This window comes from Lathyrus oleraceus, chromosome 2 (genome assembly GCF_024323335.1).
Source record: "Lathyrus oleraceus cultivar Zhongwan6 chromosome 2, CAAS_Psat_ZW6_1.0, whole genome shotgun sequence".
Classification (NCBI taxonomy): Eukaryota; Viridiplantae; Streptophyta; class Magnoliopsida; order Fabales; family Fabaceae; genus Lathyrus; species Lathyrus oleraceus.
In genome coordinates, this window is record NC_066580.1 from 447,005,167 (window position 1) to 447,077,255 (window position 72,089).

The 72,089-nt window shown below is 40.2% G+C and overlaps 2 protein-coding genes and 1 non-coding gene across 3 annotated transcripts; 1 reads left to right on the forward strand and 2 right to left on the reverse strand.

Annotated features, from left to right (window-relative positions):
- Positions 1-25,577: 25,577 nt before the first annotated feature.
- Positions 25,578-27,684, reverse strand: LOC127123651 (uncharacterized). The gene is made up of 2 exons (XM_051053854.1): positions 26,785-27,684; positions 25,578-26,666 (listed from the first exon to the last, which is right to left on the reverse strand). Exons 1-2 carry the CDS (start codon positions 27,682-27,684, stop codon positions 25,578-25,580), a joined length of 1,989 nt encoding a protein of 662 aa, XP_050909811.1.
- A 766-nt stretch (positions 27,685-28,450) lies between these two features.
- On the reverse strand, positions 28,451-29,437 carry LOC127123654 (uncharacterized). Its single transcript, XM_051053855.1, has one exon. It carries the CDS (start codon positions 29,435-29,437, stop codon positions 28,451-28,453), a length of 987 nt encoding a protein of 328 aa, XP_050909812.1.
- A 26,295-nt stretch (positions 29,438-55,732) lies between these two features.
- On the forward strand, positions 55,733-55,839 carry LOC127124704 (small nucleolar RNA R71). Its single transcript, XR_007804165.1, has one exon. It is a non-coding gene; the product is annotated as a small nucleolar RNA R71 (small nucleolar RNA).
- The last annotated feature ends 16,250 nt before the right edge of the window (positions 55,840-72,089 follow it).

Genomic DNA, 72,089 nt, shown 5'->3' on the forward strand with positions numbered 1-72,089 from the left:
AAACCTCCAATCCTTATACCTCCAGTTCCTGGGAGGCCTCTGATAATGTACCTGTCAGTGACTGAGAACTCGATGGGGTGTGTATTGGGACAGCATGACGAGTCTGGTCGAAAAGAGCATGCCATATACTACCTTAGCAAAAAGTTTACCGACTGTGAAATCAAATATTCACAGCTTGAGAAAACTTGTTGTGCTTTGGCCTGGGCTGCTTACCGACTGAGGCAGTATATGTTGAACCATACTACTTTATTGATTTCTAAGATGGATCCAGTGAAATACATCTTTGAGAAGCCGGCTCTCACCGGACGTGTTGCCCGTTGGCAGATGATTTTAACAGAATATGATATCCAGTACACGTCGCAGAAGGCCATCAAAGATAGTATTCTGTCAGACTACCTTGCCGAGCAACCGATTGATGATTATCAGCCGAGGATGTTTGAATTCCCTGATGAAGACATCATGTATCTAAAGATGAAAGATTGTGAAGAGCCTCTTGTCGAGGAAGGACCGGATTCTGATGACAAGTGGACACTGATGTTTGATGGGGCTGTGAATATGAACGACAACGGTGTTGGGGCAGTGCTTATTAATCCAAAAGGTGCTCATATACCTTTTTCTGCCAGACTGACTTTTGACGTCACCAACAACGAGGCTGAGTATGAGGCTTGCATCATGGGGATAGAAGAAGCCATCGATCTGAGGATCAAAACTCTGGACATTTATGGGGATTCCGCTCTAGTGATTAACCAAATCAATGGAGATTGGAATACCAATCAGCCGCATTTGATTCCTTATAGAGATTACACCAGAAGAATACCGACGTTCTTCAAGAAGGTGAAGTTGTATCATGTCCCCCGGGATGAGAATCAGATGGCTGATGCCTTGGCTACTTTGTCTTCTATGATCAAAGTTCATTGGTGGAATCATGTGCCACATGTTGCGGTGAATAGACTCGAGAGGCCTGCGTACGTGTTTGCAGCCGAGTCTGTTGTGGATGAGAAGCCGTGGTACTATGATATCAAGAACTTCCTCAAGAGCCAGGAGTATCCTGAAGGTGCGTCAAAGAATGATAAGAAAACCCTGAGAAGGCTAGCTGGAAGCTTTTATTTGAATCAGGATGATGTGTTGTACAAGAGGAACTTCGACATGGTTCTGCTCAGATGCGTGGATAGACACGAAGCAGGCATGTTGATGCAAGAAGTGCACGAAGGATCTTTTGGTACCCATGCTGGTGGTCATGCAATGTCCAAGAAATTGTTGAGAGCCGGTTATTACTGGATGACTATGGAATCCGATTGTTTCAAATACGCTCGGAAGTGCCATAAATGCCAGATTTATGCTGATAAGGTGCATGTACCACCAAGCCCTCTGAATGTCATGAACTCGCCTTGGCCGTTTGCCATGTGGGGCATTGATATGATTGGGAAGATTGAGCTTACTGCCTCTAATGGACATCGCTTCATCCTAGTTGCGATTGATTACTTCACCAAGTGGGTGGAAGCAGCTTCCTATGCTAATGTGACCAAGCAAGTGGTTGCCCGGTTCATTAAGAAGGAAATCATCTGTCGTTATGGGGTTCCTGAGAGAATCATCACTGATAATGGTTCGAATCTCAATAACAAGATGATGAAGGAGCTTTGTAGAGATTTCAAGATTGAACATCACAATTCTTCTCCTTACAGACCGAAGATGAATGGTGCTGTAGAGGCGGCAAACAAGAATATTAAGAAGATTGTGCAGAAGATGGTCGTGACGTACAAGGATTGGCATGAGATGCTGCCTTTCGCTTTGCATGGGTACCGTACCTCAGTACGTACGTCGACCGGGGCAACCCCGTACTCCCTTGTGTATGGTATGGAAGCAGTCCTACCTGTTGAAGTGGAGATTCCTTCTCTGAGGGTCTTGCTGGATGTTAAGCTTGACGAAGCCGAGTGGATTCGGACAAGGTTTAATTAGTTGAGCCTTATCGAAGAGAGACGGTTAGCAGCTGTGTGCCATGGGCAATTGTATCAGAGAAGGATGAAGAGAGCCTTTGATCAGAAAGTGCATCCTCGAAGCTATCAGACTGGTGATCTAGTTTTGAAAAGGATCCTTCCTCCCGGTACAGATAACAGGGGCAAGTGGACTCCTAATTATGAAGGTCCATATGTTGTTAAGAAGGTCTTCTCTGGTGGAGCCTTGATGCTTACAACTATGGATGGTGAAGATTTTCCGTCCCCTGTTAACTCAGATGTAGTCAAAAAATACTTCGCATAAATTGACCCGCTGGACAAAAAGAATAAAAGAGTCCAGGCAAAAAAGGGCATCCCGGCGAACCAAAAAAAAAAAAAGAGGTTCGGGCAAAAATTAGGGATAAAAATGAAAAGAATATGTACACCCAGTAAGTCGAAAACCCGCAAGGGCGGCTTAGGCAAAAATGGGTATCCCGGTGGATTGAAAACCCGAAAGGGAGATCCAGCCAAAAGAGGGATTAGAGCGAAGACTACAGTCTGAGTTATCTGTACTTCATCGCGCTTCGTCGTCTACCATCTCGAAGGGTATAATCGGTCCAGTCATTCTTCTCAAAAAGCAAGGAATTCGGGAGAAAACTGATGATCTGTGAGTTATAACAGAATTGGGAAATAGTGGATGCCGTGTTCACATTGCCATTAGGATAGATTTTTTCCTTTTATGCGCAATTACCTCTTTCTAGGAATTGCTTCCCGATGTATTCGCCTTTTCAGGCCCATTTTCAATCAATAAAAGTCGTTATTCAGATAAATTGCTCTCTTGTTTTTATTTTTACTGTTTTGTTTGCAAAAACGTCCGAATTTTTGATAAACATTGCATATAAAAACATGAAGGCTAGACAATAATGTGCAGAAAGATAAAACATTTGAAAATCATTTTGAATGTTAAGGACACTTGAGCGTATTTTGTCCATGCAACCCCCTGGGGGCATATATGTCGTGCTGTTTTGCAGGTTGTTACCTTTGATTCTTGGCTGAAGCAGAAAAGCCACAGTTCGTTCAGGGATGTTGTCAGCACTGTCCAGTAGTGCAAGAGGTTGGGGATGTTCCCCAGCAGGTGAAGCAAGTTCGGGACTTGTTTCTCAAGCATAGTCAAGATCAGGGATTCCCCAGCAAGCTTGATTGAGGATTTTTCCCCAAGCAAGTCTGAAGGTTATCAGAACTTTTCTCCCCTGCAGAGACGTCTGTGAATGGTGTCCCTCAGTAGCAGGTCCAAAGGCTATTCTGTCCCTAGCAGGTCTAAAGTTGTTAACTCCCTAGGAGGCCTGGAAGTGGTTTATCCCCAGCTAGTCTGAAAGCTGCCAAGTTCCCCACTGAGTCTGAAGATTTTTTTTTAATCCCCACCGAGTTGGAAGGATGTTGTATCCCCAGCGGAGGTATCAATGAGTAGTTTTATTCCCCAGCAGTCTGGTTTGAAGTACTGCTATCCCCAGCGTGGTCGTGAACGCTTTTCCCCGGCAGGGTTATGGATGTCTATCCCCAGCATGGTCTGGTATGTTACTTCCCCAACAGAGTTATGCCTTTTCCCATCAGGGTGTGGAATGTTTTCCCTTAGCGGAGTTTGTGTTGATGGTTTTCCCCAGCAAGTTCCCCGAGTGGATCAGGTCCGGCGAAAATTGTCTCCAGCAGAGTTTATCCTACCTGTGGGTTGGCCCTCCCCAGTAAAGTCGCCATTGGCTGTTTCCCTAGCAAAGTCCCCGAGTGGATTGTAATCAGTGAAGGTTGTCCCCGTTGGGATCCTTTCTCCAGCAGCAATGCTATTCCTCAGCATGAGTGAGAAGTTGGTGCTTTTTTCCCCACAGAGCATATTCCTCAGACAGAGTATCCCCACAGAGTTGGAGAATCTAACCCGTTTGCTCCCCAGCAGGAGTTTTTATCATCTTGCATGTAGTGATCATTGCATCCTCAAATCGCGTAGCATTTCCATTCAATATGGAGCATTACGCCATAGAAAAATTCAAACACATGCATTCATGTGTTAAACCTAATCAGATCATATCCCCGGCAGAGGCGGATCGTTGTTCAACACCTGTACGGCACATTTGCTACAGTTGCTCCTGGCAGCATTCAGGATTGATAACTCCCCAGAAAGGTTTATTTCCTCACTCGTCCGTAAAAGGAAAGCTTGATTCTCTCCGGGGAGATCCCCAGCAAGTGTTTAGCCTTGCCTTGACGTATTGAAGATGTCGTTCCTGTGATATCGATAAATGTCTGGTCGTCTTTTTTTTGGTGTCGGTAAACACCATTGTTTCGGTGTCGGTAAACATCGAGTCCCACTCCAGTCATCGGTAAATGTCTGGTCGTCCCTTTTGATGTCGGTAAACATCATCTTTCGATGTACGTAACATCCATCCTTTCCCCAGGTCATCCGTTGATGTCTGGTCACCTCTCCGTTGGTGTCGATAAACGTTGATTTTTTCCTATTCGTCCGTTGACGTATAGTTGTATTCCTTCCCCAGTGAAGTATTCACCTCTCCGTTGGTGTCGATAAACGTCGAGCTTCTCCCGTTCGTCCGTTGACGTCTGGTCGAGTCTTCCCATTCATCTGTTGATGTCTGGTCACCTCTCCGTTGGTGTCGATAAACGTCGAGCTTCTCCCGTTCGTCCGTTGACGTCTGGTCGAGTCTTCCCATTCATCTGTTGATGTCTGGTCACCTCTCCGTTGGTGTCGATAAACGTCGAGCTTCTCCCGTTCGTCCGTTGACGTCTGGTCGAGTCTTCCCATTCATCTGTTGATGTCTGGTCACCTCTCCGTTGGTGTCGATAAACGTCGAGCTTCTCCCGTTCGTCCGTTGACGTCTGGTCGAGTCTTCCCATTCATCTGTTGATGTCTGGTCACCTCTCCGTTGGTGTCGATAAACGTCGAGCTTCTCCTGTTCGTCCGTTGACGTATGGTCGAGTCTTCCCATTCATCTGTTGATGTCTGGTCACCTCTCCGTTGGTGTCGATAAACGTTGAGTTCTTCCCATTTCGTCCGTTGACGTATGGTTGTATATCTCTTTCCTCAGTCATCCGTTGATGTCTGTTCACCTCTCCGTTGGTGTCGATAAACGTTGAGTTTTTCCCATTCGTCCGTTGACGTTTGGTTGTATCGCTTCCTTTCCCATTCATCCGTTGATGTCTGGTCACCTCTCCGTTGGTGTCGATAAACGTCGAGTTTTTCCCAGTTGTCCGTTGACATCTGGTTGTAAATCTTCATCCCCAGTCATCGGTAAATGTCTGGTCGTCTTTTGTTGGTGTCGGTAAACATCATCTTTCGATGTCGGTAAACATCGAGTCTCATCCCAGTCATCGGTAAATGTCTGGTTGTTCCCCAGCTAGAGATCCCCAGTAGAGTCGTCGGTAAACGTCTTGTCTGGTTACTGTTGCAAATATCCTGTTCATTTCCCGCAGAGTGCAAATTTCTACGGTTCTTCGGTATTCAATCCCTGTTTACCTTGAAGGTCTGACAGTCGTTGCTCTCATCCGTTCAGGTTCCCAGTTGATTGAATAGGGGCAGCTGTAGCACCTCAAATTTGCACCTCCCATTTGTATATACATTTCATTTTTAGGTCATTAACATTGCATTGTCATTGCATAGTCTATTACATGTCATTAGTCAAGACTGGTCAGGAGATTCTACTGTGCAAGGCAACCAGTGCATTTTTCCATGAGATCAAAGCCCTAGGGTTGATACATTGAGCTTACATGACCCAAGGATCATTTTGAAGTGATTTGGCCAAGTGTTGAAGGCTCAGAACTCATCAGTCCATGTGCAAATCATCTGAGGCCCACAAAAGTCAACAGAAGTCAACTGCACAGTCAATTGTGAATTTGAAGGAGGGAAGTGGTTAGAGAGGCTTCATTCATGTCCAAACAAGTCTCATTTGACAATTCAAAACATCAACATTGAAGAATTTGAAGTCAGATCAAGACTTTCCAAAAATAGCAGGTGACCTATAATCTGAACTTTCCAAAAATGGAAAGAATTTGGACCAACTTCAACTCAAGATTACATCATCAAGAAAGCTTCAAACGAAATTTTGTCCAACATGAAAGTTGAAGATCTTTCTCTCCCATTTCCAAAAAGTCCAAGATCATGGATTTCTCATGGGTGGTTGAGGAGATATGGTCCAATCATGGCAAAGTGTGTTTCAAACTTCAAATGGACATAACTTTCAAACCAAAACTCCAATTTGAGTGGTTCTTTTTGCACTTTGATCCTTATAACATGTATTTTCCAAGCATATCATTACATGGCATGAAATCTCATTGCATGATCATTGGTTCACTCATGAAGATTTTTGGGGAAAATTGCATAAACTCATTTTGATTAAGCATGGGCATACAATATCATTTCCAAACCTTGCATGGACTCATTGTGAGAGATTTTGGGCCCAGAACATGCACTGTTCACGTGCATGGGGGTGCATGAAGTGAGAATTTCATTTTTTGCACTTACACCTTCCAACTCACTAATCACACTTGCATTTGGTTTAAGTTGTTGTTAAACATGATTAGCATGAGGTATAAGTACTTAATCATAACTGTTTTGATCAGAATCATCAATTTCAGATCTAGAATCAAAATTCTCCAAAAATTCTCTCTCAAACTTTTGCCAAATTTCTTCAAGCAAGAACACTTTCTATTGCACAATTCATCATCATGAAGTGCTGTTGAGTAGAATTGGACAAGAATTCAAGAGGAATCGTGGCATATTGAGCTAGGATAGAAGCTTGAAGCATCCATGGTAGTTGAAGATTGAACTGGTTCTGTGCATCATTGAGCTTCCATTTCATCATCATTCATCTCACAAGCATCATAGGAGAAGATTTGAAGCGTGGCAAGGCTTGGAAGCACGTGATTTCAATTATGTTCATCAAGAGGTTGGTTTTTCGACCTCTTTAATTCTCAAATTCATTATGCTAGTTGTATCGATCATTGAATGGTGGTAATTCTGATGAAAATTTGGAGTGATTCGGTGCTGTTTTGAGTTAGTTACATGTGATTAAAGTTTTGATGTTAATCTTTGATTCCTTCGATCCAAGCGTGTTATGGTGTTTTTGCATGAATTAGTTGTTGATTCTTGATGTATGAGGCATGGCGAGTTGATTGATATAAGTTTTACCAATTTCTGGAACATTTTTTGGATCTGGAAATTTCCAGATGAAGATCTTCATGATCTTCATCGTTCTTGCATGAACATTGCATATTTCCAGTTTTGCTGCGAATTCGCTTGAGTTTAGCTACGAGTTCATGCGTATTTGCTACGAAAATTCAAATCCATGCATAGCGCGCGTTTAGGGTTTGAATGCTAAAACACAGTCGTTTTGGCTGTTAGCGCGCGTTTGGATTCAAATATGCACATGGTTCGAATCCTGGTTGAGAGCCTTTTCCAAATTGCCTTGCATTTTTCCTATTCCTTCATTATTTCATGCCTTATCCATTTTCATTTTTTAATTTCTTTCATGAACTTCAAAAATTCACCATAAATTGGAAAATGCACCAAATGACCTCCAATTTTTTGCATTGTGATCCTCATTCTGTCTACCTTTTTGTGATTATTGAAATGCAAGTTGTGCCTGGCCTGAAAAATGTTTTGTCCTAGGGTGATTGCACATGTATGTATGCTTGACCTTGCCTTGTTCCATGCATCATAAAATGCTCAAGAATTATCCAATGCTTCTGAAATTTTGCATGCTATTTCTAGACATGTTGAGTGACATTTTGGCTTTGATTTGAGATTTTTCCCATGATCCATCTCTGTTTTATGATTATGCTAAGTTGGTGTGACAATTTGTGTCACACATGTGCTTGTCTTGACTTATGCTATGTGATTGCCATGCCTAATGATGTCCAATGCCTCTAATTTTTTGTGTAATGATCATGTTGTATGTCCTGTTTACTCATGAATTTTGCCAAGATTAGTTGAATCATTTTTGATTTAATGTGCATTTGTTTCTTCTGGTGTCTCAATGTGATCACAATTTGCATGCCTTGCCATGTTTGGTTCATGAAATGAATTGGGTTAATGATTTTGGTATGGGACCTTTTGAGTTTTATTCTTGATTGAATGAAGATGATTCATGTTAAATTTCATGTTCTGTTTTGAATTCTTTCTTCACCTTTGACCCTAGGCTTTGACCTAGTGGTTTGTGGCTTACATGTGGGCTTTGATTTCAGGTTTAAGCTTCCAAGTCCATAGTTGATGATGCTTCCTCATTTGAGCATTGATGTTTGCTCTTGATTACTAACACTTGTGTTTTTTGTAGGTTGATGTTAACTCATTTGAGTTTGCCTTGTGGCTTGCACATTGTGAACATTGTCTGTCTGTTTGTTATTGCTTGTTGTCTGTTTGTCTGTACAGTTGAACTGATTAGTTTAGATTTTTCACAGGTACCTAAGTTGCTTTGAGTTCTTTTGAACTTGCTTTTGCTTTGCTTGGTTGCTTAACCACTGAGGTATATTTTCTCTGACTTCGTGTAGTCTGGAAGACCTGTCCTGTTATGTGGGCAGGCACCTGTCTGAAGCCCTCCTTAAGAGGCAATGCTTGTGAATGTTTACTTTTGTGCCAAGCAGGTAAAGACCTCTTAAGAGGCAATTGGCAGATAAAAGAGATGTGTAGTCCATCTCCTGCTATTCAGTTGTGTCATTCACCCTACTCACACCATTGTGTTGATGCATTATGGATAATAACCCAAGATCATGTTGTGTCAGTCACTTGTGGAGAAGAGTTCCTACATTCTGAACTCCCACACTTTCATTTGTCTGAAGCTCTCCCAGGCCAGGGATAAGAGCTGTGAGGTCTTACCCTCACTTCCTATTTCATCTGCTTCACCCTAACTCTCAATGTTAGGGTTAAGAGCTAACTACACCCGATTCCAGTTGGCTTGTTTTTACAGCCTAACCTTGTATGAGCCCATTTGTTTGCATATAGTGTGTGTGCTTGTATGTGTTTGCTTGTGCTGTTTAGGATAGCTTGCTCCCTGTGCAAGTTAGATAGAAACCTTAACTTAGGGATCGTATGCATGACAACTTCTAGACTCGAGTCGTAGTCTCCCTAGTAGTTTGTGTCTCCCTTTGTATCTGGTTAGGCTAGAAGTTCTTTCCCTATTTAGGGGAACTACGTCGCCCTGATCCTCATACCAGATGAGGTACGTAGGCAGGAGATGAGTTGATCTCTCCGGGCGCCCTTTTTTTTCTTTTTTAACCCCTTTGTGTGTGTTGGAGTCTGACATAAGTCCAGCGATTGGCAGTTGGTTTCCTGTGTCTTGTTTCCTTGTTGGAGTCTGACATAAGTCCAGCGATTGGCAGTCGGTTTCCTGTGTGTGTGTTTGTTGGTTCGGAGTCTGATGTAAGCCTAGCGATTGGCATTCGGTTTCCAGGTTTGCCTGTTTGTGTGGAGTCTGACGTAAGTCCAGCGATTGGCAGTCGGTTTCTTGTTTGTGTTTTGTTTGGCATGCGTTAGCCGAGCTACGAGTGCTCTGATTCTTCTCCGGTCAGAGAAGATACGTATGCATAGGATGCGACATCCTAGCGAGCACGTTTCCCTTGTCCCGAACTATGTCGACTCTGATGTCTGTGCCTGACAGACTACGTAGGCCCAGGATGCGATATCCTGCCGAGTCCTGTTTCTCTTGTCTTTCTGTGTTTTCCTTCCAGCCTTGTGTGCAGTTTGTGATCAGTTTTTTAGCAACCTTATCCTTTCTTTTGAGCGTGGATCCCGTCGAGTACGACGGATGCGTAGGGGTGCTAATACCTTCCCTTCGCATAACCGACTCCCGATCCCATCTTTCTCTGGTCGCGAGACCATGTCTTTCCCAGGTTTACTTCGAGCGTTTCCTTTCCCTCTTTTGGGATAAATAACGCACGGTAGCGGCTCTGTTGTTTCGTTTTCCCGTCGGTTTTTCGCGTAATGCGACAGTGCCATCTTAATTTGATTATAGCCATAAAAGCCATCCATGAAGGAGAATACCGAGAACTGAGCCGTGTTATCCACCAAAACGTCAATGTAAGGTAAGGGGAAATCATCTTTAGGACTAGCCCTGTTCAGATCCCGGTACTCAACACACATCCGTACCTTTCCATCCTTCTTAGGTACCGGAATGATATTTGCAACCCATGGCGGATAATTTGTGACTGCTAGAAACCATGCATCCAACTGTTTTTGCACTTCTTCCTTTATCTTGACAGCCATCTCTGGTCTTGTTCTTCTGAGCTTCTGCTTGACCGGAGGACAACCTTCTTTGAGCGGCAAGCGATGTACCACGATGTATGTGTCAAGTCCTGGCATGTCCTGATAAGACCAAGCGAAGATGTCAACATACTCTTGCAGCAATTCAATCAACCCCTTCTTCACATTATCTTCCAAAGCAGCCCCTATCTTGATTTCTCTCTTGGCGTCCTCGGTGCCGAGATTAATCACTTCAACAGACTCTTGATGCGGTTGAATGGCCCTTTCCTCTTGTTTTAATAACCTGGTAAGTTCTTCAGGGAGTTCACAGTCTTCATCACCCTCTACTTCAGCTTGAAAGATTGGATTTTCAAAGTCGAAGCGAGCCATAGCAGAACCGTTATCAATAGGATCCGATGATGTGCATCTGCATGAGTGATGGTATGTGCTTATGAGTGTGAAAAAAAAGAAAAAAAGTGGAAACTAAACAAAACATTGCCATTTTTTTTTGAAAAACTGCAAAAATAGAAAGACAGGGAACGAAATATTTGAATGCAAAAAGACGTCCTTTATTTATGATAAAAAATGCAAGTGTCACATAGATGAGCCCTACAATGAGTCATTACGCCCTGGCGGAACGTAAGACTTGGATATACATGAATAAACAAATAAAATTACTCCTCCAGACAAGTGGCTTGGACAATCTCCTCAGAAGATCAATTATTGAGAACTTCACCCGGGATCCTCGGACGCACCCAGTTATCGATGTCGCAATCACTATCCCCATCTTCATTGTTGACCGCAGAGACTAATTTGACTTCTCCTTCAACCATGTTAACGTTGGCTCCACCATGCTGGGGCATGGGATTGTTGACGACATTAGGAGCTGGTGCAAAGTTAACGGCCTTTGAATCAATGAGGTCCTGAACTACGTGCTTAAAAGCTTTGCAGTTCTCAATATTGTGGCCAGGTGCCCCAGAGTGGAAGCTACACCTAGAGTTGGCGTCATAACCCACCGGAAGCCTACCAACGGGAGGAGCCAGAGTGTGCAACTGCACAAGTTGTAGTTGTTGAAGACTAGAAAGCAACTGAGCGTACGACATTGGAAGAGTGTCGAAACGCCGGTCCGTCGTCCTTGGCCTCGGTTGATAGGCGGGTCTGTTACCCGGTTGTTGTGGTTGGTACTGAGCTGGTTGACGTTGTGGTTGTTGTTGTTGTAGTGGTGCTGCAGCTGGAATGGTCACAGCCGCAACATACGGTTGCTGATGATAGTTCTGAAAGTTATTCCTCCGGTTATCCCTATTCTGATAAGAAGATATGGCACTTGCATCCCCTTCTCTCCTCTTCTGTCCCTGAATGAACGACTTCTTCACCCCTGATGAGGATCCACCTCCACTCTGGGTCTCGTATGTCCTCAGGTAATTCTCCACCCTCTCTCCGGTAGAGACTACATCAGCAAAATTGGAGGCATTGCAACCCACCAGGCGCTCCAAATAAGGTCCTGGCAGAGTGTTCATAAACATGTTAGCCATTTCCTTCTCCAACATAGGAGGTTGAACACGGGAAGCTGTTTCTCTCCAGCGTTGAGCGTATTCTCTGAAGCACTCATTGCTTTTAAGAGACAGATTTTGAAGTTGAGTTCTGTCCGAAGCCATGTCTGCATTATACTGATACTGCTTCACGAAAGCCTCAGCCAAATCCCTCCAGCAACGGATGTGGGCTCTGTCCAGCCTCATATACCATTCCAGGGATGCCCCAGCTAGGTTGTCCTGGAAAAAGTACATAAGCAACTTTTCGTCATCGGAGTATGCAACCATTTTACAGAAATAGGCTTGCACATGGGTCTTCGGGCAAGAGTTGCCATTGTATTTGTCAAATATCGGGACCTTGAATTTTGGTGGCACTCTCACACCTGGGACCAGTCCCAAGTCAGCAACATCTACTCCTAGAGGATTCTATCCTTCCACTGCCTTCAACCTCTCTTCCAATCTTCTAACCATGGGGTCCACACCATGACCCATACCAAAGTCTTCCTGCAGCAGGGGGAACTGATCGTCCTGATCATCATGAACGGGATGTTGACCGGAGGTGACATGTAGGATTGGGATAGGCCCCGGTCCATTGGGTCCATTAGCCTCTCCAGCTGGAGGATCAGTCACCGTCTCTGGTTGAGCAGGGGGATTCCTCTGTATCATCTGCCTGAGCTCTTGCTGTCCCTGAGCCACCCCTTGAACTACATCCATGAATTGATTCATGTGGATTTTCATCTAGGCGAACTCTGCCTGTAGGCTTTCCATTACTCTCTGTTGGTTTCTGCGGGTACCGTACCGGTGAATGCCTGGGTCAGCTATCCTGATAATGGAACACCAAACAAACTGAGAACACTGTGGCGGTACCTGTTATGCAAGACATGCTAATGAATATGTAAATGCAATGACATGTTTATCAATTCCAAAGGTATTCTACCCCTTGATTCCAGTCTCTCAATAGATAAACGATGTAAAAAAAAAGACTAAGCCGTTGATGAGAACCAAGAAAATTCCGACTAGAATCAAGTAGAAGATATAAACCCCACAGAAATGGATAAACATGTGTGAATGATTATGAATGCAAAATGATGTGATGCAAAATGATGTGAATGCAGTGCAGTGGCATGGGAATCAGGATCGCTGTATCTGCTTGAACATTTGTCAGGTTGCACTGTCTGGAGAGAAATTAAGAGCACACCAAACAAAGGTCATGGGATGGATCATGTTATCCTTAATATCAACCACCCATTTTGGTGGATTATGGTTTACACCTTATCAACACCCAAGTTTCATTGATATTAAGGATACCTGATCGGATCAACCATGAATCAAGGGTTTGTTGCAAGTCACGAGCATGGAGTTTAGGTTAAGAACCACCCAAAAGGAGTGTACTAAGGTTTAAACCTGCCAAACATGTTCTACAAAAGGTTCCCATAGTCATAATCCCATCTTTCGGATATTATCGGAGGAACGACTACTCGTATTTCAAAAATATTCTCAAGAGAGACTCTTATGAGTGTAGTATCGCATAACAATCGTATCAAATCTTACACTTGAACGACTTTCGCACTACGTCCTACGAATAGGCCAAGATGGGTTTGGTAAACTAAGGTCCTCGGCTTCTAAGGTCTATATTGGAAAAAGTAATGTCTAACCACAACTTACTTGTGTGACATTATTGATCTCAACATGACCTCCACCAAGTGAATGGGCTTGCAAGTCAACTTGCTAAGGAATAACTCCACACAAGTCGACAAGACTATGCCATTCTCCTATCCTAAGTGCACTCGAGTTCGGGTATAGAACTCATCTCACAAAGATCACCAAGCAGCCATAGCCAACCAACAGATACAGCAATGATATGTACACAATGCAATAAGGTAAAGCAGGTAAATAAATAACTGTACAAAAGCATGAACACCCAATAAACAAACAAACTACAAAAGCTAGGAGGGACTCGCTTAGGGAAACCGGTTCCCCAGCAGAGTCGCCAGCTGTCGCAACCTGAAAAATACAGTGTGCAAAAAAACAACCGGCGAAAGAAAATGACAGAAGAGTCGCCACCGTGCGTTATTTATCCCAAAGGAGGGAAAGGAAACGCTCGAAGTAAACCTGAAAAGAGGAAAGGAAAAGACAAGGTCTCGCAACCAAATCTTGGGTTCGGGAGTCGGTTATGCAAAGGGAAGGTATTAGCACCCCTACGCATCCGTAGTACTCTACGGGATCCACTTTTGTAGTTCTTGTCTAAAGGGTGTGAGTTTATCTTGTGTTGTTTACTAAAAAAAAGGGGCTAAATGAAAATGACTCACGCGGATGTCGCATCCACTGCATACGTATCTCATCTGAATATGAGAATCAGAGTCTTCGTAGCTCGGCTGACCTATGGGTTTGGGGGATGTGTGCTCGCTAAGACATCGCGTCTTATGCCTACGTATCTCATCTGGAATGAGAATCAGAGCAAGCCGTAGTTCGGCTAACTACGGGGTTATGGGTTGGGTTTTGGACGAACGACGTTACTACGCAATCTACCGGATGCTCGACCTTTGGAGACTTACTCGCCTGTAGTAGAAGGAGTAAACGTGTGTTTAGGAGAAGAAAAATCAATGAAGGGTTAGGGTTTGGGATGCTCATGCAAAAAGACAGTCCTTGACGAAGGAACCTGTAAAAAAAAACACACAAAAACATTGCCTCCTATCGAGGTCTTCCAGCTAGGAAAGTAGTAAAATGCGGGAAAAATGTAAAAGTACCACGCGGATAAAGATCCGAAGTAACAGCAATTAGAGGAATGGGAAACCCTGAGATCCTTCCAAGCTAACATCATCAAAGAAAGTGGGTCAGTACAGGTAATCAGAATGAACCTCCAGGGGGTATTCCACAAATAAAGTGGAAAACCACGCAAGTTAAGCCTGCAAAAGTCATGTGAGCCCTCACAAAAACTCAACAAACAGGTTAGAGACAAAAAAATAGGGTAATCAAGGGTTGCCCCCAAATCAAAATGTAACCACATGAATCATGCCATTAAAATTCACAAAAAAGACATGCATCAAAAGGGTATCAAATTCACCCATAATACCTCAAACATTCAGAGTATTCAAATTCAAAGCTCAAAGGTAATGGGAATCAGGGCAAACCTGATTGGAGAGCTTGATTGAAATTGAGTTGCACCCGTGAGGTTTACAAAACAATCTTTAGGGTTTATGTGAGGCAGAGGTGATTCTGTGCAGTTGAGTTCCCTTTAGGGTTTGGAGGCTGCTCTGAACTCAGTTAGCTCTTCTCTCACTATCTTTTTCCCCAGGATTCTTCTCTCACTATCTTTTTCCCAGACAGGGTAATAGGAATAGAATGGCCTTTTGTTTCACTGAAACTCTGAATTTATAACCTGATTTTTGTGGACCTGTGGGCTCAAATGAGAGAGGTCCAAGTCCAAGATTTTTTCTTTTATTTATTTATTTATTTTTCGTTTTTTGTTTTTTTTTTCGTTTATTTTTTTTTTCGTTTTTTTTTTTCAAAACACGTGGGCTTCGCCTAGCGAGCATGACAGCTCATGAACAAACCTTTGCTCCTTCAAGATTAACGTTTTGACTTACGAATAGACCCCTGTTGGAAGTAACTCAAGTCTTTCCCTTGTGTTGACTGATCATCTAAATAGAGCCCACAAAGTGTCTTGGATGATGTTCAAGCTTCTTGGATCCGATTCCGATTGCCATGATGAAATGCAAATGCTAAATGACCTAAAAATGAATGCATGCATGAGGTGTAAAGTGTATGCTTAGGGTAAATTTTGGGGTATTACAACATGGTTTAGACATAACATCAACTTGATCATGAAAACAATTTAAGGTATTAAATACATGCATGTTAAGGTTCAATATGATCACAAACAAAGGTTCAACATCATACAAAAAGTTTGAACATGTAAGCATACAAGTCATACAAAGACATGTTACTACAAGTTTAAAGCATTTGTAAACACATAAACAAAGACAAACACAAGGTAACACATGAAAACAAAAGTCCAACAAGACATGAAATAATGACATGTGAATCATGAATCAATGGGAAAATAAGCACACAAAATTTCATGGCATATTAACAAAAGTTCAAAGCACATAAACATGTAAACATGCATTAAAGTAAGTCAAAATTAGGTAAAAACCAAGAGGCACATATTAACAACATCAAAAAAAGTTCATATATGATTCACAACATTCATACAAGTCATGGTGATCAAGAAAAATTAAAGTATCAACCAAAGAAGGTCATTTGAAATCCTAAAACAATCCTAAAAAGGTACCAACTTTAGACAAGTATAAGTATGTGAAAAATAAATAAATTCTGGAATTTATTTTCACCATAATAAAATAGACAAAATTATGAACACATAGCAAAAAGAGTGGCTCAAAAAGGCTTAGGGATCATCAAGTTATGAGTCTTTGAAGTTATGAAAAATAACAAAAATAAATAGGCAAAAAAAAACAATGAATAAAAATGGGTCTGGGACAAGCATGATTTGAACCCCAGACCTCTTGTACACACAAAGCCTTAACACACACACTCTAACCACTGGGTGGTGATACATAATAAAAGAGTTCAAAAAATTGGAAAATGGCACCAACTCATCATTTTCTTCCTTGTGTTCTTGCATGTTTCTTTTCATTTTTTTCTCAAAAATTCAAACAACCATAACTCTCTCAATTTTTCATGAAATTAAAAACCGTAAGAACCTAAATTGCTCTATTTTTCGCAAGGAATCTAATGGTATCATTATATCATCCTAAAACTCAATGTACAAAACGTGTCAAGGCAAAAACCAGAACTGCACTTTTAATTTTCAAACAATAAAATCTCAATGCATGAGCATGGTATAATGCATACAATAGCAAACATACAACAAACACACTATGTACTACATTTTAACTTCAATAAATATTCAAGAAATATGCATGAACAAGAGTTTTCAAGTGTAAGTGCACTTACCTATTAGAGAAAGTACAATGCTTCTTCTTAGCTACTACAGAGATAAAAGAGAGATTCTACCAGCCTTGTTGGTCCTTGAGGATAGTGTTTGAGGAATGAGAATGGACAAAAACAACTTATATTATCTCACACAAATGTTATTGAAAAATGAAGAAGTGAAATGGTGAGTGATAAAATAGAGGTTACAGAACTTGTTCAAGTGATTAAACAAGCTCTAAATGGTGTCTAGAGATGATTTGTGGTGTTTGTTTGGAAGATACACGTGGAAAATAAGTTTGGATAAAGAACTTGCAAAAATAGTGTGTTTTTGCAAATTCTAATGGGATGGGAGTTTAATGAAGTGTTGAGGGGTTCTTGTTGTGTGTTTTGAGGCTTAAGAGATCCCTCTATTTATAGGAAAAGAGTGAGGATTGGAACTGATTAGAAACAAAAGTTGTGAAGTTATGGTTTTGGTTGAGAATGAATGAGAAGTTTGCATGAATAGTTGAGTTTCAAGGAGTTTGTCATATTTCCCTAGCCTCTACAAGATTTCTTATGATCTCTTAATATTGTTTGTGATCTTTAGGGACAAGTTTCAAGGGTGGAAGAGTGAGTTGTTGGCATAAAGCTTGCTTTATCAAAGTAGTAATGTGACCTTTTGCAAATTCACCCATAAATGGTATAATGCAATGGACAAAACCTCAACTCCTTGTGTAATGCACTTAGGATTCATATAAACATCGGATTATGGAGATATTTATACACAAGAGGACCTGCAATCAAGAGATTTTCACATTTGAAATGGTTTACCTCCAAAAATTCATCATGAACATGACTTGAAATTCAAGTTTGGAACCCCAACTTCCCATTTTCGAAACTCACAGATCATGCATGGGAAAAATGTACTTGTACTTTTTAAAAATCTCCAGACATGCTCTACAACTTTCATGTTTTGAGTTTTTTCTGAATCAAAGTGGATCATGGTGAAAACTGGCTGTAAAGTTTATCACTTTTTAGGGATCAAAGCTGACTTGAAAATTTTCCAAGTGTTTTAACTTGAGACACCAACTTTATGTCCTCATAACTCAAAATCCTTGCATTTTTAGGGAATCAACCCTCTAGGACAAAGTTGAAGCATGTAACAAGAGCTTTAATTTTTGCTTTGGAGCAAAGAAAATGGATGCTCGGATTGGAAGTTATGACTTGAGAAATTAGTGCACTTGAACATGAAATTTGGATACTTAATGAAATTTTCAATGTCTTCAAGATTGCCCTTTTTGCGAGTAACCTCATTTATCTTGATTTTTCTTGATCAAATTCATCAATTAAGCATATACTCATGAAATTTAACTTGAGAAGTTCATGTTTGATCATAAATCTCAAAAGTCAAATTTTTGACTTTGTAGTGCATTGATTGTGTATCAGATGAATTTGAATTTCTTGATCTTCAATGAATTCAAACTCTTGAGCCAATTGAACATCATGGACGGGCCCTAAGATGTATTTTAGTGTGTTGAGTGATGTCAAAATTCTCAGATGAAATTGAATGTTGTTGAGAAACCCTAATTAGTGAACCAGATGAAAGTGAAGCTTGATGCACTTGTGATTAGGCCACAATACCCTTATTTGTTGATGGAGAGAGATCTCTGAAGTGTATGAGAACTTGATTTATTGATGATCAATCCAAACTTTGATTGATCAGTCCTTTGAGCTCTTTGAGGGAAACCCTAATTCACATATGAAACAAACCAGGCATATCTTGATCTTGAGGTTAGTTATGCATGAATGATGTCTATGATGAAAATGATTATGAAACCTAGGGGTAAAATTTGGGGTGTGACAGTTGCCCCTATTTAAATAACTTTTCCAGATGGCATGAGTGATGATAATACTCATGAAATCAGGGTAAAAGGTATTTAAATATAGAAAAAACCAGAAATTTTTCCCTTAGATGCAATGGCATGCTATGCTATAGACAAACAAACTCTATTTTTGGTGTATATATATATATATATATATATATATATATATATATATATATATATATATATATATATATATATATTATATATATATATATATATATATATATATATATATATATATATATTTATATGCTGGGGATATGATGCAAAATGCAATGAATTCTAGCATGATGATTTATGATGAATGATGAATATGATATGTAGGAAATGATGGAGATAAAGTATAATGTCAATGACCATGAGCAACAACTCAATGGGGATGACATGTACTGGGAAAAAACAAACTGGGGGGGTATTCAAAGCAGTTGATCACCAGGTTCAGGCATGACCGGATGACACTGAGAATAACAAGAAATAAACAAACTAGAAATAAGTGATTGATCACCAGGTTCAGGCATGACCAGATGACACTATAAATAGCAAGCTAGAAGTATTCAAAGTGATTGATCAACAGGTTCAAGCATGATTGGTTGACACTAAAATAGAAAACCGGAAGTATTCAAAGTGATTGATCAACAGGTTCAAGCATGACCAGTTGACACTTAGAAATATCCTCATTGGAGTTTTCAAACAAGATAAAACATCCAATCCTCTGGAAATTCCTTACATTGAAGAGTTCGAACATGACCTTCGGGAACCATCAGGAGGAATACAGGGTAATTAAACTCTTCTGTATGTGCCAAATCAGATTGGATTTTATACCGCAAGCAAAGGTATCACGACCATCTTCTAGTGGATTTAATTCCAGCAACAACTGGACTTTAACAATGATGTCAACAATAATTGGACTTTCAAATTAGAATGCTAGCAACAACTGGACTTCAAGGGGAATATTGGGATTAACCAATTGGGCTTTCACAGGAGACGCCAATAATTTACTAGAAAAAAACATTGGTCATGTCCAAACTTCAAGGTACCAACAACAGTTGGATTTTCAACTGGAGTGCCAGTGATAGCTGGACTTTTGGAGTTAGAAGAACGACAACTAAGAACAAGGATTTAGATTAAATGTCAAATGCACATGATTGAGCATGATATGAATGATCATGATATGCAAATGCTGACTCTAGAGAGACAAAGAGTTTTGTGGAGACTTAATGGGGAATACATCCTCAACACCAGTAACTTAAATAAGTATCACAAGATGGACACTAAGGATATCCTCAAACTTGAGAGTTTCACACAATCTAAGTATTTATCCAAGAGTGCTTGTCAGTTTAGACTTCAATGGGAATTTCTATATTGACAGTGTAAAAGTGCTTCTGCAACCTTGAGACTTATTGGGGAGACAAAAGATTTCCCTTTCAATGTTTCCACATGTCAAAGAAAAATTATGTTTTTCAAAGTTTTTTCAAAACATTTTCTTTTCAAAACCTTTTCATTTTCAAAAATCATTATTAACAAACAAATCACATTTTGCATAACAAGGAAAGGTAAGAGAAGTACAAATGACAAAATTGATAGGCAAAGTTTGTTTTTTATTCAAGAATGGTAGCTTGCAAGTTGCAAAAGCTTCATGGAGTATTACATTTCTAAGATGGAAATAGAGAAAGGTTTACATTGAATCCAATAACCACTACTATCCCTAATAACTAAGATTTTCCCAAAACTTTGCTTCTGACGAGAGCAGCTGGATTGATCTTCAACTTTGATTATTTAGTAATCGTAAACAATCTGATATAGTCAAATGCCTTTTGTCCCTAATTTTTTCCTGGACCGCCTTTCGGGTTTTCAATCCACCGGGATGCTCTTTTTTGCCTAAGTCTCCCTTTCAGGTTTTCAACTTAGCGAGCTTTCATTTTTTTTTTACCCCTAACTTTTTCCTGGATCTCCTTCATAGGTTATGATCCACCGGGATACCCTTTTTTTTTGCCTTAGTCTCCTTTTTAGGTTTTCGACTTAACGGGTTTTATTTAGGCATAATATTTTTTGACTGCGTCAGAGTTCATATGGTGTGCAAGCTCTTCACCATCCATAGTTGTGAGAATCAAGGAACCTTCGGAGAATGCTTTCTTCACAACATACGGGCCTTCATAGTTGGGACTCCACTTTCCACGCATATCTTTGTGTACTGGCAAGATCTTCTTGAGTACGAGATCTCCTTCTTTGAATTCACGAAGACAGACTTTTTTGTCAAACGCCATCTTGATCCGCTTCTGGTCAACTGACCATGGCACATAGCAGTCATTCTCTTCTCATCAATGAGGTTCAATTGGTCATACCTATTATGGATCCATTCAACTTCCTCTAGCTTGGTCTCCATCAAGACCCTCAAAGATGGTATCTCTACCTCAATTGGGAGAACTGCAATCCATCCCATATACTAGAGAGAAAGGGGTTGCCCCTGTTGAAGTGTGAACTGAGGTTCTGTATCCATGCAAAGAAAATGGTAACATTTCATGCCAATCTTTGTAAGTTTTCACCATCTTTTGTAGGATTTTCTTGATATTCTTATTTGCGGCTTCAACGGCTCCATTCATCTTTGGACGATACGGAGAAGAGTTGTGATGTTCAATCTTGAAGGTCTCACACAACTCTTTCATTGTTTTGTTGTTCAAATTTGTCCCATTATCCGTGATAATTCGGCTTGGAACTCCATAGCGACAGATAATTTGGTTCTTAATGAAGCGGGAAACCACTTGTTTCGTCACGTTGGCGTAGGACGCAACTTCTACCCATTTGGTGAAGTAGTCAATTGCAACCAAGATGAAACGGTGACCATTTGAAGCTTTGGGCTCAATTGCCCCAATCATGTCAATGCCCCACATTGAGAAGGGCCAAGGTGATGATAAAACATTCAATAGTGTCAGAGGCATGTGCACCTTGTCAGCATAGATTTGACATTCGTGACATTTTCTAGCATAGTTGAAACAATCAGACTCCATGGTTAACCAATAATAACCAGCTCTCAAGATCTTCCTAGACATGGCATGTCCATTGGTGTGAGTTCCAATTGATCCTTCATGAATCTCTTTGATCAATAGGTTTGCTTCGTGTCTGTCCACGCATCTGAGCAGGACCATGTCATAGTTTCTTTTATATAGCACCTCGTTGCTAAGGAAGAATTTGGATGCCAACCTCCTTAGAGTCTTCTTATTTAGGGTTGTTGCATTCACTGGGTATTCTTGATTTTGTAAGTAGTTCATGATATCATAGAACCATGGTTTCTCATCAATTTCTTCTTCAACCAATAGGCAATAGGCTGGCGCAGTTTTCCTCCCAATTGTGATGAGTGGTGCCTCATTGAGAAATCTGACTTGGAACATAGAGGCTAACATAGCCAAAGCATCTGCTATCTGATTTTCTGCTCTCGGAACATGATGGAAGGTGATTTCATCAAAGTACTTTATCAATTCCATAATGTGGGCACGATATGGGATTAACTTCTCATCACGAGTTTCCCATTCTCCTTTGACTTGGTATATCACCAAGGCTGAGTCTCCATATACTTTAAGGATCTTGATTCGGGTGTCAATTGCAGCTTCAATACCCAAGATACATGCTTCATACTCTGCAATGTTGTTGGTACATTCAAAACACAATCTTGTTGTGAAAGGAGTATACCCACCATTGGGGTTCATCAACACAACTCCCACACCATGCCCCGTGTAATTGGAGGAACCATCAAACATCATCTTCCAACAGGAACCTGGCTCGGGGCCTTCATTTGGGCTTGGAGTTTCACAATCTTTCACCAACATAATGTCTTCATCTGGGAAATCAAACTTCAATGGCTCATAGTCTTCGACAGGATGATTAGCGAGGTAGTTAGACAAAACACTTCCTTTGATAGATTTCTGGGTTATGTACCGGATGTCGTATTCAGATAATAACATGTGCCAACGGGCAAGTCTTCTAGTCAAAGCAGGCTTCTCAAAGATATACTTTATTGGATCCATTTTGGAGATTAACAAAGTAGTGTGACAAATCATATACTGCCTAAGACGTCTGGCAGCCCATGCTAAAGCACAACAAGTTTTCTCTAAAAGTGAATATCTGCTTTCATAATCAGTAAACTTCTTGCTCAAGTAGTAAATGGCATGTTCTTTCTTTCCAGTCTCATCATGTTGACCTAGTACGCAACCCATGGATCCTTCGAGCACAATCAAATACATGAAGAGAGGCTTCCCTGGAATGGGTGGAATCAATATAGGAGGTTCTTGCAGATAACCTTTAATCTTCTCAAAAGCTTGATGACAATCAGAATTCCATTCAATTGCTTGATCCTTTCGGAGCAATTTGAATATAGGCTCACAGGTAGTAGTCATGTTGGAAATAAACCTGGAAATGTAGTTCAATCTTCCAAGAAAACCTCTAACTTGCTTTTCAGTTTTTGGAGCCAACATTTCTTGTATCGCTCTGACCTTGTCTGGATCTACTTCAATTCATCGTTGACTAAAAATGAAACCAAGTAACTTCCCTGATCGGACCCCAAATGTACACTTAGCTGGATTCATACGCAATCTGAATTTTCTGAGGCGCTCAAATAGTTTCAACAAATGGTCCAAATGATCCTCCTCACTCGGTGATTTGGCAATCATATCATCCACATAGACCTCAATCTCCTTATGCATTATATCATGAAAGAGGGTGACCAACGCCCTTTGATAGGTTGCCCTTGCGTTCTTGAGACCAAAAGGCATAACCTTGTAGCAGTAAGTTCCCCATGGTGTGATGAAGGTGGTCTTTTCCATGTCATCGGGATCCATCTTGATTTGATTATAGCTTGAAAACCCATCCATGAAGGAGAAAACAGCAAACCTAGCAGTGTTATCAACCAAGGTGTCAATATGTGGGAGAGGGAAATCGTCCTTCGAACTAGCTTTATTCAAATCTTTATAGTCCATGCACATTCTGACCTTGCCATCCTTTTTAGGTACTGGCACAATGTTAGCTACCCATTGAGGGTACTTTGCAACTGCAAGGAAGCCAGCATCAAACTGTCTTTTGACCTTTTCTCGAATCTTCAAAGCCATGTCTTGTCTTGTTCTTCGGAGTTTTTGTTTTATTGGTGGACAATCTGGTCGGAGTGGTAATTTGTGAACAACAATGTCTGTGTCTAAACCGGGCATATCTTGATACGACCATGCAAACACATCCACATATTCTTGTAAAAGCTTGACCAATCTTTCTTTGATGTCTGCCCCAAGTGTTGTACCAATCTTGACCTCTTTCTTCGCTTCCCCGGTGCTAAGGTTGATTGTCTCTACCTGCTCTTGATGTGGTTGGAGATCTGTGTACTCATACTGAACCAATCTTGCCAGTTCGTCGGGAACATCACAATCTTCCTCACCCTCTTCTTCAGCTTGGTAGATTGGTGAATCAAAGTTAAGAGTGAAAGTAGAGTCATTGGATTCAACATGGTTTTCTTTTATTCTGCATGTTTAAATGATTTGTTTTTATTAAAAGTAAGAAAAAAAACAAAGGAATGCAAGAGGAAAATGGTTTTCATTTTAATGGTTTTGAAAGATTGTCATTTTTCTTTAAAAGTGAAAGAGAAAAAGCAGTAAATGAACAAACAGGAATTTAGCAAAACGCCTTCATTGATATAATATTGAAAATGCAAAGGGTGGCCCTACAAAATAGTCCATAGCTTTGGACATAACTATGGAATTTTGAAAACAACAAATTACTTTGACAAAGGAATCATCTCTGGGATTTCAATCGCCTTCCAATTGTTCAAAGCCACATCACATTGGTACACCAGGTTGCTCAAATCTTCATCTTCAAGATATTCATCAATAGCATTGACTTGATATCCAGTGCTGACAAACACTTCTTGGATAGTCTTCGGACGTCCTTCGGTGGAGGTTGGTGTTTCCTTCTTGACATTGGTTGGTTTGTAACCCAACCCAAAACGGTCTGACTTTAGTTTGACATCAATAACATCTCCCCAACCTTCGGGACTTCCTTCCTCAATGGTTGATCTTGCTTTCTTCCATGATGCAAAAGATGGAATACCCTTACCCTTTGGTTCTTCGACTTCCATAAGGACAACGTTGGCTATTTCAAGAGCTTGGAAAGAAGTTTCCAAAGCATCCTCATCAGCTTCAATGTAACTGAACAAAGAGAGGTGGCTTACCATAATATCTTCCTCACCTGACACAATCACCAGCTTATCATCAATAACAAATTTCATTTTTTGGTGCAAGGTTGAAGTCACGGCCCCAGCGGCATGAATCCATGGCCTTCCAAGCAAACAACTATAATTTGGGTTGATGTCCATAACCTGAAAAGTAATTTCAAACACATGTGGACCAATTAATATTGGCAGCTCCACCTCCCCTATGATGGTCCTCCTCGATCCATCAAATGCCTTGACAATTAATGCGCTTGGCCTCATCTCAGTCCCTTGATATGCCAACTTAGCGAGCGTCCTCTTAGGTAAAACATTCAGAGAGGAGCCAGTGTCCACAAGGACTCTTGCTAGGGTATCTTCTTGGCATTTCACAGATATGTGCAAAGCACGGTTATGGTCTTGGACATCCTTCGTCAAATCTTCTCTACTGAAGCTGAGATGGTTGCATGTTGTAATATTGGCAATGACCCCATCAAATTGATCAATAGTAATATCGTGAGTGACATGAGCCTGAGCTAACAATTTATGCAAGGCACTCCTATGAGCTGGAGAACTCATGAGAATAGACAAAATGGATATTTTTGAAGGAGTTCGATGCAGCTGATCAATAATCTTGTAATCACTCTTCTTGATAATCCTCGGAAATTCAGCGTCTTCATCAGTTGTGATCACCCCTTTGTCTTTGTTGGTAACAGTGGTGGTGGTTTCTTTCGGTGGAATTGGCGGAGCCAAGTTGAACCGAGGGGTATAAATGCGACCACTGCGGGTCATTCTACTTCCCACTACTATATCAGTGCTTGCAATATTTAGACCTTCTTTATGACCTACTTTCTCAGACCTTTGGTTAACCATGGTTGTATCATACTTCTAAGGAACTGCTTTAGTATTCTCAAAAGGAAAAGAGCCAGGCCTTTGGACAACCACTGTATTAGGCATATTGAAGATTGGTTCAACTGATTCTGGAATGTTGAAAATTGACTGAACAATAGTAGAATCTGGAATGTTGAATATTGGCTCTGGAATATTGAAGATTGGTGTTGTAGTACTTAACTCAAGTAGATTAAAGATGGGTTCAATCACTGCTACCTCATTCTTTTTCATACGACTGCTTACTTGCAACATACCTTGGTTAATCAATTCTTGAATATCCTTTCGGACCATTTCACATCCTTTAGGACCAATAGTACATTCTTCACAACTCTTATGGCAATTTTTCAATAAACCTGCCTCTACTAACTTTGCATGAAAATCTCTAAGCGGAGTCTTGATTTTGGTTGCATCAAGAATCGGACCTTCATCAGGCTCATCATCAATAGCATTCACAGACCCATGAGCGGGCAAAGGATTATTTTTTACATTCGGACTGGTATCCCCAAATGAAAGAATCTTTTTCTCAATCAATTCCCTCACAATATGTTTTAAGGCATAACAGCCTTCCAAATCATGCCCTGGGGCGCCTTCATGGAACAAACAATGTGCATTGGGATTGTAATATGGTGGGAGAGGATCTGGTGGAGGACCCAAAGGTCTTGGAACAACTAACCCTTTCTTCAACAATGTCAGATATAATTCAGTGTAAGACATAGGAATCGGAGGAATCAGAGGTTTTCCACCTTGTCTTCTATTTTGAAATGGAGCATTTTGGCATGGAGATGGAGTCCTTTGTTGATAAGCTGGAGCGTTGGGTGCTTGTTGATAAGTTGGAATGTTGGGTGTTTGAAAGATCAGAACTGCTTGAGTCGACTGATACACTGGGACTTGTTGATTGAAAGTTGGTGTAATGGCTGCTACATACGGCTGCTGAGCAAATTGTGGTTGTTGAACATACTGTTGTTGAGCAAAATATTGTTGCTTTTTTCTTCTACTACCCATCACTGCATTTGTTTCTCCTTCCTTTTTTCTTATGGAAACTACTAGAGAATTTCTTGGTATTGTTGTTATTGTTGGAATTACTAGCTGAAATAATCATCTTGCCATTTTTTAAGCCAAGTTCCACTTTGATACCCATGGCCACCAAGTCAAAAAAACTTGCAGTCATGCTTCCCACCATCCTTTCAAAAAAAATTGGTCGCACTGTGTCGACGAACCAATCTGCCAATTCTTTTTCAGTTAATGGAGGTTCCACTTGAGATGCAGTCTCTCTCCACCTTTGTGCATATTCTTTAAAGGATTCAGAATCTTTTTGGGACATGCTCAACAATTGCCTTCTATCAGGAGCTAGATCCATATTGTACTTGTATTGTTTGATGAAAGCATCACACAAATCTTGGAAACAACGGATGCGAGTTTGATCAAGGGTTAAGTACCATTTGGAAGAGGAACCTTTCAAACTGTCTTGGAAACAATGGATCATGAGTTTGTAATTGTCCACATGAGTTGCCATCTTTCTATAGTACATGATGAGATGACTTTTGGGATAAGTAGCTCCTTCATATTGATCAAGGTTGGGTGTCTTGAATTTTGCGGGGATCACCAGTCTAGATACAAGGCACATTTCTCTGGCAGCAACACCAAAGATCTGATCACCTTCCATTGCTCTCAGCCTTTTCTCAATAGTTTCAACGTTTTCTCTCAGATTTTCATGTCTTTCATCACCTTCTTCAGACATATATGGTATATCATACACTTGTTGATGACCATCGAAGCACGGTTGAACTCGAGTGTGCATGGCAGTGGGTGCAAAAGTGGGAATCACTTGATTAACTTCAGTAGTTAGTGGAACTGTGTATTGAGTGAAGTGTCCTTGAGTAGGAGGCACAAAACCATGAGGAGGACCAAAGAGAGGCCAAGTTGCTGGAGTAGTAATTGTTGGCTGAGGATTAATCACCGGATTGACGATCGCAGAAACAATTGTGGGTTGAGTATCCATCTTTGCACGTATTACTTGCAACATCTCCATGATTTGACCTATATTCTTACGCAGATCTGTAAGCTCTTCATTGACTCTTTCCATATCTTGCTCTTGCTCGGCCATTCTACGTCGGGCTTGAGCTCTGGTATTGTACTGGTGTGAGGGTCTTAGTGTGGAAACTATTGGAGAAGAAATGAAGGAAATGAGTTTTTATTTTGATAAAAAATGCAAGTGTGATGACATGTGCATGAATGCAATGAAAATGCAAAATTTTAAAAGTTTCAAGGAACTTAAGAGATAATTGCAAACATCAAAAGGCAAATAACAATGACCAAAAGAAACTCATTTCATTAATCAAAGGGAGTTACAAAATTTGAGTACACTTTCAAAAGTTATAAACAAAGCTAAATAAAATCTAAGTAAAGTCCTAAGGAGATTCCCCTAGTAGCCTCAAGTTGAGCTTCTTAATTTGTTCTTCCATCTCAGCCTTCTCGAGCACAAGCTTGTCCATGATCAACTTCCAAGGAGTATTTGACTGAACGCCATAGAAAAATAAATCCTCTTGCACCTTCCTCTTCTTGTTGGAGAGCTCTTCTTCATTCTTCATCTTCAACTGCCTTTGAAGTTCTTCATCCTCATTGTTGATGATTTGATACTTGTTCTTCCAAGCGTCCCTTTCTCGATGCGCTTTGGTCAAAGCAATCTTCAACTTCTCTGTATCAGTCGTGAAGATATAGGTAGGTTCTTTGTCAGCTAAAGGCAAAGGCTCTTGGCGAGGATAAGGCATTTTCAAGTTGATGGCCCTATCTTGCACCCATTTAAGATAAGGTTCTAAGGAGACACAATTTGTCTTCCCTAAGACTTTCTTTTCTAGCTTATGAACATGGCGTCAAGCGTGCACAATCTTCTCTTTGAGCGCTTTGTGATCTTCACATTCCTTAAAGAACAAACCCTCCAAGTGAATATTCTTTGGCTTATCTCTCATTGGATAACCGAGTTGACGCCGAGCTAGGATTGGGTTGTAATTGATGCCTCCTTTTGTACCAAGGAGAGGTACATTAGAAAATCCTCCACAACTATCAATGATACTAACTCCATCATAGTCACGACTATACCAAACAATATTTGAATGTGTGAGCGACATAATCTTCTGTGACCATAAAAGACCATCCTTAAGATCCCAAAAAGCATGAAACCTAGGCAAGTGAGAAATAAACCACTTGTACAACATAGGCACATAACATGTAATCATTCCTCCGCTGTAAGAATTCCTCATATGAACAGAATGATAGGCATCAGCAAGCAAAGTAGGAACTGGATTTCCTATTAAGAAGATCTTAATGGCATCCATGGCAACGAAGTCATCAAAACTAGGAAAGAGGAACAATCCATGGATAAGTAGAGCAAAAACAGCCTCAAACGCATCCACACTCCTCATTCTAGCAAAATACTGAGCTTTGTTCATTAGAAACTTAGTTGTCAAACCAAACATTTTTCCTTTTGTGGTCATGTGATCTCTTATCTCTGACATTTTCAAGTGAGTAGCCTTTGCAATGTCTTGGTCTTTGGGATCTTCCTCCAAACTAGAAAATGGAGCTTGACTAGAAATAGGAACACCAATCAAATGAGAGTATTCTTCAAGTGTTGGCATAAGTTGATAGTCGGGGAAAGTGAAACAGTGATACACGGGATCATAAAACTGAATCAAAGTAGAAAGAAGTCCATCTGCCATGTTGATCTTCAAAAGAGAGAGAAAATGTCCATATCTTTTGCTGAAAGCCTCTGTGTCAACAACAAAAGATCCCAATCTCCTTAGGTCTTCTAACTTAGGACTCTTGAAAGTGTACTTTTGAGTCTTTTTCCTTCCAAAATCCATGATAAACCTAATGTTTGCAATAAAAGTTCCTAAGTTCCTTGAAAACTTTGTTTAAAAAAATGATGTTTATGATGCATGGATGCATGAATGCACAAACACACAAACAAGGGTCACACACAAATAGGATTCAAAGGTTCGACATTGCGAGCATGAGGCCATGGGTCTAACCATCCCAAATGTACTATGGGTTTATTTTGTACCTGTACAACGGGTTCTACAAAGGTTCCCAAAAATCATTGACCCATCTTTGGGATATTATCAACATGCCAATTAGTCAGGAGTTAATAATATTCTCAAGAGAATCTCATTTGAGTGTAGTATCGCGTATCAACTATTTCGGATTTACACCTTCATAGTCATCGCACTACATTCTAAAGACCAAGTGGGGTAAAGGGAGTTACTAAGGTCCTCAACTTCTCAGGTTATCCAAATCAATATAGTATATATTTTCACAATTGCTTGATCAACAATACTAATTGTAAAGGGAACCTCCACATGAGTGGTGGATTCTTAAGTCAGCTTGTTCGGGATTAAACTCCCTATAAGCCTTCTTGACTATACCACATCCTATCTTATTTACGTACATTCAAGTCCGGGTTAGGACTTACCTCACCATACAATTGATCACCCAAAACAAAGGTCCAAACAAACAAGGAAAACAACTAATAATAACAACACAAATATAATCAAAATAGGCTTAACCCTCTTTCAATGTCTCCCCAATGAAGTCGCCATTTCTGTCGCGGTGAGAATTGGATATCGAGCTATTGTATTAACTTGAATCACAAAACATTAAATGTTCACCACCGAACATTAATTTATCCAAGGGAAAGGGAAAAGATCGAATAAAACCTTAATTGTGCAATGTAAAAACAATGCAAAGAGATCTAAAGTTCGGGGGTTGGTTATACTAAGGGAAGGTATTAGCATCCTCAGTATCTATAGTATCCTATAGGAACCTTTTGAAAGTATTTGTGTCATGTTATTATTTTTTTGCTATTATTTGGAAATGTTTTGTTGGGAAGGACCTAAAGGTTTTATTAAGTTTGCTCGCCAAAACTTCGCGGTCATGTGCCTACGTATCCTTATAAGGATGGAATCAGAGCAACCGCAGTTCACCTAACTAAGGGTGAAAGAACACTTGGTAGTGATCAAGGTTCCAAAGGTGGAAGTAAGTGTTCATAACAAACATACTTACAAGAGTTACCAAGTAACTCTTACTTGAATCTAAGTTGAAAGTGAGAATGACTCTAACAAGGTCAAAGGGAAACTAGGGATTGCTAAACTACCTATGTCATTAAGTCAATAAAGATGTCTTTCCCTTGAATTTAGGAAAAAGATAAACAAAATATAAGCAAGACGAATAAGATCTCCAAGCATGACATCAACAAATATAAGCACATGATAAAGAAAGATGTTCAAGCATGACATCAACAAAGATAAACAAATGGTAAATAAGATGTTCAAGCATGACATCAACAAGAACAAACAAGGATGAAGAATATGTTTAAACATGACATCCACAAAGATAATCAAATAAAGAAGATGTTCATACATGACATCAACAAGAAAAAACAAGGATGAAGAAGAAGATGTTCAAACATGACATCCACAAAGATAATCAAATGAAGAATATGTTCATACATGACATCAACAAATATAAGCACATGATAAAGAAGATGTGCAAGCATGACATTAATAAAGATATGAAAACATGATCATAATAATATCAAGCATGGTATGTATACACATATGTACAACATGTGAACATGAACAAAGGTATAACAACATCAATCAAAGATGTATAAAGTTACATGAATATGAATGACATGGATATATCATCATAAAGACGCAAAGATGAATGACATAACAATTCATGAACATGTATATGGATGTCATAATAAGTATGAATGAACATGTGTATGCATGAAGTAAGACATGGTTGTTGCAACCTGAAAAATACAGTGCGAAAAAAAAACAACCGGCGAAAGAAAAAGACAGAAGAGTCGCCACCGCGCGTTATTCATCCCAAAGGAGGGAAAGGAAACGCTCGAAGTAAACCTGAAAAAAGGAAAGGACAAGACGGGGTCTCGCAACCAAATCTTGGGTTCGGGAGTCGGTTATGCGAAGGGAAGGTATTAGTACCCCTACGCATCCATAGTACTCTACGGGATCCACTTTTGTGGTTTTTGTCTAAAGGGTATGGGTTTACCTAATGTGTTTATTTACTAAAAAGGTTAAGAGAAATGACTCGCGCGGATGTCGCATCCACTGCATATGTATCTCATCTGAATATGAGAATCAGAGTCTTCGTAGCTCGGCTGACCTATGGGTTGGGGGATGTGTGCTCGCTAAGACATCGCGTCTTATGCCTACGTATCTCATCTGGCCTGAGAATCAGAGCAAAACGTAGTTCGGCTAACTATGGGGTTATGGATTGGGTTTTGGACGAACGACGTCACTACGCAATCTACCGGATGCTCGACCTTTGGAGACTTACTCGCCTGTAGTAGAAGGAGTTAACGTGTTGCTTTGGGTTTTAGGGTTTGGGATGCTCGAGGGCAAAAAGGCAGTCCTTGATGAAGGAACCGCGCTACCTGCAGGGATATGAATACAAAACACAAAACATGTATCTTGAAGTAAAATGCCACCAAGGGGCTCAACGTTGCCTCCTATCGAGGTCTTCCAGCTAGGAAAGCAGTAAAATGCGGGAAAAATGTAAAAGTACCACGCGGATAAAGATCCGAAGTAACAGCAATTAGAGGAATGGGAAACCCTGAGATCCTTCCAAGCTAATGCCATCAAAGAAAAGTGAGTCAGTACAGGTAATCGGAATGAACCTCCAGGGGTTATCCCACAAATAAAGTGGGAAACCACGCAAGTTATCCCTGCAAAAGTCATGTGAGCCCTCACAAAAATTCAACAAAAGGGTTAGTGAAACACCATAAGCATTTTTTTTCATGATCAACAGTATGGTTTCAGAAACCTCAAACCCTGTGGCATACACTTCAGAAATCATGTGATTAAACATTCAAGGCATAGGTTTCACCCATTCATAATACATCACACATTTAGAACATTCAAATTGAAGGCGTAAAATAATGGGAATATGGCAAACCTGATTGGAGAGCTTGATTGAAATTGAGTTGCACCCGTGAGGTTTACAAAACAATCTTTAGGGTTTATGTGAGGCAGAGGTGATTCTGTGTAGTTGAGTTCCCTTCAGGGTTTGGAGGCTGCTCTGAACTCCGTTAGGTCTTCTCTCACTATCTTTTGCCTCAGGGTTTTGTTCCAAGGAAACCTCAGAGTATTTTGCTTCCCTCCCTTTTTCTCAAGTGAAGCCTTGGTATTTATAGACTGATTTTCATGGTTTTGTGGGCTCAAATGAGAGAGACCCAAGTCCAAATTTTTTTATTATATTTTATTTATTTTTTTTATTATTATTTTTATATTTATTTATTTTTTTTGTAAAAAATTATTATTATTATTATTATTTTTTTTTTCGTTTTCATTTTTCATTTTTTTTTTCGTCTTTTTTTTTTTTTTTTTTTCGGATCTAATTCTGATTGACATGATGAAATGCAATATGAAATGAATGCATGAATGAGGAGGGCAAATTTTGGGGTGTTACAGCTGCCCCTATTCAATCATCAGCTAACCTGAGTAGGATGAAAGCGAACAGCTTATCAGACAAACGGGGTGAGCTGTGGTTGAATACCAAAGATAGACCGAAAATTTGCGCTCCGAGAACACCACAAAAAACGCGGAAATACACCGCGCTGTTTATTTTCCTTCCGATCCTCTGGCTTAATCTGGAGTTTCGATCCTCTGGCTGAACCTATACTCAATTTAGTCCTCTGGTTGGATATTAATTTTGATCCTCGGGCTGGATACGATTTTGATCTTCTGGCTAGATCTTCTTCGATCTTCTGGCTAGATCTCCTTCGTTTCGATTCTCTGGCTGAATCTATTTCCTTTGATTCTCTTGCTGAATCCATTTTCGGTCTTCGGGCTAGACCTGACTTTGATCTTCTGGCTAGATCTGGAGTGTCGATCCTCTGGCTGAATCTGAACTTAATTTGATTCTCTGGCTGAATCTACTTCGATCTTCTGGCTAGATCTGAATTGTTTCGATTCTCTGGCTGAATCTATTTCGATCTTCTGGCTAGATCTGGATTGTTTTGATGATAAATTCCCATCATTAGGATCCCGTATCTGAGGCATGCGCTGGTTGACCCTCTTTTGAAATCTAAACCCAACCTTCATATTAGATATGCAGCTTCGAGAATATTCCACTTTTGGGCTTCGTACATATTCTTCGGGCTAGAACATGTTGTAACGACTCCTCAATTAGACTTGTTGGGGAAATAAAGCTTGTAGGCGACTTCACTGGGGAATCTTCAAATTGAGCCTCAGGCTGACTCTTGGGAAAACGATTCTCAGGCTGAATCTTCAAAAATGACCCTCATGCTGGATCACGGGAAAACGATTCTCAGGCTGAATCTTCAAAAAGTGACCCTCATGCTGGATCACGGGAAAACGATTCTCAGGCTGAATCTTCAAAATGACCCTCAGGCTGGATCACTCACGCTTGATCCTCTGGCTGGATCTCATGACCTTGGTTGTAAAGTAATTCTTCAGTCTGCTTGGAAGAACCTGTTTATCAGCTTATGTGTATGCTTGATATGATATGCATGCAAATGCAAATGTTATGCATGGTGTAAAAAGAAATCTGCTTGGGGAAGCAAACTCCGGTAGGGAACAGATCGCTGTATCAATCCTTGAATGCTTTGTGGGGAATGATCCGTCTGCCGGGACCAATGAGCCACCAAAAATAAATTGGCTGCTTGAAAAGTTGACCTTGCGGGGGGAGTATCAACTATGGAAACTTTTCTCGGCGAGGCTCTGTGAGGAGAGTCTGTGGGGAAAACACTTCCTGGGGAAATGTCGTAGGAAACGACCTTTGCTGGGGATATGAACTTGCTAATCGTCCTCTAGCTGGGGATTAGAACAAATCTGTTAGAAATAATGCTGGGGATGAGATGAACACTGGGAACACCACCCTCTTGTCCGTTGGGTATGCAACCACTCCGCTGTTGCTAGGAAGATACAGTCTGACACTGTCAACTCCACTGGGGATATATAGTCTAGATACTGTCAACTCTGCTGGGGATAGACAGTCTGGATACTGTCAACTCTACTGGGGATAGACAATCTGGATACTGTCAACTCTACTGGGGATAGACAGTCTGGATACTGTCAACTCTGCTGGGGATAGACAGTCTGGATACTGTCAACTCTGTTGGGGATAGACAGTCTGGATACTGTCAACTCTGTTGGGGAACATGCTCTGCTGAGGAGAGACTTTGTCAACCGCTTGGGGATGAGGATTCATGACTTGGCATCCGGTTCCTGTGACCTGCAACCAAAAATACACGTATGCCTCGGGGGAATTACTCGGTTTGAATTCACCGTTCGGGATTAAGCACATTCAAAGCAATTTTAAATGTTTTCCTGTGCAAATCATCTGCAAAAGCCACCATTATGTTCATATGCAATATGTTTTATCAAAAATTCGGACATTTTTGCAAACAAACTGATAAATGAAAAATAAAGAGGCTCTTTAACTGAATTATTCGACTCTTAATGGGGAGAAAATTTGTTCCAGGAATAGGCGAGGGTATCAGGAAGCTGATCCCTAAAAAGAGGTGATCGCTATAAAAAAGAGAACTATCCTAATGACAATGTGGAAACGGGGTCCCACTGAGTTTCGACTCTGCTATGGCTCGTATGTCCTCAAGACGCTCTGCTCATCTTGCTTTCTGAAGTGGATGATTAGTCGATCTTTAACCTTCGAAGATTGCCGGATTGAATGAAACGGTGATATAACACTGATGAACTCAGATCATAGTCATTCGCTTATTCCCTAACTTTTGCCTGGATCGCCCCCTTTTCGGGTTTTCAATCCACCGGGATACCCATTTTTGCCTGAGCCGCCCTTTTGGGTTTTCGACTCATCGGGTGTACTCTTTTTTTTTATTCTTTATCCCTAACTTTTGCCCGAACCTTTTCTCTTTTTTTTTGGTTCGTCGGGATGCCCTTTTTTTTGCCTGGACTATTCTTTTTACTTGTCCAGCGGGTCAATTTTATGCGAAGTATTTTTTTTAACTACGTCTGAGTTGACAGGGGACGGGAATCCTTCGCCATCCATGGTTGTTAGCATCAAAGCTCCGCCATAGAAAATCCTTTTAACCACGTACGGACCCTCATAGTTCGGTGTCCATTTGCCCCTGTGATCTGTGTTGGGAGGAAGAAATCTTTTGAGTACCAATTCACCGACTTGATACCCCCGAGGGCGTACTTTCTGACCAAATGCTTTCTTCATTCGTCTCTGACCGAGATACGTCAATTCTGGGTACGTAGTTCCAGCATAGCACCATTTCCCGTTGGTTTGATTGATGACCAAAGCTGAATCCTCGTATACATCCAGGGTTTTAATCTGTATATTGACGGCTTCCTCAAGTCTTAGGATACAAGCTTCGTATTCGGCTTCATTGTTGGTGCAGGGAAAACTTATTCTGGCACCAAATGGCATATGAACCCCCTTCCGGTGTGATCAACACTATACCAACTCCGCGACCATTGACGTGGACCGCCCCATAAAACATCATAACCCATTTGGATTCAGGGTCAGGCCCCTCCTCCGGGAGTGGTTCCTCTCAATCTTTCGATTTGAGAAACATGATGTCCTCATCAGGAAAGTCAAACCTCATAGGTTGGTAATCATCAATCGGTTGCTCTGCAAGATAGTCTGACAAGACACTTCCCTTGATGGCTTTTTGTGAAGTGTATTAGATGTCATACTCTGTCAGTATCATTTGTCACCTAGTAACCTTTCCGGTAAATGCTGGCTTTTCAAAAATATACTTGACTGGATCCATTTTTGATATCAATAGAGTCGTGTGAGTCAATATATACTGTCTTAGTCGGCGAGCAGCCCATGCCAAAGCGCGGCAAGTTTTCTCGAGCAATGAGTATCTTTGTTCACAGTCGGTAAACTTTTGCTAAGGTAGTATATTGCATGCTCTTTTCGACCTGACTCGTCATGCTGACCGAGCACACAACCCATTGACCTTTCTAACACAGTCAAGTACATGATCAACGGTCTTTCCTCTCGGCCTATAGACTGGCCCCGATATTGATCTCTTTCTTGTCGTCTTCGGTACCGATGTTGGCGGTCTCAATCACCTCCTGATAAGGTGTAATAGCTCGGTCCTCCTATTTCAACAATCTGGCTAACCCTTCAGGCAATTCACAAACTTCCTCAGCCCATTCTTCGGCTTGATAGATAGGATTGTCGAAGTCATACTTGGCCATAGCAGTGTCGTTAGCAGTGAGATCCGAGTGGTCGGCTCTGCATGATGGAGGATCATGCTTTACCTTAGAATGAGAGATTTTTTTTGAAAGAAAGGAAAAACGAAAAAAGAAACATTGCCATTTTTTTTTGTAAAAAGTAAAAAAAACTGAAAGAAAGAGAACACAAAATTGTTTGCAAAAGCCGTCCTTTATTGATGATAAAAATAATTGCGAAACGTAACTAAATGGATGGACCTACAAATGAGCCGTTACACCTTGGGCAAAGTGTAAGACTTTATTATGCATGTAATAAAAGGAAAACAATAAAAATCACTCTTTCAGCAGAGTAACCCGGACGGTTTTTCGGACGACCAATTGTCGAGCTTTTCTCCTGGGACACACGGGCGAATCCAGCTATCTAAGTCACAGTCGCTGTCAGCCTTGTCTTCATCTGCAGCATTGACGATGTGGGGAGAAACCAAACCCCCGCTGGAGAGAGTACCAGTTTCATTCTTCTGAGATCCCGGAGCATACCCCAATCCAAACTTGTCTTCTTTGATGACTGGCTCCACAAATTTGCCCCAGCCTTGGGCATTACCAGCTTCAACCACTTCGACAGCATTAATCCCCTGGCCGCCATGAGCCGGCATCGGGTTCTGGATAACATTAGGCACCGGAGCAAAATTGATAGCCTGGGCATCTCTCAAATCTTGTACCTTTAATTGGAGAGCCTTGCAATTATCTGTAGTATGGCCAGGTGCGTTGGAGTGAAAAGCACATCTGGCGTTGACATCATAACCTCTAGGCAAATTATTGGGATCGATTGGTGGGGCCAGAGTTCTCAACGTAACCAGATTCATGTCAATCAGCTTGGGAAGTAATACTGAATAAGGCATTGGGATTGGCTCGATGACCCGGTCCGTCTGCCTTGGACGTTGTTGATAGTGTCTCTGCTGACCCGGATTACCTCCTTGTTGTTGATTGTTGTACCTGGGTTGTTGTTGCGGATGATATTGCGGTTGAGGAACAGGTGTTGGAATAGTGACTGCGGCCACTTGATCTTGGTAATAATTAGGGCGTCCTCTACCCCTGCCTCTGCCGGCATACACAACGCTTGCCTCGCCTTCTTTTCTTCGCTGACCGTTACCAGCAAACGGTCTCTTGGGACCTGATGGGTTGGAAACACTATTGTCTTGAATTCGGCCCATCTTCAACAGACTCTCGATTCTTTCTCCAGCAATTACTATCTCTGCAAAGCTGATTGACGGGCAAGCAGCCAATCTCTCAATATAATTGCCTTGAAGAGTGTTCATGAACATGTCCGCCATCTCCCTTTCAGACATAGGAGGTTGGACGGACGCAACAATCTGTCTCCAACGCTGAGCATACTCCCTAAAGGTTTCTTTGGCAGTCTGAGACATACCTTGCAACAAGGTCCGATTTGGAGCCATGTCCAAGTTGTATTGATATTGCTTGACAAAAGCCTCTGCCAAGTCTTTCCAGCTCTTGATGGTAGTACGAGACAAATGAGAATACCATTCACGAGAAGCTCCAGTTAGACTGTCTTCAAAATAGTACATCCACAGCTTTTCATCTTCCGTGTGAGCTCCCAACCTTCCCAAATAAGATTGGAGATGAGTGCGAGGGCAAGAAGCCCCGTTGTATTTCTCAAAAGTAGGGGGTTTGAACTTGTGAGGAATCCTTACTCCCTGAACCAGACCAAGATTTGTGACATCAAAACCTAAGGAATTTTGAGACTCCAAAGATTTGAGCTTCTCAGCAAGCTCATCCATACGGCGAGTGGTCTCGAGGGCTTCGTCGTGCAAAGAAAATTGATCATACTGACAATCTTCAGTAACGGGGTGCCCGTTAATCCGAATTCCTTGATTCACATTGTACCTTCCGCCAATACCATTTCCAACATTCCCTGTGTTGCCAACATTACCCGGGTTTCCATCAGCATTTGCGTTACCCGCGTTACCAGTGTTCACAGGGTTATCAGCGTTCCCAGGGTTACCAGGGTTTCCCTCAGCATTTGGTATCTCCACCTCCGGATCGGGTCTCGGTTGCTCAACCAATTCCCTCAGCTTTTCCTGACCTGCTACCATACCAGTCATCAATGTCATGAACTGATCCATCCTTTCACGCATATCAGCCAGCTCTTTCTGTACTTGGTCCATCGCTAGTCGTGGACGGTTTTCCTTTGTCGGGTATCTGTGAACTTGCTTGGGACCAATAACTGCCTGATACAGGGAACAAACATTAGACACTGCGGTGACACCTGCAAAACAGACAAGGGTTAATATGCATGGTATGCGATGCACTGCTTGTTCAGTTTTAAGGCACCCCCGTTTTGAAAGGGAATACCCTGCAAATGAATAAGCACGAGATGTTGGATGCAAATATGCAGATGATGTTATACAATGCAAAGGCATGTCAATCAGAATTGATGGATCCGCTTGAACATCTGTCAGGTTGCACTGCCTGGAGAGAAATTAAGAGCACACCAAACAAAGGTCATGGGATGGATCATGTTATCCTTAATATCAACCACCCATTTTGGTGGATTATGGTTTACACCTTATCAACACCCGAGTTTCATTGATATTAAGGATACCTGATCGGATTAACCATGAATCAAGGGTTTGTTGCAAGTCACGAGCATGGAGTTTAGGTTAAGAACCACCCAAAAGGAGTGTACTAAGGTTTAAACCTGCCAAACATGTTCTACAAAAGGTTCCCATAGTCATAATCCCATCTTTCGGATATTATCAGAGGAACGACTACTCGTATTCTAACAATATTCTCAAGAGAGACTCTCATGAGTGTAGTATCGCGTAACAATCGTATCAAATCTTACATTTGAACGACTTTCGCACTACGTCCTACGAATAGGCCAAGATGGGTTAGGTAAACTAAGGTCCTTGGCTTCTTAGGTCTATATTGGAACAAGTAATGTCTAACCACAACTTACTTATGTGACATTATTGATCTCAACATGACCTCCACCAAGTGAATGGGCTTGCAAGTCAACTCGCTAAGGAATACTCCACACAAGTTGACAGGACTATGCCATTCTCCTATCCTAAGTGCACTCGAGTTCGGGTATAGAACTCATCTCACAAAGATCACCAAGCAGCCATAGCCGGCCAACAGATACAACAATGATATGTACACAATGCAATAAGGTAAAGCAGGTAAATAAATAACTGTACAAAAGCATGAACACCCAATAAACAAACAAACTACAAAAGCTAGGAGGGACTCGCTTAGGGAAGATGGACCAGCAAGAGGTCAACTTCTTAGGGTCCCCAGCAGAGTCGCCAGCTGTCGCAACCTGAAAAATACAGTGCGAAAAAAAAAACAATCGGCGAAAGAAAAAGACAGAAGAGTCGCCACCGCGCGTTATTCATCCCAAAGGAGGGAAAGGAAACGCTCGAAGTAAACCTGAAAAAAGGAAAGGACAAGACGGGGTCTCGCAACCAAATCTTGGGTTCGGGAGTCGGTTATGCGAAGGGAAGGTATTAGCACCCCTACGCATCCATAGTACTCTACGGGATCCACTTTTGTGGTTTTTGTCTAAAGGGTATGGGTTTACCTAATGTGTTTATTTACTAAAAAGGTTAAGAGAAATGACTCGCGCGGATGTCGCATCCATTGCATACGTATCTCATCTGAATATGAGAATCAGAGTCTTCGTAGCTCGGCTGACCTATGGGTTGGGGGATGTGTGCTCGCTAAGACATCGCGTCTTATGCCTACGTATCTCATCTGGCCTGAGAATCAGAGCAAAACGTAGTTCGGCTAACTATGGGGTTATGGATTGGGTTTTGGACGAACGACGTCACTACGCAATCTACCGGATGCTCGACCTTTAGAGACTTACTCGCCTGTAGTAGAAGGAGTTAACGTGTTGCTTTGGGTTTTAGGGTTTGGGATGCTCGAGGGCAAAAAGGCAGTCCTTGATGAAGGAACCGCGCTACCTGCAGGGATATGAATACAAAACACAAAACATGTATCTTGAAGTAAAATGCCACCAAGGGGCTCAACGTTGCCTCCTATCGAGGTCTTCCAGCTAGGAAAGCAGTAAAATGCGGGAAAAATGTAAAAGTACCACGCGGATAAAGATCCGAAGTAACAGCAATTAGAGGAATGGGAAACCCTGAGATCCTTCCAAGCTAATGCCATCAAAGAAAAGTGAGTCAGTACAGGTAATCGGAATGAACCTCCAGGGGTTATCCCACAAATAAAGTGGGAAACCACGCAAGTTATCCCTGCAAAAGTCATGTGAGCCCTCACAAAAATTCAACAAAAGGGTTAGTGAAACACCATAAGCATTTTTTTTCATGATCAACAGTATGGTTTCAGAAACCTCAAACCCTGTGGCATACACTTCAGAAATCATGTGATTAAACATTCAAGGCATAGGTTTCACCCATTCATAATACATCACACATTTAGAACATTCAAATTGAAGGCGTAAAATAATGGGAATATGGCAAACCTGATTGGAGAGCTTGATTGAAATTGAGTTGCACCCGTGAGGTTTACAAAACAATCTTTAGGGTTTATGTGAGGCAGAGGTGATTCTGTGTAGTTGAGTTCCCTTCAGGGTTTGGAGGCTGCTCTGAACTCCGTTAGGTCTTCTCTCACTATCTTTTGCCTCAGGGTTTTGTTCCAAGGAAACCTCAGAGTATTTTGCTTCCCTCCCTTTTTCTCAAGTGAAGCCTTGGTATTTATAGACTGAATTTCATGGTTTTGTGGGCTCAAATGAGAGAGACCCAAGTCCAAAATTTTTTATTATATTTTATTTATTTTTTTATTATTATTTTTATTTATTTATTTTTTTTGTAAAAAATTATTATTATTATTTATTATTTTATTTTTTTTTCGTTTTCATTTTTCATTTTTTTTTCATTTTTTTTTCGTCTTTTTTTGTTTGTTTTTGTTTTTGTTTTTTTTTTTGTTTTTTTTCGGATCTAATTCTGATTGACATGATGAAATGCAATATGAAATGAATGCATGAATGAGGAGGGCAAATTTTGGGGTGTTACAATGGTTTAGACATAACATCAACTTGATCATGAAAATAATTTAAGGTATTAAATAAATGCATGTTAAGGTTCAATATGATCACAAACAAAGGTTCAACATCATACAAAAAGTTTGAACATGTAAGCATACAAGTCATACAAAGACATGTTACTATAAGTTTAAAGCATTTCTAAACACATAAACAAAGACAAACACAGGGGAACACATGCACACAAAAGTCCAACAAGACATGAAATAATGACATGTGAATCATGAATCAATGGGAAAATAAGCACACAAAATTTCATGGCATATTAACAAAAGTTCAAAGCACATAAACATGTAAGCATACATTAAAGTAAGTCAAAATTAGGTAAAAACCAAGAGACACATATTAAAAACATCAAAAAAAAAGTTCATATATGATTCACAACATTCATACAAGTCATGGTGATCAAGAAAAATTAAAGTATCAACCAAAGAAGGTCATTTGAAATCCTAAAATAATCCTAAAAAGGTACCAACTTTAGACAAGTATAAGTATGTGAAAAATATATAAATTCTGGAATTTCTTTTCACCATAATAAAATAGACAAAATTATGAACATATAGCAAAAAGAGTGGCTCAAAAAGGCTTAGGGATCATCAAGTTATGAGTCTTTGAAGTTATGAAAAATAACAAAAATAAATAGACAAAAAAAAAACAATGAATATGGGTCTGGGACAAGCATGATTTGAACCCCAAACCTCTTGCATACACAAAGCCTTAACACACACACTCTAACCGCTGGGCGGTGATACATCCAGTAAACAAAACGCAAACACTAATATACATAATAAAAGAGTTCAAGAAATTGGAAAATGGCACCAACTCATCATCTTCTTCCTTGTGTTCTTGCATGTTTCTTTTCATTTTTTCTCAAAAATTCAAACAACCAAAATTCTCTCAATTTTCCATGAAATTGAAAACCATAAGAACCTAAATTGCTCTATTTTTTGCAAGGAATCTAATGGTATCATTATCTCGTCCTAAACCTCAATGTACAAAGCGTGGCAAGGCAAAAACCAGAACTGCATTTTTAATTTCCAAACAATAAAATCTCAATGCATGAGCATGATATAATGCGTACAGTAGCAAACATACAACAAACACACTATGTACTACATTTTTACTTCAATAAATATTCAAGAATGATGCATGAACAAGAGTTTTCTAGTGTAAGTGCACTTACCTATTGGAGAAAGTCTAATGCTTCTTCTTAGTTACTACAGAGATAAGAGAGAGATTCTATCAGTCTTGTTGGTCCTTGAGGATAGTGTTTGAACAATGAGAATGATCAGAAACAAATTGTATTATCTCACACAAATGTTCTTGCAAAATGAATAAGTGAAATGGTGAATGATAAAATAGAGGTTACAGAACTTGTTCAAGTGATTAAACAAGCTCTAAATGGTGTCTAGAGATGATTTGTGGTGTTTGTTTGGAAGATACACGTGGAAAATAAGTTTGGTTAGAGAACTTGCAAAAATAGTGTGTTTTTGCAAATTCTAATGGAATGGGAGTTTGATGAAGTGTTGAGGGATTGTTGTTGTGTGTTTTGAGGCTTAAGACATCCCTCTATTCATAGGAAAAGAGTGGGGATTGGAACTGATTTAAAACAAAAGTTGTGAAGTTATGGTTTTGGTTGAGAATGAATGAGAAGTTTGCATGAATAGTTGAGTTTTAAGGAGTTTGTCATATTTCCCTAGCCTCTACAAGATTGCTTCTGATCTCTTAAGATTGTTTGTGATCTTTAGGTACAAGTTTCAAGGGTGAAAGAGTGAGTTGTTGGCATAAAGCTTGCTTTATCAAAGTAGTAATGTGACCTTTTGCAAATTCACCCATAAATGGTATAATGCAATGGACAAAACCTCAACTCCTTGTGTAATGCACTTAGGATTCTCATAAACATTTGATTATGGAGAGATTTATACACAAGAGGACCTGCAATCAAGAGATTTTCACATTTGAAATGGTTTACCTCCAAAAATTCATCATGAACATGACTTGAAATTCAAGTTTGGAACCCCAACTTCCCATTTTCGAAACTCACAGATCATGCATGGGAAAAAAATGTACTTGTGCTTTTTAAAAATCCCCAGACATGCTCTACAACTTTCATGTTTTGAGTTTTTTCTGAATCAAAGTGGATCATGGTGAAAACTGGCTGTAAAGTTTATCACTTTTTAGGGATCAAAGCTGACTTGAAAATTTTCCAAGTGTTTCAACTTGAGACACCAACTTTATGTCCTCATAACTCAAAATCCTTGCATTTTTAGGGAATCAACCCTCTAGGACAAAGTTGAAGTATGGAACAAGAGCTTTAATTTTTGCTTTGGAGCAAAGAAAATGGATGCTCGGATTGGAAGTTATGACTTGATAAAGTAGTGCACTTGAACATGAAATTTGGATACTTAGTGAAATTTTCAATGTCTTCAAGATTACCCTTTTTGCAAGTAACCTCATTTATCTTGATTTTTCTTGATCAAATTCATCAATTAAGCATATACTCATGAAATTTAACTTGAGAAGTTCATGTTTGATCATAAATCTCAAAAGTCAAAGGTTTGACTTTGTAGTGCATTGATTGTGTATCAGATGAACTTGAATTTCTCGATCTTCAATGAATTCAAACTCTTGAGCCAATTGAACATCATGGATGGGCCCTAAGATGTACTTTAGTGTGTTGAGTGATGTCTAAAGGCTTGAGAATATGTCTTGATCAAAATTTTCAGATGAAATTGAATGTTGTTGAGAAACCCTAATTAGTGAACCAGATGAAAGTGAAGCTTGATGCACTTGTGATTAGGCCACAATGCCCTTATTTATTGATGGAGAGAGATCTCTTGAGTGTATGAGAACTTGATTTATTGATGATCAATCCAAAACTTTGATTGATCAATCCTTTGAGCTCTTTGAGGGAAACCTTAATTCACATATGAAACAAACCAGACATATCTTGATCTTGAGGTTAGTTATGCATGAATGATGTCTATGATGAAAATGATTATGAAATCTAGGGGTAAAATTTGGGGTGTCACAGCTGTGACATGTGATTTATTATGCGAGTTATCTTTTAAATCCTGCTCAGATAAATTATACAACTACTTGGAAGGAGTTGCTAGCAGTGGTTTATGCTTTTGACAAGTTTAGGTCATACCTGTTAGGATCTAAAGTAATTGTTTATACTAACCATGCTTCTTTGAAGTATTTTTTTTCTAAGCAGGAATCAAAGTCAATGCTTCTGAGATGGATCCTACTCCTTCAGGAGTTTGATATGGAAATCTGGGACAAAAAGGGGTGTGAAAACACTGTTGCTAATCACTTATCTCGGATGTCCCCGATTGAAGAGACTGGAGAGAAACGTCCTATTAAGGACGAGTTTGCTGATGAACACCTCTTGGCTATTACTGGTATCCCATGGTTCGTAGACTATGCAAATTATTTGGTAGGTAGTGCAATCCATGAGGATTTTGATTATAACAAAAATAAAAATCTTTTGCATGATTGCAGGTTTTATTTGTGGGATGACTCGTTCCTGTACAAGAAGGGAATAGACGGGCTAGTTCGAAGATATGTTCTGGAGGAAGAAGAACGGGACGTCCTAAAAGCATGTCATGACTCAGAATATGAAGGACATATTATTGGGGATATGACAACAACAAAAGTCTTCTAATTTGGGTTATATTGGCCTACACTTTTCAAGGATGCCCACTATATAGTTCAGGAATGTGACAAATGTTAGAGAACGAGTAACATTACAAAGAGAAATCAGAGACTTCAGAAACCCATGTTGGAGGTATAGTTATTTGATGTATAGGGTATAGATTTTATGGGACCATTTCTGTTGTCGTTTGGAAAAAAATATATTTTGGTAGCGGTGGGTTATATGTCTAAATGGGTAGAAGTGGTGGCCTTGACCACAAATGAAGCCAAAGTGGTGGTTAAGTTTCTATGGGCTAACATCTTTGCAAGGTTTGGAGTACCGATGACATTGATAAGCGATGAAGGAACACATTTTATAAATCACCTCATGGAAAACCTGCTCAAGAAGTACAATGTGAAACACAAAGTTGTCACTCCCTACCATCCTCAGACCAGTGGACAAGTGGAAGTCTCTAATAAGAAACTTAAGCAAATACTAGAAAAGACTTTAAAGTCTTTTAGGAAGGATTGGACAACCAAGTTGGATGATGCATTGTGAGCGTACAAAACCACATATAAAACTCCAATATGTATGTCTCCATATTAGTTAGTTTGTCATTTGCCTTTAGAGTTGGAGCACAAAGCATTGTGGACCTCAAAATTTATGAATTATGATCTTTCCAAAGCGGGAGGTTCCAAAATCCTTCAACTCCATGAGGTGGAATAATTTAGGAATCAAGCTTACGAGAATGCCAAATTGTATAAAGAACAAAAAAATGGCATGATCGAAATATTCAAAGGAAGGAATGGGAAGGACAACTGGTTCTTTTGTTTAATTCTAGTTTGAAACTATTTCCTGGGAAATTGAAGTCTAGATGGTCAGAGCCATTTGTTGTCAATAAAGTGTTCCCTCGTGGTGCAATAGAATTGAAGAATCAGGTGAATGGGGACACTTTTAAAGTCATTGGGCAGAGAGTGAAGCCTTATCACCAAGGACAAGGAATTGGCCTGGTAGGGGATGTCCGTCTACACAGATAATATGGTGAACCGTCAAGCCATGCGATGTTAAACGAAGCGCTGCGTGGGGGGAAACACATACTTTTACTTACTGAGCTATTTTGTTTTTGTTGTTTGTTTTGTTTCTTAGTCAGGTGATATACAGATTATTACACGGGGAGACAGAAGGAGATACATTCAGAAAAATTGAAGATGCGTCGACACAGAGAATGATACTCAGAATAAAAAACCAACAGTTAAGAAAAACAAGAGTTGAAGGAGGAATCAGACACCTACAATGGGTGCCCGTAGCAGCTGCTATGACCTATAGCAGGTCCAGCCTCATACCCCCTAAAAGTCACTCAAAAGCAAGCAAGTCAGAGTCCTGCTACGATCACCCGTAGCACCTACTACGGGTCGTAGCAGGCAGGACCTCAGATCCTCCAAAATCTGGCATGGAAAAAAACCTACTACGGGCGCCTGTAGCAGTTGCTATGGCTCTTAGTAGGTCCAATGGGGAGAAATTCAGATTTTTTTTTGATTTTTTTTTTGGATTTCATTTGATTCTCCAACTTCTCTCACCTTGGGCCCACTAATCATTTACTACCCAATAAACTTCCATCAAATCCACTTAACCCCAATAAAATCAGAAATTTTTACCATCCACTATTTCTCTCTCTATCAAATCTCTTCATCTTTATCTCTTACCTTCCCTTTTTTTCTCTCAAAAATACAAAAAACTCCATTAACACCATAACTTAAAACTTTTACCTTTACCCCTATACCCACTCCAAACCTCAAGCAACCTTCATCAAACCTTCATAATTTGTCCTCCTAATTATTATTTCGGGTACTAAATTCTCCAAAGCTTACTTAAAAAATCGTCAATTTTCAAAAGTGACAACATGCCTCCAAAGAGAACAGCCACGGGAAAATAAGTAGCAGAATCCTCAAGAGCACGGAAACGCAGTACCCGTACATCTAACCCTTACAACATTATCTTTGAAGACAAGGGTCAAGCGAAAAGGTACTCGGTACTCACTCGACAAAAAATCACGCCAGCCAGGTATATGTGTGAATGAACCTTAACTGATTTAGGCTTGAAATATGAGATTGATCGGATGTTTCATGTGATAGGTTTGTTAGAATTTATGCATTTTAAAGTGCCAACTTTTGAGCTCATTACTCTTGAATTTCTGAGCACTCTTGATTTTCAGTTGCAGAGAAAATGGTTTAGAAATGTGAGTTACTACTTTGGTACCCTAAAATTCCGTCTATTTTATGAAAACCATGAGTTATTCATTGAGGAATTCTGAAGCATCCTCAAACTTCCCATTTATGGGCCCAAAGATGTTCCATATGACTTTCCGGTGAAACCGATTTGGACTAACATTAAAGGTAGTCCAAGGCACGACTCTACAACCTCCAAGGCTTCGGTGATTGAAAATCCATGTTTTTCGATATGCCCAAAAAGGTCTTGCATACACTCTTTTTGGCCGAGGTGATAGTGTCGGGGTGGCCACTCAGAGGGGATTATTTTTCCTACATGCTATGGCAAATAATGAGATGATTAATGTCGCTGCATTCGTGGCTAATTATTTGGGAAGAGTTGCTCATGCACCCACCGAAGGCATTTCCATGGGGGTATGATTACCCAAATTGTAGAGCATCTCAGATTTATCCTCAATTTGTCCTCTGAAACTCATGTTGCAGATAAAGCGAAAATTGATATGGAGTCCCTCATTCACCAAGGTATGATTGTTGTTTCCCATAGCAGTTACTCACTGATGAGCCGTAGCCGGTTTGTTCTTGAAATACCTGACCCGAGCAGAGTAAGTACTATTGATCGCACTAACTGGTTGTATGCAAGTGTCGTCCCCGAAGAAGAGGACGACCACGACGTTGATGATTTTGTTGCAAGTGAAACCATGGAGGAATATGCCACTTTCTAGCATCAGCTTGTACCTCCAAGTCAGGATCCGACCCAACAAGGTACCGGGTCATTCACTATGGATTAGGACCTATGGATGTGGATACAAGCTGAGCTCAGAGACTTAAGAGCCGAGAAAACAAGGCAATGGGTAGAGAAAATTCGGCAAGGGGTCATGTTGGAGGATATGCAAACCATGATGCAGCAGTTGATGTTGCATTTCCCTCCGCCTCCTCAATAAGGGAAATGTGAGTCAACCTTCTCTCTCTCTTCTTCTAAAACATTAAGGCCAATGTTTAATTCAGGTTTGGGGGAGGTTTACTACTTTTACTATTTTTGTTGTTTGTTCTTGTTGTTTTCGTTCCTTATCTTTTGTTTGTGTGTTTTATTTAAGTGTTTCAAGTAGTACAGTTTCTTGGTTTTAGTGTTTGAATAAGTGACAAATGTTAGTAATAATGGATGAAAAGAGTCACTCAAACGAAATGCTTGGTTGCTTTCAGTGGAGTTATCCCAAAAATGTTGATACTTTTAAAGATGATTGGACGTAACATTCTTGAGCTCGACTAACAGAGGAACCTCGTGCATCCCAAATTAAGAGGGAAGTTGCATCACACTAGAGGTATTATGGACTTCGTTAGCTTTACCCAACATGGTGAGAGTAGAAAAGGCCAAACACAGTATTCATCATGAGATATAATTTAGGTATGTCTCTATCACTCAGAGTTTGCTTAAGTTCTTTTCAAATATCACTGCATTATTACACACACTGAGGAAAGTTGTTTCTTTTACCCTTGAACCTTTCGAGTCATCCATATAAATTATCATCCCTTGTTCACCCAATTTGAGCTTGTATCCATTTGTTTGTATATATTACCACATCAGTATAACCCTTGGCCCAAACACTTCCATACCCTGTTCAGAGTGATTATTGTGTTCTTTAAGTTGTGTTTCATTTTAAGTTTGGGATAGCCCCATAAAAAGCTGAATAAGGTGAGTGCGAGAAAAAAATGAAAAATGATGATTAAACAATAGAAAAAAGAGAGAATCTAATGGCACAAAGAAAAGAACTCACCAAAGGAAAAGACTCAGTTGGATACAAACTCAAAAAGAAAAGAAAAAGAAGAGAAGAAAAACTCATTAGTTGAGTTGACCAGCAAAAAGATGTATCTGAAAAGTTCCAATAATGGTACTTTAAAATAAACACAGTGAAAAGAATGATAACATCGACTCTAAACCCAAAATCTGTTTTTCTCCCTTTCCAGATCCCACCTTAACCCAAGCCTCGTTACAACCTGAAAGACCTCAAAAAGTATGTGTAGTGTGCAAGTGAGATGAAAGGAGAATTTATTCAAGCTTATGAGTCGATATTGCTTACTGTAAAATTGTGAGTGCAAATAATTTAACCTCGGGAGTCTCGGTGAGAGTGTGAAACAAGCTGATAGGTGAAATAATACTTCTATGTGAAAGTGTGTCGGAACAATCAAATGCAGAAAGTAGGGGACCCTAAAGGAAGAAGCAATAGCAAGTCGTGAAAAGTCTCAGCGGTATTATGGTAAGAGTTGAGTCTTCAACTATTTTTGGGGGTGACATGATGTTTCTTTTGTCCTGAACATTGCTTGAGGACAAGCAACAAGCTATGTTTGGGTTGTGATCAGTCATCATTTATGTTATATGTCATGTCACTTGTTCGACAAAAATCCAAGTAAACTGTAGGACTTTATTCTTATTTAGTGGTCTTTTGAGTCAGTTTCTTATACCGTTAGTTGATTTAATCATTTCATCAATTTTTATGTTTCATTTTTATTTTTGCATGTTATGCTTTGGTTATGTGCCTTTACTGTTTTTCAGGTTCAAACAGATATTCAAGTATGATCAGATGCAGAAACCAAGGAGAATCGCGAAGAATTGGAGAAGTGTTCCCACACTCTAGAAGGCCTGTTAGGGGCCGTAGCAGAGAGGTCTGAACCAAATCCAAAACCCACACAAAATAAAGGCGCACTATGGCCACTCGTAGCACCTGTTACAGGTTGTAGTGGAAGGTCTCGAACAAAACCCAAATTTCACAGAGACAGGAGCCTGCTACGGCCATCCGTAGCACGGTCCATAACAGAGGGGCTTGGGATAAGAGCATCAGAGATAGGGGCCTGCTACGGCCACCCGTAGCAGGCATGCATGCAAAAACCAAATATTTCCTTTTTTGTTAATTTTAAGTGCTCAGGGTATTTTGTGTTGGTGTAAGCCCTATAGGCCAATACTTTTGGTACTTGTATTGAATTATTTATTAATAAAAGGATTTTTCTTTATTATGTTTGTTTAATAAAGTCCCTAGAATAGCTAGTTCATTTAATGTATCAAGTGTGACTTAATCATGAGATCCCATTAAACATAAGGACACTATTCTTAAAGTATTTGTAGTCGAGCATTATTGTAAAGTGGGATAACATTAAAGCATTAAGACTATTATGTATATAGACGGATGATCACATCTCATGGATCATGGATAAGGAGTTATCAAGTCTTAAACATAGGTATGAATATTAAGAGTAATATTTATACTGGATTGACCAGCTATGAGAATACTATATAGAATGTTATGCAAAGTGTCATAAGTTATTCTCATGGTGATAGTAGTGTATACCACCCTTTGACCTGAAACCACTATGGATCCTAGATGTAGAGTCGAGTGCCTTATTGCTGATCAAACATTGTCCGTAACTAGATGACCACAAAGACAGTTGATGGGTACTCCACGAAGCATGCTGAGGGACATGAGTGACCTAGATGGAATTTGCCCATCCTGCATAACAGGATAAATGTCTACGGGCCCAATATTGAACTGGACAAGGATGACACGGTCTATGCCTTGTGTTCAATATAGACATAGGGGCAAAAGGGTAATTATACACATAAGTATAATCACAAAAGGATTTGTCAGATCACATGACATTTTTGTGTCTTGGGTAGCAGTGATGTGTTGCTAGATACCGCTCACTGTTTATTATGTTAAATACGTGATTTAATATAATTGTCAATGTCGTGAAAACCTATAGGGTCACACACAAAAGGACGGATTGATGAGAGATAGAGTAACTAAGGAACACCGTAAGGTACGATGCACTTAAGTGAATTGTAGAACATGTAAGGTACGGTGTACTTAAATAGAATACGAAATATGATAAGGTACCACACGCTTAAGTGATTTTGACATATTATAAGATATGGGCCACATACACTTAAGTGGGCTATTTATCTTGTTGCCCACACAAGTGGTTCTATAAATAGAACCTTTGTGCAGAAGCATTTGAGCAGTTGCAATTTCGTTTCTCTCTCTCTCTCTCTCTCTCTCTCTCTCTCTCTCTCTCTCTCTCTCTCTCTCTCTCTCTCTCTCTCTCTCTCTCAAAGCCTTCATTCGTAGCAGCTAGCACTAAGATTGAAGGAATCCGTTCGTGTGGACTGAGTAGAGGCATTGTCATCGTTCAACATTCGTGATCGCTTAGTACATCTGCATTAAAGGTTTCAATCACCACAAGAGGTAACGATTCTATCACTGATCATGCCCATTCGTAAGGATCACTAAAGGATAAGTTTTTTTTTAATTTCGCTGCGTTTTGGATTGCCATTCTCCTTCATTTTGGTCCATTCAAAACCTGATTTTATTGACTATTCTGGATCTGTTTGAGTGAAGAGAGAGGAAAAGGGAGAACTTTGCTATTTAAGGGAGTTTTTTTTTCCAGATAAGAGGGGGACTTTTTGGTAAGAGAAAATTACATAATTCAGAATTGGAGAAAACAAGGGCTTAGGGGAGAAGAGATTTTCATGAGCGGAAGAGATTGGAGATCAAATTTCATCTAAGTACTTGTAATGTCTACACTTTATATTTTGATTTCCTTGAATATTACGAGTAGTTAAACCCCTTCAATGTTATGGGGCGTCCCTGATTTGAATTTGTAATGACTTTGATTTTATATTTGCAATAACAGTGTTGTTTTTCATAATTAATCTATTCTCTTGATGTTCTTAATGCTTTCTCTTTCGAAATAATTGAGATTGTTATATGATTATCAATCAGGTTGGACCACCTTTGGTAATGCTTTCATGAGAATATTCTATAGTAGATATCTCCTAGGACTAGGGATACCCTATAGAAACCAAATTTTCTTGATATAAAAAGGCTTAATTTCATCGGTCAATTTCTATGGACATATAGATTAGGGATGAATGATTAAAGGTTTTCTTACTAAGACATTATGAGAAAACAACCTTAAGAACTGGTATTAAATAATTGATATTTATTGTTGCAATAGTGATTCAGAGTTGTTACAGGAAGAAATCACACACATTCCCTAGCATATTACTCATATATGTCAACAGTTCACTGCACCATTTACTCTTTTTGTAATTATTTTCATAATTTAGCAAAACAATTCCAAAATATTGGTTTTTGTTTAATCGAACAACAATTAAATCTCAATATTTACAATCAGTCATTGAGATCGACATTCGAGGAACTTTCCTCATTATTAATACAGGGACAAAATAATACACTTGCTATTTTTCCAATCAACAAGGAGGCTGGAGAACAAGTGAGAAATGAGTCACAATTCAAACAAGCAAAATTTAGTATCAAATGTAGTCGGTGCCATAAGGATGGTCACACACAAGGCCACACACAAGCTACTTACACCTTTAACTTAGCCAACACCAACTGTTATTTCAACTAAGCCAATACCAACTGCTACTTCAACTCAACCAACACCAACTGTTACTTCAACTCAGCCAACACTACTTGCTGCTTCAACTCAGCCAACACCAACTACAACTTCCACTCAGCAACCACCCAAAATGAAAAGGAGACTTCCAAAAGGCCTAAAACATGTTTTGAGCCAACCCTAATAGTTATGCTTTGTTGTTTTGATGTGTACTAGGCATGTCAATTTTGTCTATCATACGACTTATAATGCATATTTGTAGTTTATGTCTTATAGTGACAATTTCTGTAACTTATGGCTTATAATGCCATTGTTGTGTGACATATGGCTTATAATGACTCTTTTGTAGTTTATGACTTATGGCTTATAATTCCACCTTTGTTATGGTTATGGCTTATTATTAAAATGATATGAAATGTTATGGTTATATTACACAATTCCAAATTATATACAATTATGTTCTGATATGTTCATGGGACAGAAATTGTAATTATAAATAACATTTCACTAATAACATCTAGTCACACATTTTTTAGAAAAGTTGAGTTTAAGCACTTTATAAGTGAGAGGCCCATACACCTATCACCTTAAGGTTTTTGGTGAATATGTGGTGTCTCTCTCACTTATTTGGGTGATCCTTTGACCTTTAGGTGAGTGTTTGATCCAATGTGAATGCTTTCCCCATCAGTGGTATAAGAGTCGTGGTTCGAGTAAGGGACCGACTCCTTGTGTCAAAAGTCTTCCTAACATGGTGGTCAGACATAATGTTCCGTTAAAGTTCCCATGACGAGATAAAGGTGTCTTTCAACGGAGGTACAAGCACGTGGATAAAAGAGCTTACGCTTGATGGGGAGCATAGTGGGTGGACTCTCACTTGAGGGGAGGATTGTTGAGAAACAAGTGTGAGTTGTTTTGAGAAAAAAAAAGTGTGAGTTCTAAGTCTCACATTTCTTAGAAAAATGGAGGTTGAGCACTTTATAAGTGAGAGGACCGATACACCTATCACCTTAAGGCTTTGGGTGAATATGTGGTGTCTCTCTACTTGTTTGGGTGAGTCTTTGACCTTTAGGTGAGTGTTTGACCCAATGTGAATGCTTCCCCTTTATGATGACCCATAAACATCATGACAGGTACATTTAACTCATAACAATGTTGATTGCGCTAATAACATCTTGATAGAGACATTTCACTCATAAACTCATTACACAAAAGTACATTTATAAACCAAAGGCACACAAAATACATAACAATGTTGACATATACATTTCACTCATGACAGATACAATACACTCATGACAAATAAAATCCCAACCTAAAAATACATTGTTATAAAAACAACATTCAACACTAAGCTCAAAATACCAACCACAATAGGCATTTTCAACCATCCTCTAGTGTGGATAACATGATTCTTCAATTTGTAAATTGTCTTCTTTTGCCTTTGAATCTTAAATTCCCTTTCATCAACAATTTCATCATCTAACCACTTGAAGAAATTATAACCCTTATTCATATGGTTTATGTAATTTCTATAACCCCAAATTTCCCCCAAAAAATTTACATTGTTTATGTCATCCATTGTGCGAAGGACACATTCATCTTGGCAATAATATTCATTCCTCTTGTTTTTACGAATAATAGATCTAAATGCTCTAGTGGAAGCACTGATTGACAACTTTGACATTGGAGAAGATTAAAACCTAAAAACGCAGCCACACATTTCTAACAAATCTGATTGAAATCCAATAAGAAGATTCTCACCAAACAACATCTGTCATAGCTTACTGACAAGGACATATGTTGCACTGCACATGCTGGAACATCGTGTTCCACATGTTGCACCAATACATTCAAATTAACTCTTCTCCATGACTTATATATCTTCTTTATAGAGAGACTATTGGATAAAATAATTCTGAACCAAACTGCAATACCATTTGTCTGGTACTAGAGACCAGATGTTGTAGCACACATGTTAGAACATCGTGTTCAACATGTGTCCCTTTTGCACCATAAAAAGCTTGATCAAACTCCATGTTGTTTTGCATAATGTAGCAAATCCCAAAAGGGACCAACAACAGCAACTACACTCTTTTGGAAACGCAGTGGTTCCATGGAAGGTTAGGGGTTATTGTACTTTTGCCTTTACCATATCGATTATTATTAAGATAGTTAACACTATCTTAGATGGTTCCTCTGTTGAGGATAATATGGAAATCATTATCTGTATGTTGATTTATTCCATAAATTTCACAGAAATGAACTGCGCGAGTAGCCGAAGTTGTACGAGTTGCTGGAATTACATGGGTTATGCTTAGATTCTCTATCTTTTGATAAAGGGCTTCTACTTTAGCGTTCATGTGGTCAAAAGGATTGAATTCATAAAGTCTACCATTTTGAAGGGCTTTTTCGGAGAGTTCACAAATGTTTCCCCATGAGTGGTGGTTCTTTACCATATTCTCAATGAGATTATAGGTCACATTATTATAATTTTTCATTAGGGAGCCTTCGGTAGCCACATCGAGTGTCATCCTTGTGGAATAAAGGAGATCATTATTGGAGGTGTGGACTATGATCCACTTTTCAAGCCCATGATATAGGCACAATCTCAACAAATCTTTAAAACGCTCTCAAGTGTCAAACTGTGGTTCCCCTTCTTCGTACATAAAGTTAGATATCTCACTTCTAATTTATGCAGTTTTACTTGACATAAAATATCATGCGAGAAACACAACTTTTATCTCACCTCAAGTTTTTATGGAGTTTGCAAGAAGGGAATGTAGCCACACACATTGTCTATACCATAAGGAGAAAGGAAATAATCTTATTCGAATAGCGGTATGGTCAACATTGTTAACCTTTAGGGTGTCGCAAAATTTGATAAAGATAGATAAGTGAAAATTTGGATTTTTTATGGGTAGTCCCGAGAACTCATTATATTGAACCATGCCCACAAGAGAGGGCTTAATCTTGAAACTATTTGGCCCAATGGATGGATGAACTATACTGCAATGTGATCCTCGTCAGTGGGAATCGCATAGACATTTAGGGGCTTATTATCTACTTCTTATTCCATTTTTATTGTTGTTGTATTAATAATTGGTGTATCTCGTGTAAGAAATGCTTAATTTCGTTTAGACTTAACAATATTTCCCGCACTGCGAGATCTTTGCATAAACTCGCAGCGAGAAAAATACCAAAGAGAGCAAAAAACAATAAAGTGTTTTAGTCTATACGATGATAACCTAGAATCTAAATATTAAATCAGTTTGGTCCCCAAAAACGGTGCCAAAAACTTGACATGCCCTAAGCGTACGACAATATCAAGTAATATAAAATGTATCATACCACAGAGACTAAGTGAATGGCTATTGAACTCTATCTTATATTTGTGTAGATAAATCAATTAAAAGTCTTTCTCCATGACTTTGAACAACTTAGAAGTGAAAAGGCGAGGGAAAACATTACAAAATCGCAAAATTATACTCGTGAAACTGAAGTTGGCACATGTATATTGGCTGACACAGGGGAGGCCGGGGGGGGGGGGGGGGTCGTGTTGAGCAAAATGGATCGACCGTGTTTCTATCTAACTCTTTGTAAATGATAAATGCTTATGGTTAACACTGATGGTGTTTATGGACACAACCCACCCGCGTTGGTTGCAGGAAATTTGTATTGGATGATTTTTTACATGTATTCTTGGATCCTTTCACTTCTGTTTTTTCCCACATGTTCCTTATTACTTGAAAAACAGATAAATCACAAAAACACGTATAAAAATGAATAATAAAAAATATCAACTTCTTAAGAATCACAGACAAAACACACTAAAACATAGTCAAAAACCACTGATCGTGACTGTAGAAGTGATAGGCTCCGATGAGAGCCTCAAGTATTGGATTTTATATAATGGTTTGAAACAGGATAACTTGTTCAAGGAGAAGTTAGGGTGTAAGAAAGCCCATAATATGAAGGATCTACTGAACTGAGCACTAACTTTTATTAATCTTGAAGAAAAAATTAGCCCCACGGGGGAAAACCACATTACTACAGATGCAGGTTCCAACCGGGCGTCAAGGAAGGAGTCCAATCAGTGAAGGAAAGAGTTCGACCGCGTGACACGCGACCGGTATGACAAGTATACTTCCCTTAACACTTCATGGAAGAAGATATACCAAGAGTGTGCTAACACCGAATTCCAGAAGACCGGGTCAAAAAACCCTTTCCAATTAGAGAATCCTCCACGAGTGACAAAATAAAGTATTGTCGTTTTCACAAAAGTCATGACCATTTCACCAACAACTGCATCCAACTAAAGGATAAAATTGAAGGTTTAATAGAGAGGTCTCCATTATGAATATATGAAATGCATAAAGAGGGGCCGAGAAGAGTCACCCAAAAGCAAGTCTTCATCCAAGATGGTTTAGGTCGCGACCAATAGTAAAGAGGCGAGCAATGAAGAATAAGGTGCGCATAAGGGGAAACGCCAATACATTGTGCCCATCACGGGAGTTGCACGCCAGAAAAATTCTCTTTCCAAGGGGAAAATAAAGAGGAATATTGTAGAGTTAATGGTCGTCAATAAGAAAGGCGGAAGAACCTCAAACAAGAGCCTGGATAGACCGACGCTTGGATTATGGGATAACGAAAAAGTTAGGGGAGTCCCATATGATATCTTCCTTCTGGTCATAATTTCCACCATAGACCACTTCAACGTGTCTCAGATATTAATTGGTGGTGACGACTCTTGTGACATAATGTGCTCGGAGCTGTTCGAGAAAGTTAGCCTAAAGAAGGAAAACTTATAGCCATACAAGGGACCCAACCTACAAGCATTCAATGACATAACGACCTATCCTTGGGGATCCATCAAATTGATGATTTTTATGGGGGAAAGGAAAGATGTCAGGACTATTAACTCGCAGTCCCTTGTAGTCCTCTAAAAGAACTAAGGAACAAGATCAAAAGGAAGGAAAATTCAAAGCCATAAAGATTAATGTAGCTTCCCTCATTGAGCAACTAAGGAACACAAATATTCATCCTCCCACAGGTAGAACACGGCATGTCAATTGAATAAGCAAGAGTAACTGACTCAACAAACTACAAAAGCGAGGAGAATAAGAGGTGGCATGCCCACCTGATCATATTTACATCTTCATTACATTACTAATTATGTATTTAATAAATTACATCACCAAAATGTACTATGATATTTTCATTTTAATGAACAAGAACATCCTTTTGAAATATCTCTTTTCTCTGTGACCATGAAAGGTAATGACTAGTTTGGGGTACGACCAAAGAGATTCAGGCCCTAAAACAAAGACTCATAAGTGATGTCATAAATGCCACAAGTGTATGACTAAAGAAATAAAAACCTCACGATGCAAAACACACATATAAAGAAAGTGGTGAAACCACTAAATTGGCAATAACTGATCCGTCTTCCACTTGGTAGTTACCCGCTCCAGGGTCTGCGATGGGTTTGCCATATGTCAACCTTGGACCAGGTTTTCACTTGGGTGGGGGAAAAGGTATCGACCCTTGGCTGGGCATGACCCAAAGACATCAAATAAACTTCGAACAAAAACCTCGTAAGTCAAAGAAAATCCAGAGTCAATTAACTCGGGATCTAACACATACATCTTAATCAGGTAACACCAATATCCTATTATCAAGTTCATATGCTCATGTTTCCCAATGCAAGGTGTTACATTTACATCAAATAAAAAGAATAGTGGAGAATGATATGGCTAATCTCTGAGCGAAACAATTTTCCCATCTCTAATTATTTAGTTCACCCGTACTTGCTCCCTCGAAATATGCAAAAGAGAGTAAAAATACTCTACTTGTAATAAAACATTCTCAAAAGACTAAAAAACAATTGTGAGACCGGCGTTGGATGCCTCATCTAGTTTTTGGGCCAAAGTGGCATTCTCAAGATGCAAGTTTTCGAGATTTTCCCAGACATTTGAGAGAGATGCATTCACAACAGATGGTGAAACCTAAGCATAAGCCATAATTTTATCTTTCTTTACCACTTTTCTCACCAACAACTTTACCTGGTCAACCAATGAATCAGGAATATTAAAAGCACTCAAAGTGTCACCAATCCCGATAAGAGAAACACAAACCTCTTGTACTTCTTACAAGTATGTATCACGCTGAAGTGTTAGGTCACATATACAGTCCTGTAACAACTCTCTTCCCTTACAACACCGATTAGCTAAAAGAACATCAAAAAAATCGGTCTCACCAATGACCAGAACGACTGAATCTCGGTCGGTGTAATATGCCAAGGTCGACAAACCCTTCTCAAGAGCTTCATCTGTTAGGTTGGCGAAGTAAGAGCAATCCTCTTCTGAAGTAGGTGCCTGATGCTCTTTTGGAGTGCAAGGTTTTGGGCGAGCGAGTAAGATAGAAGCTCAAGGACACAATGTATATGACGTCTGTTAGGAATTTCCTAGAATCTCAACATCAAGGGTAGGCCCCAAAGTAGTTCCCCCTCAAAAATCCGACCGAGAGGGTTGGGGAAAACTCCTTGCCATTCTAGCTGGAGCAGGAACACTGACCGGTATTGGAACGTTCATTCGGTGGATTATTTCCTCATTATTCATTGAACCTACATATAAGAATAGTTGATATGTAAAAGGCATTATAGGTAACAAGTCTGACATTGAAGGATATAGGCATTTGGCCAAAGATAACTTTCCTCTCTTCCTTGTTATAGGCGTCCATTAATAGGTGAGTTTCAATAAGTCGTTTCAAGTGTTTCTTTGAGACTTCATCCTAAGAGACAATACCTCTAGCATAACCCAACTCTTTGGAAAATGTGACTATCCATTTTTCTAGATAAAGTTCTTCATGCGACATGTCATTGTCCTTGTAGACATACAACACGTTCCCCGGTAAAAAGTGGCATTGGTTCCAAGACTTGTGAAACAAACTTGTACATCGATTCTATATTCATGTCTATATGGCACATATCTTCGCATGAGCCTTTTTATTGAAGGGGTAACCAAAAAGAACTGATCTTCGAAATGCTTCACGCCATTAGAGAACATTTTAAAATTACGGGCAATCTTTACTAATGTAATTAAGCCATGGCCATGCGCGTGGTTCGTTGGGCTACGTTATATCCTAAAAAGGTGAAAGAAAAGCGACAGAGATGGCTTTCCTCCTCGATAGTCATACCAGTATTGAAAGACTTTGGTATATGCCCAACTCATAGAGTTCAATTATGAGGGGGAAATCATCAAATGGTTAAAAACCTCTATTTCGAAGCTGTTGAAGGGCAAACAGATGCTCATGATCGAAAAAGTGCACTCATTAAAAGGAATAATGCACTCCCCATACTCGCTGCAAATCCTTTTAGCTTCATCAGGGATTAATACACTCCAGACAAAAGGACCCACATCGAGGACAACGCTATTGAGGATACCTTAGTGAGCTAAAGTAGAAATAATTGGCAAAACTGCGGGGTTAACCCAAGAGACATAAGTATCCTCTTTCGATTTTTAACTCATGATGGGTACCACTTGTCGCATTACGCGAAAAACCGGCGGGAAACAAGAACAACAGAGCCGCCACCGTGCGTTATTTATCCCAAAAGAGGGAAAGGAAACGCTCAGAGTAAACCTGGAAAAAGCATGGTCTCGCGACCGAAGAGAATGGGATCGGGAGTCGGTTATGCGAAGGGAAGGTATTAGCACCCCTACGCATCCGTCGTACTCGACGGGATCCACGCACAAAAGGAAGGAAAATGGTTGCTAAAACACTGCTCATAAACAAACAAGCACTGGCTGAAAGAGACACAAGAAAACAAACAAGACCGACTCGACAGGATATCGCATCCTGGGCCTACTTAGTCTATCAAGCATAGACATCAGAGTCGAAGTAGTTCGGACGGGGAAAAACACATGCTCGCTAGGATGTCGCATCCTATGCATACGTATCTTCTTGGACTAAGAAGAATCAGAGCATCCGTAGCTCGGCTCACGCACACAAACAAAACAAACCCAGGCAAACGTGGAATCCGAATGCCAATCGCTGGACTTACATCAGATTCCGAACCAAAACACACCCACACTGGAAACCAGATGCCACTTGATGGACTTATACCGGACTCCAAGCACACAACAAGAGGATACGGAATGCCAATCGCTGGTCTTACATCCATCTCCTGACACACACAAAACAAAACAAAAACGGGCGCCCGGAGAGATCAGCTCATCTCCTGCCTACGTACCTCATCTGGTATGAGGATCAGGGCGACGTAGTTCCCCTACGAAGGGACACAGGAATAGCCTAACCAGATAACAAAGGGAGACACAACTAGGGAGACTACGACTCGAGCCTAGATGTTATCATGCAAATCATCCCTAAGTTATGGTTGCTATCTAACTTGCACAGGAAGCAAGCTAACCTAAACATGACTTGCACAGGAAGCAAGCCAAACTAACCCTAACTTGCACAGGAAGCAAGCTAAATAAAAAAAAAACACAAACACACAAGCACAAATAGCACACACTATATGCAATTAGTTGGCTCAATCAAGGTTAGGTTTTAGTCGAGGGGTCATATCAACCTCGACAAACAAACCACTGTAACAGGGTAATGTTAGCTCTTAACCCTAACATTGAGAGTTAGGGTGAAGCAGATGAATGGGAAGTGAAGATGAGACTTCACAGCTCTTATCCCTGGCCTGGGAGAGCTTAAGACAAGAATGTGTGGGTTCAGAAGGTGGGAACCCTTCTACACATATGACTGACACAATGTATAATGATCTTGGGTTAGTATCTGCAATGCATCAACACAGTAGTGTGAGCAAAGCAGATGACACACAGAATAGCAGGGGATGGATTGCACATCCCTGGTATCTGCCAATGCCTCTTCACTTAGGAGGTCTTTGGATATGTACAAGGACAAATATAAACAAACACAAACATTGCCTCTTAAGGAGGACTTCAGACAGGTGCCTGGCCAAGTAACAGGCCAGGTCTTCCAGACTACATGGAGAAGAGATCATTATACCTCAATAATCAAGCTAGCAAGCAAAGCAAACACAAGTTCACAAAGGAACTATAGCAACTAAGGTACCTGAAATCAATCCAATATAATCAGTACTCAGCTCAAACAATAAGCAAACAGACAATGGTCAATAGTTAACTATACAGTCAAACAACAGTCAATGCACAAAGGTGCAAGCCACATGGCACAAACTCAAGTTTCAAAACCTACAAAACAAATTCAAAGTTAGTCATAAACAAGCAACAAGCCAACTCCAATTGAGGGCACATCATCAAGCATAAGCAAATTGTGCTTTTAACCTGAAACAAAGCTCAAATGTGAGAGCACAAACCACTAGTACAAGACTAGGGTCAAAATGAGAGCAAAAAAAACCAAAAAAGAACATGAAACTTATCAAAAATCAAGATCAAACAATCAAGAATCAAATCCAATTGGTCTCATGTTCACATCATTCATCATTATCATTTCATGAAGCAAAGAGTACAAAGCATGCAATTTGAAGTTCATAGAAGCAAACAGAATGATTCAATTCAAATCAACTCAAGCATATTTCAATAAATCACCAAAACAATCATGGAAAAACAGAACTCATCCAATGATCTACACACCAAATTTCAAGTCATTTGGACCAAGGGAAGCAAGGCAATTAAATTCATCAAGTCAACACAAGTTCAAACAAGCTCATACAAGGCACCAAATTAAGCATCAACTTCAAGCAATCATAAAACAGAGACCAAGCATGATAAATGAATGAAATCAAAGCCATGGCAAACTTCAAGATGCCTATAATACACATGCCAAATTTCAAGTCCATCCAATAAACCACAAGAATTTGACAAATCAAATAAAATCATGACCCACAAAAAGTCCACATTTGGTCAAATAGGGGAGAAATTATCCAACAAATAGGAAATGCATTCAAAAATTCCAGGAAAAATCACAAGCATTTTCAACATTCATAAGTATCAATATGCAAAAATCCAGATTATTTTGAGTTCATATGGCATGGTAACAAAAATCATCAAATTGGACAAGAATGGTGTGACACAAATTGTCACACCTCTATTCAAAAAATCATATCTCATCAACCAGGAATGATAAAATCACAAACTTCATACCAAAATGACTATGAACATGTCTAGTTTAAGCACAAAAAAATTCAGCCTCATTGGATTAAGCATCATCATTTCACAAACAAAATGGCAAGGCATACACAAATTGGACACACATGAACAAACCCTAGGCAATTTAAAAATCCACACGTGCACAAATTCTGGAAAAATCACCATAAAATACTAGAGATCATGAGGAACAAGGTGCAAAAAATCCCATCTCATTTGGACCAATATTGAAGGACTTATGATTTTTCTAAGATCAGCATATAAAATGAAATTTAAATTGAAAAAGAAAATGAAATAATGGATTAAATGTGATATAATGGCAAACTTGTAAATATGATGCTGAAGCGATGAAACACCGCGTTTCATTTTATGCGGTGGCAGGGCGTGATTGGTTTCATGGGGAACGAACACAAAATCTCATGCAAATACCCAGCCAAGCGAATCAAACACGATCTGGGCAAGTATTTTCTAGGGTTCTTGGTCATCTTCAACATGTTCATCACCACATGAACTTTTTTTTCAGAAATTGGAAATGGATACACCATTGTGTTCGTCTCATCATGCACAACAACAATACAACAATGATTTGTCCTAATTCGAACTATCAAACACGAATCGAGCAGAATAACATTCAACAACCAAATTTAAATTCAGCATATCTCTCTTAATACTCAATAAAAATCAAAACTATAAAGTTCAGTGTACTCATGGATGCAAGATCTATCAAACACATAGCACAATTTCATGAATGGTGGATTTCGAAATCTAACCTTTGAAGAATTGCAGAACTGGAAACGTGTCTTTCTGGCTTGGAAATGTGCAAACAGAAGCTCTATGGTGCTTATGTTGATGAATGGAAGTATGTTGGATGTTCAATCGCTTCGAATCCAGCTCAAAAGTTCGACTGCCATGAACGGAGCTCTATGTAACAGTGCTTGGAAACAACTTAGAATCTTTGCTCTCTTGCTTCAATCCAGCTCAGTGATGATTGTAGATGATGATTCAACCGTGGAAATGGCAAGGGATTGGAAGAAACTTGCAGAAAAAGTGAAGAGAGAAAGTGGAGAGAAATTGCAATTCTTAGATCTAGATCTGTGTGAATGTTTGTTAATCCGAAATTCTGTTAGAATTATGATTTTATATGTGCTGCTAATCCACCTTGTTAATTATGGTTAAGCAAAATGCAATGGTTAATGAAAATGAGTGTTTATGTGCAATTGCTAATTCACCATCATGTGCATGGGGTGCATGCTACAGTGCACGAAAATTGGGCTAAGCATATCCCAAATGTTGATTTAAGACCAAATGTGAAGTTTAAAAGTGTGGCAAATGCATATTTTGAAAGTCACTTTTTAACTCTCCCTTTTTAAATTCAAGTCACTAAAAAAATGCCATTTTGATGTGATGACTTTTGATGAAATGTGATGAAGGATTTGGATAGAACATGTCAAATGTGACTTGTAGCAAAAAAACCTCACTCAATTTGGCCAAATGGTTCAAGAGTTATGCCTCCTTGAAGTTCAACTTTTCTTGACAATGATTTGATCATAACTTGCCAACCACACATGAGAAATGGATGTTCTTGGACTTTTTGGAAAGGTGAGAGCAAGATCTTCAACTTTCATGTTGGACAAAATTTCATTTGAAGCTTGTATGATGATGTAAATTTGAGGAGAAAACCTTTCCATTTTTGGCAGTTTGAAATTACAGGTCACTTACTATTTTTGGCAATTTTTCATCTGACCTCAAATTCTTCAATCTTGATCTTTGAAATGTCAAATGAGACTTGTATGGACATGAATGAAGCCTCTCAAACCATCTCCCACCTTCAAATCCATGAATTCAAGCACAGTTGACCACAGTTGACTTTCTAGGGTTTCTGGTGGAATGAACAATGACTGATGACTTCTGAGCACCCAATCTTTGACCAAACCACTTAAAAAGGACCCCTAGGTCATGTGAACATGTTGAACCAACCCTAGGGCTTTGCTTCCTTGAGAAATGCACTTGCTTGCTTGTTTGACTGATCCTCCTAACCAGTTGACCTAATCTTGTCTGATGGCTTGCACTTGGGCAAAGGACAATGCAATGCTATGCAGTGGACAAGGTGATGTTATGACCTAATGATGAAAATGTATGTACAAAATGGGAGGTGCAAATTTGAGGTGCTACAGCTGCCCCTATTCAATCAGCTGGGAACCTGAACGGATGAGAGCAACGGCTGTCAGACTTTCAAGGTACACAGGGATTGAATACCGAAGAACCGTAGAAATTTGCACTCTGTTGGATATGATACAAGAAAAGCTAAGTCATTTACCGATGACGGTTGCACGACAATTTCAGGAAAGCGAAACCATTTACCGATGGCTAAATACTGGAAACTTGATATTTACCGATATCAACTTCAGCGAGACCATTTACCGATGGCTGCTGGGAAACACCTCGATATTAAAAGGAAGCAAGACCATTTACCGATGGTGGCTTCAAAGCAACTTGATATTTACCGATATCAACTTCAGCAAGACCATTTACCGATGGCTGCCTCAACTGGGGACTCGATATTTACTGATATCGAAGAAAGCGGGACCATTTACCGATGGCGGCTAAACTGGGCATTCGATATTTACCGATATCGAATCAAACGGGGCCATTTACCGATGACGTCTCCACCCGGGGAGGAAAAAGATTTTCGCAAATGGAATCAGACAAGACGTCTACCGACGACTCCTGGGGATTTTTGATTTTATCAACAGGAAATACGCACGATCAGACATTACCGATGACTGGGATGAGACTCGATGTTTATCGACATCGAAAGATGATGTTTACCGACATCCAAAAACGACCAGACATTTACCGATGACTGGGGTGAGACTCGATGTTTACCGACACCAACGGAAAAGTGAGCACTTTACTGGGGAAATCAAATCCTTGCAACTGGAAACCAGACAGGACTTTTACCGACGACTCTACTGGGGATCTCTAGCTGGGGAATTATCAGACATTTACCGATGACTGGGAAAAAACTCGACGTTTACCGACATCGAAAGATGATGTTTACCGACATCAAACAAAGGCGACCAGACATTTACCGATGACTGGGGTAGGACTAGATGTTTTACTGACACCGAAGCAATGGTGTTTACCGACACCAAAGAAAGAACACACGCGGGTGCTGACATGACACTTACCGGTATCACAAGAATGACATCTTAAATACGTCAAGGCAAGGCTGACCACTTGCTGGAGATCTCACTGGGGAGAAACAAGCTTTCCGTTCACGGACGGGTGAGGAAATAAACATCTTTGGGGAATATCAATCTTGAATGCCGTCAGGAGCAACTGTAGCAAACGTGCTGTACCGATGTTGAACAAAATGATCCGCCTCTGCCGGGGATACGATCTGATTGGGTTAACACATGAATGCATATGTTTGAATTTTTCTATGGCGTAATGCTCCATATTGAATGGGAATGCTACGCAGTTTGAGGATGCAATGATCACTACATGTAAAATGCAAAGGATGAACAACTCCGGCTTGGGAGCCAACACTGATCAGGTACTCCAACTCTGCGGGGAGACTCTGCTGAGGAGTACTCTGCGGGGAGAGCACCGACTTCTCACTCATGCTGGAGGAATAACACTGTTGCTATGGAAAGATAAACTCCGCTGGGGATATCCTTCAAAGGACCCAATCCACTCGGGGACTCCGCTTGGGGGAACAACCAATACAACTCGCTGAGGACGAACCAAAGCGACTGTGCTGAGGAGTAAACAAAGCAACTCGCTGGGGAGTAATAGGGCGACTTGTTAGGGACAACCTGGTGACTTCACTGGGGAGAGCCAACCAATCCACAAGTAGGAAAAACTCTGCTTTGGGAAATAAATGCTACTCCGCTGGGGACGACCCATCCAGTCCACAGATAGGATAACTGCTGGAGATAAACTTCATTGAACCCGCTCCGCTCGGGGATTCGCTGAGGAAAATTATCAACACCAATCTCTGCTTAGGAGATCTGCTAGGGAAAGTAACTCTGTTGGAGATAATCCATCACTCTGCTGAGGAAGAGCAACTCTGATGGGGAATAAACTACCGACACCTCCGTTGGGTATAGGCAATCCTTAGACCTGCTGGGAAATAGAATAGCCTATCCACAGACGTCTCCGCAGGGGAACATAGCTCTGATAGCTTCCATACTTGCTTAGGGAAATATATGCTGGGGAAACGTCCTCACAGATGCCAATCTGCAAAACAGCACAACAAAATGCTCCTAGGGGATACATGGACAAGATACGCTCAAGTGTCCTCGACATTCAAAATGATTTTCAAATGTTTTGTCTTTCTGCACGTTATTGTTTAGCCTTCATGTTCTTATATGCAATGCTTATCAAAAATTCGGACGTTTTTTGCAAACAAAACAGTAAAAATAAAAACAAAAGAGCTATTTTTCTGAATAACGACTTTTATTGATTGAAAATGTGCCTGAAAAGGCAAATACATTGGGAAGCAATTCCTAGAAAGAGGTAATTGCGCACAAAAGGAAAATAAACTATCCTAATGGCAATGTGAACACGGCATCCACTATTTCCCAACTCTGTTATAACTCACAGATCATCAGTTTTTCTCCCAACTCCTTGCTTTCTGAGAAGAATGACTGGACCGATCATATCTTTCGAGATGGCAGACGACGGAGCGTGATGAAGTACAGATAACTCAGACTGTAGTCTTCGCTCTAATCCCCCTTTTGCCTGGATCGCCCTTTCGGGTTTTCAATCCACCGGGATACCCATTTTTGCCTAAGCCGCCCTTGCGGGTTTTCGACTTACCGGGTGTACAAATTCTTTTCATTTTTATCCCTAACTTTTGCCCGAACCTTTTCTTTCTGTTTTTTTTTTGGTTCGCCGGGATGCCCTTTTTTGCCTGGACTCTTTTGTTCTTTTTGTCCAGCGGGTCAATTTATGCGAAGTATTTTTTGACTACATCTGAGTTAACAGGGGACGGAAAATCTTCACCATCCATAGTTGTAAGCATCAAGGCTCCACCGGAGAAGACCTTCTTCACAACATACGGACCTTCGTAATTAGGAGTCCACTTGCCCCTGTTATCTGTACCGGGAGGAAGGATCCTCTTCAAAACTAGATCACTAGCTTGATAGCTCCGAGGACGCACTTTCTGATCAAAGGCTCTTTTCATCCTTCTCTGATACAACTGCCCATGACACACAGCTGCTAACCGTCTCTCTTCGATAAGGCTTAACTCGTTAAACCTTGTTCGAATCCACTCGGCTTCGTCCAGCTTCACATCTAGCAGAACTCTCAGAGAAGGAATCTCCACTTCAACTGGTAGGACTGCTTCCATACCATACACAAGGGAGTACGGGGTTGCCCGGTCGACGTACGTACTGAGGTACGGTACCCATGCAAAGCGAAAGGCAGCATCTCATGCCAATCCTTGTACGTCACGACCATTTTCTGCACAATCTTCTTGATGTTCTTGTTTGCCGCCTCTACAGCACCATTCATCTTCGGTCTGTAAGGAGAAGAATTGTGATGTTCAATCTTGAAATCTTTACAAAGTTCTTTCATCATCTTGTTATTGAGATTCGAACCATTGTCAGTGATGATTCTCTCAGGAACTCCATAACGACAGATGATTTCTTTCTTGATGAACCGGGCAACCACTTGTTTGGTAACATTAGCATAGGAAGCTGCTTCCACCCACTTGGTGAAGTAGTCAATCGCAACCAGGATGAAACGATGTCCATTCGAAGCAGTAGGCTCAATCTTCCCAATCATATCAATGCCCCACATGGCAAACAGCCAAGGCGAGTTCATGACATTCAGAGGGCTTGGTGGTACATGCACCTTATCAGCATAAATTTGACACTTATGGCATTTCCGAGCATACTTGAAACAATCGGATTCCATAGTCATCCAGTAATAACCGGTTCTCAACAGTTTCTTGGACATTGCATGACCACCAGCATGGGTACCAAACGAACCTTCATGCACTTCTTGCATCAACATGTCTGCTTCGTGTCTATCCACGCATCTGAGCAAGACCATGTCGAAGTTCCTCTTATACAACACATCATCCTGATTCAAATAGAAGCTTCCATCTAGCCTTCTCAGGGTTTTCTTGTCATTCTTTGACGCACCTTCAGGATACTCCTGAGTCTTGAGGAAGTTCTTGATATCATAATACCACGGCTTCTCATCGATAACAACAGACTCGGCTGCAAACACATACGCAGGCCTCTCGAGTCGATTCACCGCAACATGTGGCACATGATTCCACCAATGAACTTTGATCATAGAGGACAAAGTAGCCAAGGCATCAGCCATCTGATTCTCATCCCGGGGGACATGATACAACTTCACCTTCTTAAAGAACGTCAGTATTCTTCTGGTGTAATCTCTATAGGGAATCAAATGCGGCTGGTTTGTATTCCAATCTCCGTTGACCTGATTGATCACTAGAGCGGAATCTCCAAATATGTCAAGAGTTTTGATCCTCAGATCAATGGCTTCTTCTATCCCCATGATACAAGCCTCATACTCAGCTTCGTTGTTGGTGACGTCAAACGTCAATCTGGCAGAAAAAGGTATATGAGCACCTTTAGGATTAATCAATACTGCACCAACACCGTTGCCGTTCATATTCACAGCCCCATCAAACATCAATGTCCACTTGTCATCCGGATCCGGTCCTTCCTCGACAAGAGGCTCTTCGCAATCTTTCATCTTAAGATACATGATGTCTTCATCAGGGAATTCAAACATCATCGGCTGATAATCATCAATCGGTTGCTCGGCGAGGTAGTCTGACAGAATACTACCTTTGATGGCCTTTTGTGACGTGTACTGAATATCATATTCTGTTAGAATCATCTGCCATCGAGCAACGCGCCCGGTGAGAGCCGGCTTCTCAAAGATGTACTTCACTGGGTCCATCTTAGAAATCAATAAGGTAGTATGGTTCAACATATACTGCCTCAGTCGGCGAGCAGCCCAGGCCAAAGCACAACAAGTTTTCTCGAGCAGTGAATATCTTGTTTCACAGTCGGTAAACTTTTTGCTAAGGTAGTATATGGCATGCTCTTTTCGACCAGACTCGTCATGCTGTCCCAATACACACCCCATCGAGTTCTCAGTCACTGATAGGTACATTATCAGAGGTCTCCCTGGAACTGGAGGTATCAGGATTGGAGGTTTCTGTAAATACTCTTTTATCTTGTCAAAAGCTTTCTGACAGTCATCATTCCACCTGATTGCTTGATTCTTTCTTAGCAATTTGAAAATTGGTTCACATGTGGCAGTTAGGTGAGATATGAACCTTGCAATGTAGTTCAACCTCCCTAAAAACCCACGGACTTGCTTTTCCGTTTTCGGTTCAGGCATCTCTTGAATAGCTTTGACTTTCGCTGGATCAACCTCAATCCCTTTCTCACTAACAATAAAGCCTAATAGCTTCCCAGATCTCACGCCAAACGTACACTTGTTTGGATTCAGCCTCAGCTTGAACTTTCTCAGCCTATCAAACAACTTCTGCAAATTAACCAGGTGCTCCTCTTCTGTCTGCGACTTCGCAATCATATCATCCACGTACACTTCAATTTCCTTGTGCATCATGTCATGAAAGAGAGTCGTCATTGCCCTCTGATAGGTAGCACCGGCATTCTTCAGCCCAAACGGCATCACCTTATAGCAGAACGTGCCCCAAGGTGTAATGAATGTTGTCTTTTCCATGTCCTCTGGCGCCATCTTGATCTGATTATATCCAGAGAAACCATCCATGAAAGAGAAAACCGAGGATTGAGCCGTATTATCAACCAATACATCAATGTGAGGTAATGGGAAATCATCTTTCGGACTCGCTCTGTTCAAATCCCGGTAATCGACACATATTCTGACTTTGCCATCCTTCTTCGACACAGGAACGATGTTGGCCACCCACGGGGGATAATTGGTAACAGCCAGAAAACCCGCATCCCACTACTTCTGAACCTCTTCCTTGATCTTGACAGCCATATCAGGACTAGTTCTGCGAAGCTTCTGCTTGACTGACGAACACTTTTCTCTGAGGGGTAGTTGATGCACCACAATGTCTGTATCCAAACCAGGCATATCTTGATATGACCAGGCGAATATCTCCACATATTCTCTCAGCATCTCAATCAGCCTCCTCTTGACAGAGTCCTCTAAAGCAGCCCCAATCTTGATCTCTCTTCTGGCGTCCTCAGTACCCAGATTAACAATCTCCAACTCCTCCTGATGAGGTTGGATGACCCTTTCCTCCTGCTTCAGCAATCTGACCAATTCAGCGGGGAGTTCACAGTCTTCCTCACTCTCCTCTTCAGCTTGGTAGATGGGATTATCAAAATCATACCGAGCCATAACAGAATTGTTCATAGTGGATTCCGTGAGATCACTTCTGCATGTTAATGCCTTGTTTTAGAAAAAGAGTTCAAGAAAGTCACAAAAAACAAAAACATTGCCATTTTTATTGTTTTGAAAAAAATAAAAACAAAAATAGAAAGACAGGGATCACAAAATTTGATTGCAAAACGTCCTTTATTAATGATAATCATTAAAACATGATGAGGCCCTACAATGAACCACTACGCCTTGGGCAGAACGTAGGGTTTTCATGCAAAATGAAAAACAAAAGAAAATTACTCTGTCTGAAGAGTAACTTGGACCACTTCTTCAGCCGTCCAATTGTTGATAGACTCCCCTGGTGCACACGGGCGAACCCAGTTGTCTAAATCACAGTCGCTGTCACAGTCTT

Coding starts and splice junctions, on each gene's coding strand:
- LOC127123651 (XM_051053854.1), bottom strand. CDS start 27,684: ATGGCCGAGCAAGAGCAAGATATGGAAAGAGTCAATGAAGAGCTTACA. Junction 26,667..26,784: donor CAGATTGGTTCGTCGACACA/GTGCGACCAATT, acceptor TGATTATTTCAG/CTAGTAATTCCAACAATAAC.
- LOC127123654 (XM_051053855.1), bottom strand. CDS start 29,437: ATGGATTTTGGAAGGAAAAAGACTCAAAAGTACACTTTCAAGAGTCCT.